Genomic DNA, 72,089 nt, shown 5'->3' with positions numbered 1-72,089 from the left:
TTTTGGTATCAGTTTGATCCCAGTTGATCCATCATTCTTCATATAATACAGGTATTAATCTAGTGCTGATGGTAAGTCATTCCATTTCTCTTAGTTCTTGTCAACTATGGTTCTGCATATTAGATTTTGTACCCCTGTTCTGCAATCCTTACTCTGAGTAACATTGACTTGCACAAACAGTTACACTGGCAAAGGGGGGTTGAACTGAAAAAGAAAGAATCATATATTATAAGTAGAATGGGCCAGATTCTCAACAAATATAAATGGGATTAGCTCAACTAAAGTCAATGGATCTGTGCCCATTTACAACAACTGAGGATCTGGCCAAATATGTGTGCTATCCCTCATAACCTAGATTGCCTCAGCTCTGCTATTATGGCACCAGACCCTCAGCTGGTGTAAATCAGCATATTTCCACTGAAAGTTCCTTATGAGTAAGGATCAGTATGAGTAAGGGGTGCACCTGAGTGACAAAATTCATTTATTGGCTGAAGCACCAAGGATGGAATCGCCTTCCTTAGAGGTTTTTAAGGTCAGGCTTGACAAAGCCCTGGCTGGGATGATTTAGTTGGGGATTGGTCCTGCTTTGAGCAGGGGGTTGGACTAGATGACCTCCTGAGGTCCCTTCCAATCCTGATATTCTATGATTCTGACTTGGTATCTACCTTTGTTTAATGTCAGTAAATAAGAACATTTCCTAAAAACACCAATATAATAGGAATTGGCAGGATATATCATAGACATCCTCTTGCATTTATTCAAATTTGAGACAATCCCTAGATGATATGAAGGGGATCCCTGCCAAATTTGACAGTGAATGTTGTTTTGTAAGACTGATGTGCAAAAATATTTAATCCTATTAGATTTTCATTGGTATTTTCTCCATTAATTAAGCATCTAATACTGATTAGCACAACACAAGTTTGAAGAGTCTGGTTTAATATTTGCTTGCTTCTCCCCCCTCTAACCTCACATTATCAGTACTTCACTTTAGCTCTGTATTTCCCAGGTTATACAGGTTACCTGCTTGTTTGTTTGCTTTTGTTTTGGTAAAATCTGATTATTTTATAATTTCTTATCATAGCCTCTTTTGTAGATAAATCTAATTTAAACTGTCTATAATTTTTATGATTTTGTTAATAATTTAAGTGTAAGAAGATGTAAAATGTGTATATATATAGATTACAATTATATGAAAATGTTACATAAGTAACTCAATTGTGTCAAGCAATTATTTTATAGGTTAATTTTCGTTGTGCCCATTTTTATTTTGGTGAAATTTAGGTATAATATTGATATTCTAAATTATGTTCAATTTTTAAATCTGCATCAGACTATAACCTCAGGGTCGTATTTTTGCTGATGTAACTCACCTGAAATTAGTTGAAGTACACCAGCAGAGATTTTGGTCCCATATACTCAAAAATATATTATAGGTTCCAGCTCCATTTCAAAACTGAAAAGGGTGTCTAGTTCCTAGTTTTTCTTCAGATGTGGTCAAAATTGCGGGGGGAGGAGGGAAGGGGAAAGCTACCATTGTGATGCTTCAGATGAAGATGGCAGAAATAACTCAGAAACAGCTATTAAAAGTCATCTACTATCAAGAGGGCAGTAAACTTGCATTTGGGGAGCAAAAAAAATATCTTGAGAACAGTTTGTGGTTTATTTGCTGCTGTCAAGCCTCAAACTGCATCCTCATCCAGATCCGCATCTGAATATTGTAAGGATGGGTTCAACTGTCAATTAAGAGATGGAAACAAATATGGTCTTCATGCAATACTGAATATTTCACCATGCTAAGTTGATGCAGCAATTGGAACAAAAGATTTGAGGACACATCTCAGATCCAAGGAGTCCCAAACTACTAGCAGATAATCAGGGATTTTTTAAAAAGCCACTTTAGAAGAGGATCAGAGGCAAAGAAACAACCATGGTGATGAAAGTTTTAATTAGTGCCAATTCTTACAACGTTATTGTAAGTCTTGCACAATTTGGTGATTTTCTTAAAGCCCCGGCTCCTGGAGGCAAGTGATGAGAATCTCAGCCTTCATTTTTAAAGAAGTATATTGTTTCTAGCTCTTATGGTTGTGGACAAAAGCTTGGAGACATGACCTATATGTAATCTAAAGGCTCAAACATCAAAAGGCAAATAAAAAATAAGCCAACATGTATTTTTTTTTTAATCTCATTATTTTGGGGCCTGTGCACCTGTTTGCCATTTGTAACATTGGATAATAATACTTCCCTATCCCTATGAAATTAATTCATATTTGTGAGGTGCTCAGATAGATACTATGATGATTGGGACCACAGACATACATTGACGATCGTGATGAAAGTTTTTGCAATGTTTTGTTTTTTGACATCTCTTTTATACAAATTATGTTTTGTGTTTCAGCAAGGAGTAGAAGAAAAAGCCAATCATGTGTCAGCTGACTTCTATGTTTTTGCTGTATATTTAGAGGAAATGCCTGCTACAGGGAACGTTTTGTAGCTAATCGTGGTGTCAGATTTGACTAACATGCTCACATGATTAGGTTTACTAAGTGATGACACAGTGATGAGAGAGTTGCAAGCAATCAGGCTTTTGCAACATCAGTTAATCCAAGAAGCGAGTTTATCCTTACCTCCTTACTGATCGGTAACCATGGTTTTAATGTTGCTTCTGTCTAATAATTCACTGTGTGGCCCTAGTAGGGCCTGATCCAAAGTCCATCGAAATCTATGAGAGTGGCTTTGAATTGGGCCTAAATTACTTAATCTTCTTAATTCACATTGGCATAAATCAATATAGTCACATCAATAGAGTTACACAGAAACCAAAACAGTGAGGCTAAAATTAGGCAAATTGCGTGTCAGTTTCAGCAGTAATAAAAGGGGGATAATGACATAATCAAAAGCCCATAGAAGTCAATGGAAAGAAGACTCCCATGGAATTTAGCTCCAAAATAGTTTCCTACTTACATGTTGTGAGGTTTAGGTAATATTTCTACTGCACTTTAGAAACATAAAACAGTAGGTAAATGCTATGTACTATGTTTATAAAATATTTGTGATGCATCAAAAATTTAAAGTGTACCAAATTCACTACTACACATATGTAGTTATATAAGTAGTGAATTTAGTGAACTTAATAAATTTTAATTTATTTGGTTATTATTTATAGAGTGCTAAAATAGTCTTCAACAGCATATTAATAACAGAATGTGAAAATGAATTTGAAGTTTTTTCAGTAATAATCAAATTTAAAACTTCTGCAAATAGGAGACTGTACCAAAAAGTTGGCTGTTTGCTTTCTTCAACCTCAGACCAAAAGAGAGCACCTCTGTTTTTGTGCAAACTGAATTCTCACAACTAATAGAGTCCTTGATCATTTTTATCCTCTCCATCTTACAGCCAAATATTCATCTTGGCAAAATGTCAAATTACCTGCTTAACTGATCAAATGTACAATAACATCATCATCTCTAGCTCATCTACCCACAGTTCTTCATTGATTTCTCGCCCGACAAATTTTATCCAGATTTTGAATATTCAGAGGAGATCTATCTTCCTGCAAATTAAATTAAGAAACAAATAAGATTCTTTGCTTTCCAAAATAATTTCTAAGTACTCACGTGACATATATAAGAAAAAAATTCCCAGCATGTTTAACTACAAGGCTATTTCTTTCCTGAATGCTAAATCAGTCAAATTTATTTGGGGCCTACCAAATATACCATTCTTTGTATGCCTAAAACCTATATTGACATCAGCGGGAGTTTAACATAAACAATGAATGCAGAATCTGGCCCTTGGTGAGCTATAAAGCCAGGTCTTCAGCTACTGTATACACCTCCAGTTACTTCAATGGAGCTACACCAATTTATAGCAGATGAGGTTCTGTCTAACAAACTTTCTCTTTAACCTGCACTCATCCATGTTGACATCAATTCTGAAAGCTTTGCATACCATAATTGCTATTTTTTTACAAATGAAGGCTTTTTCATGGAAAAAGTGGCTATGAAGTATTAATTTCAAAATGATGCAATACACATATTTCTCAGTGAAGCCATACATTATTTTTACACCACTGCAAAAGTCTTTTATTCCTCCTGCTCTGAACGTTTCTGTTCACATTACACGTTTCCTTATTCATGTGGCTGCTCTATCTTTCCCTCACATTCAGCATCAGCATCATGCACACATTGCCCAAGTTCTGTATATCATTAACATACATTATCTATAGCTTTCCCACTACAAATATTGTACTTTACAATTTGAGTTAGTTTCATGATGAGAAAACATGGGGTGACAGGGTAGGGTGTGACAGCTCTGTGGCTGGTTGCCATTGAATGTAACTCCACTAGAAACTGCTAAATCTAATACACCAATGGATGCCTTTTGGATCCTGAATAAAACCATTTCATGGTAAAAATTGCTAATAGTGCTTACCCTTGTGGTGAACATACAGAGGCCAGATCCTTGCTTTGATTATATCTTGTTCTCACCTCTACTCCCAAACTCTCATTTGCATTTGCTTCTTTCATATCCCGTTGAGTTTCCATTGTCCTTTTAGGATCCGATCCTTTATGAATGTGAGTAATCCTTAATCAGAACTGCTGTCCAGATGTAGATAAAATTATCCTTACTACTATTGTTATCTTGGGATAAATATAGGAAACTGTATAGTCCTGGCTATCCATTTCATCAATGTTTGTTTCTATTTTGGAGCTACGAGTTGTTGCGTTTTAACTACTGTACTGCAATGAGAATTATGGAACAGTTGTCTACACATGAAAAGGAATACATGAAAAACTAAATTAATTAAATACATAGGACTGCTTGCATATGTAAGGATTTTCAGGATTAGGTCCTTAGCTTATAAAATCATCATCAGAGTGAGGACTGTGTTCCATCTTTACCTGGAAAGTACCCCACGCACTTTGGTTGCTATTGTTGCATGTCTGAAGTCAGTGATGATCTGAGATTGTCAAATAACAGGCTCAATTGGAATTATTTAATCAAAGATTATCAATCAGAAAATACAGAATACAGAAAGACTAGATACATTACCACTCTTGATTGTAAGGTTAAGAGCTGGCTCTGTGTCTCTTCTTCACTGCAACTGACGCGATGCGCAGTGTCATTCTCCAACTAAATTCAAAAAAATCTGTCATTATATCGGTTTTTAGACAAAGAGACGCCTGTTCGTAAATAATAATCTCCCAAACCATATGTTCTGATGTAATTTCTTTTAATATACATACTTTCTCAGTTTACCTGATAGATGTGTGAAGGCATAATTTTTTTACAGCTGAGAGACCAACATTCTTCAAGTTAGTATCTCTCAGTGGGTCCTTCTTCTCCATAAACATTCTTCCCTATTGATCCCCCAATAGGAAAAGTCTGATGTAACAGTCATCTTTCATCAATCTCCCAGGTTTATATATGCTTAAGTAAGCATTTAATATATATATTAATGGAATGGTTTCTAAGAATATTTGGAGTTCTATAGACATGGAGATGCCAAGGATTATTAGATACAGCCTAATGCATAAAATTCCTGAATAGGGTTAGTTATAAGTCAAGCACTAGTACGCTGGGCCTTAGAAGTCATAGATTCTAAAGAATAGTTAATATATAAATGTAAAAATACTAAATGGGTTAATATTTACTAACAGATACTAACATTATACAAATTAATAAGAATAGCATGGTGAAGAATTGCAGTTTTCTTAGTTTACATTAGAGCGTATGAGTCTCTGGCATTTCCATACAGGTTATTTTTATGCATTCGTTGCTCTTTCACCAGGAAAATCAAGTGGAATGTGGCATTTGCTCACTGCTATGTAAGGGCCTAATTCACTGTACAATGATCAGACTCTCATAGATGTTAATGGACCAAACCAAACAACCCTACCCTTTTTGTGTGAATTATTATTATTATTTTCATGTATTTATTTTGTTTTATTTACATGTATGTATATGTATGTGTGTGAATATGCACACACATACACATATATAAATCATCTTATTCATTTGTAACTGGAAGTATTTGTGTATTTAGTTCTTAGTGTTATAAATCATGGGCAGAATTAATCATGCAAAAAGATAAGGTCCATATAAAATTGTAAAATTCACAGACCGGATTTAAAAAAAAAAGCAAGTAAAGGATATTTAAAACCTTTCTATTTAAATCCACAGGTGTTAAAAATGTTATTTGCTTGTTCTATGGCATCCAGGCTGCTAATTATTTATAACCATTTTAAAGGAATATTTGGAACCTGAGATATTACTATATATTAATATCTTCCATCAGTGTTGATGTGTCATGAGTAACATGGATGCTGAAACCAGGAAGCGAAACGGAGCCATCCTGGCGCATGGAATGACCCGACAGTAGGTAGGAGTTTAATGTCAATCATTCCCAATCCCTCCCTGCCACCACATCACCAGATTAGTTTTCTCATCATTTCAATTACTGCTGTTGATTAACAATTACTTGCTATCTTTTGGATAAGATATGAAGGCTTGCCCACCTGCTGTTGTTAAAAATCCAGTCTAATTTCTTCTGAGAGTAGTGGTGGAACCTTTGTGTCCTAGTCCAATTTCAGTTTGGATACTTACATAAAGCAAGAGATATAAGGGAACTTAGGTATTCAGTGCTGATGTTCTCACATGGGATTCCTCCAGTCTCTCCTGTTGAAGTTGTCCCTCTCTGGATAAATACCAATAGATTGGTTGGAGCAGGGTCTCCTATCTCCCAGGTGGGTGTTCAAACTACTGGGCTACAGAGTCATATTCTCTCTGCCCAACAAGTGTTTCACTTTAGATAAATAATTAGTTCAGCCACCGACCTGGGAAACCCCAGGTCCAGTCATCTTGTTCCAACCACTCTGTAATAATTTAATCCACAGTAGAACAGCTTCAACAGGAGAGATTGAATATTCCATAGTTCAGTGGTTAGAGCACTCTCCTGAGAGGTGGGTGACCCCTGTTCAAATCCTTTCTACCTTTCTGGCAGAGAAGGGGAAACTGAACCTGAGTGTCCTATATCCCAGGTAAGTGTCTTAATGATAAGACTAAATGTTATCATTCTCTGTCCATATGTTGAATGGAACCCGATCCCATAGATGCCCTCTGAGCACACCTACCAAATTGGATTTCACATGCAACTTAGGCAACCAAACATCTGTCTTCCCTAGTTCATGGATTGCTCTGTGGCTTGGGCAGGAGACAGGTGTCAGAGGGATGCACCAGCACACATGCTCAGAATCAGAAACTTAGTCCCTTTGGGAACTATTACCATGAGAAACTTGGGTGCTGAGTAAGTTTAGATAACTACAGAGTTCAGCCAGAGTTTTGTGGATCACCGTGGAGCCAAAACTGGGACTTAGGTGCCGAAGTACTTTCATGAATTCCGCTCACTCTGCCTTCCTAAATCTTCCTTGCAGTTTCAATTGGATATAATACTCTTCTTTGTCTCCTGTGTGAAACTGTATAGTGTTGCTGTGCGTGCTGTTAAAGACATATCAGAAGCCATTCCAGAACTGGCTGCACTTCAGTGGTGATCAAAGTGATTCCTATATTACTGTGTACAATATGTGCAAAGGTCAACATTAAAAAGTAAACAATTGCCTTCAAATACTAAATCAGAGGTATCTGAGGTGCAGATCCTCTACACCCTGATTTCTCCAGCGCTGATATGTGGCAAGTGAGGGTAAATACTGAGGGTTTTATTATGGTGTCCACCTCTATAATACCAAATTCAGTCTTCAGATGTTGACAAGCAGCTCCCACTAAAGTCATTGGGAACCTCATGTTTATATCAATGGGCAGAAATTGACCATCATTTATCAAATTTGCTAATGGCAAGTCCAATTCTGTTTTCATGGACGGCAAATGTTTGGTCTTAACCTTCTCATTGAAATAAATGAAAAATATTTATAGAGAGACCTTTCTGATCCATGTGGGTGAAAGGTTCACTAAAATCTAAAACTATTATCATTGCTTAAAGATTCTCCATCATTGGAGACTTAAGGAATAAAAAAAAATCTACAACTGGAGGATTGTCTGATTAGTCCATATATATATATATATATACGAAGTCTTCTTCCTAACTGAAACCTGAACTGAGACCACAGGGAATCTTTTCTCAGCTACCTGGGGTAAATCTGGAGCAACTAACAAACACTGAAGTACAGTTACTCTGGATTTGCTTTAGAAACAGAATGTGGCTCTGCATTTATCAGGATACAGGGGTGAACGAAAGACAGATACAATGATGGATTTAAGTGGCAGGACACAACCTTATTAATCTAACAAAGAGGATGGCACTATTCACCCAATTCCTCTCACATACCAGGCATTTGACTTGAGACAATGTGGAGTTAGGACTCCCACCATGGAACCAATAACTCAGGGTAAACACTCCTCAGCCTGTCCCTAGGACTCAGCTAATTTCTGAATTACCTTGCTGTCCCCACCACTGAGGGTGGGATAGAGGGTTCCAAAGGAAGACCTCCATCTGCAAACTTTCAGGTCTCTCCTCCTTACAAGCACAAGGCACAGCAGCAAAATCCTGAGTGTCATTTACCTCTGGGAGCTAGCCCATTTAGCTTCATCCACACTGGACATTCGCTGCATGGTGTGATGAACTAAACACTCCTATCTTCTCCTAGTGTTAGATCTCCAATTCATGTTCCTTTTGACTTAACTGTGCCTCCATAGTGCAGTGAGGAAGGTGAAAAACACACCAGAGCTCAGCTATTTTTGCCCAAAAGGGAAAAAACATATCCTTTCTGATTTCAACAAGTGATCAGACAGACTCACCGCATTCTAGAAACAGAGCTCATTGTATTTTTATTACAAAGAGAAAGCACGGGACAGCTATAAAGAGAAACTAAGTAGCCCCTGAAAGTTATGACATGCAAGAGCCAGTTATTTCCCCTTATTCTGCCAATGGAAGGGGAGAAACCCCCTTACCCCAGGCACACGCTTTACCTGTTTCAGGTATGCAGAAGGGGCATGGCTCTGTCATCCATGGCCCACTTTATCCTCCCTTATTCACTCCACCCACTTTCTGGATGTTGGGGTCCATTTTTGCTGGTGTGATCAAGACACTCCCCCCATTGAGCTGGGAAGGGACATTTTTGTAGTGGGACAGTGAAAGCTGGCCAGTAGATCTGCAACTACACAGATCTACTGTGCTAATCTCCCTGGTGGAGACCCTCCATGGAAATTATGTGGGTGCGATTTTCAAAAACTCTTCAGTGAGACCAAAGTTAGGCCAGCACTACTGGCGTTGGACAATCTGAGCCTTAGTAGGCATATAAATTAGGAACCAGAACACATCATTGCATTCACAGAATATTTGGATATTTAATAGTATATTAAATAAGTTATAGTGGTTAGATATCATTTAATATTGCCTTGTGACAATATTTAGCCATTAATTGATATTTAATTTACTGCTATACATTGGTATGCCAATTCAGAGCTTACATATACCTGTACATTTAATGTTTGCGGTTGAAACTGGATGTACTGGGTCAGAGTAATCCATGATGTAATTCCATCAAAGTCAATGGAGTTTACATCAGGGATGAATTTGACCCGTTGTATATTGCTTAATAGAACTGCAAACTAGTTGATGGGTTACAGAGTTGGTTTTCTTCTGGTGATGGAAATATTTGGGATGTGTGTATAGTGCAAGTCTAAGACATGAATGCACTCTGAATCTTCTGTAGATTACTGAAAATATTACAAATGCCTTAAATTGATATGACTTCACAGATTTCCCTTTGACAATAGATTTACATTTAAAGCAAAGCTGTCATGTATTATAACAATTGAAAATGAGCTCACAGCACTAATTTTTGTTACCCCCATTGATTATGTAACGTTAGCCAGTCTGTTTCCATTAATCATTTGAGGGAGCATTTTGACAAATATATATTTAATTAAACTGTAATTCTGTCCTATTTTGCCTTTCTCCATTTAGGCTTTATTCACAGCAGACAACATGTTTTATCCACAAACATTGATGAAATTATATAGTTATTTTATATTGCAATTTTCCTTGAATCAGGACCACAGGACTTGATTTTATGGCTCTTTTGCCTCTTCTGTTTTAATTAAATCCACTTGTACTCTGCCTCTGCTTGTCTACGTTTAATAAAACAGAATATAAAATGTTACAGATGTTGTTCATACAGCTTTTAAATTATACTATTGCAAGTATACTGCAAAAATACTATCTATTTTTTAATTCATCACAGTTCAAAATGTAAATGAATATATCTGTGCTGTTTTATTCATAGAGGATCCTCCCTGTTCCTGTGTGGAAACAGAGGGATAGGGGAAACATGACTACAGCGTTGTCTTCACCTCTCCACAGGCCCACAATATTACTTCCACAGGTCTAGGGATATTGGTATGGAAAGGGGCAGGCCAAGGATGGAATCAGAGGGACAGGTTCCCTGTACAAACTCCTCTCTTTCCCACAGCAAGTTGCTGTGAATTTCTGAAAAGTTAATGAGTTAATTCAGAATCAAAAACCCCAATCTACAACACAGAAACCCTTTCAAGGAACATGTCTAGGTAGGAACAGCAGTGGGCAGAGTAGGATATAGTGGCAGAACCCCCGATGAAGTCATGCTCCCAGGAAACCAAAGGGCACAGCAGAGACTCTGTATCCCAAGTTACTTTACCTTTTAAAAATCATTTTAAAAGTGCAGTTTGGGGTCTTAATCCAACATTCCTTCTTTGTCTATATTTTCTTAGGGTGGGCCTGTGAGTTCCAATTAAAGTTGGAAGTATTGTTTGATGCTAGTACACACTCCCACTTCTTTCCTTTGTTCTTCTCCACTCTCTCTGTCACAGTCCCTGTGAGTCAGGCAAAACCAGGAAAAAAAAATCACATTGCACCCACACATAAAAATTAATGACGAGCTCACGACACAGTTATCTTGATTGTTCCGTATTTGATTTGGCATTTGAAAAATTCTGTCTCTCATACCTCCAAATGTTTCTGTTTGCCAGCAGCTTGATGACATGATTAGATTTGTGCTCAGTAATTTTACTGAGGTTTTCACACATATAGACCAAGTAATAATACAAAAAAACCCAAAACAAAACAAAAAAACAGTAAAACAATGTAATTAGGAGAAATGAAGAGGGAGAAATGGAACAAGAAGAAATGATATGACATAATGTACCTTGTACAGTATGAATTGTATCATAACATGAAATAATCAAATGATATTAACTAGACAGAACCCTGTTATCAAAATTAAGGTTAAAAACTTGTTCAAGAATAAGTCATCTGTTTTCCAAATAAAAGCGAGCAATACCAGTTATTTTTCAGCACACAACTTTTAAAATGTGGGCATTATAGTGTGGCCTGACCATTGTAGACCTGGCCTGACTCCTGCTCCAACCACAAGGTCAAACTGCCCATGTCACGGTTGTGACAGGCACTGATTTTTTCCCAGGTAAATCCAGGAGCATGAAAATATACCTGATCCTCTTCACTTCAGCCTGGTTTATATTATATTGGGCTCAACCATTTTTACTTGTTTATGTCATGTCCTTCCCACCTCCGCACCCTCTACTCAATAGGAAATTAGGTGTGTATGTGTCTTCTCTTTTCAAATCTTTTCTTTAGTATTTCCCTTTGACCAAATAGAAGTCGATGTGGTCACAAATCCCAACTTAAATTCTCCCCTTCAACCATCAAGTTTATTTTGAGAGCCAGAAATTCTATTCTATTGTACATCAGAACATCAGTTTCAAGCAAACCACAATTCCTAGCAAATCAAGGGACATTTTCAGAGGTGGAGTGTATACCACATCATGCTTCTCAATTACAGAAAAGTGATTTTTAACCAAAATGGACTAGTTTATATCTTTTTTTTTCTTGAGGGTTGGAGGTACTTAACAACCAGTGGTTAAACATTAGCAATGACAGGAATATGGTTAGTCAGTAGAGATTTAGGGGCTAGGATATATAATGGAAATGGTGGTATTTCCATTTTACATCCAAGCCCCTAAATCTCCACTGACTAACCATATTTCTGGCATTGCTTATGTTTGATTTCTCATTGATTCTTATCTCTTATGATTGAATCTCATTGGTCAAATAACGCAGTTTGGCTGCGGACACAGAGCAGGGTTTCTAACTATTTTCTTTTGCCCTTGATATTATAACAACAACAATAATTAATATGACGAAACCCCACAGGCTTTATGGAGTCCAAATAACCATACTAACTAAATATACACAACATGCAAGGCCTAGTTACATATCCACACTGCTGTGCTGTCTGGTTTCTAAAACTGAGCACCCAGTGAGCACCACAAGAGGGCTCACAAAATATTGAGAGAAAATATCCTTTTCTGATCATTTTGATTTGTCATGAGGGTAGACTAGCTTGATAAGTTGTGTGCCATGTCTAACCTATTTTACCCAGGTTCTAAATCAGGGACTGTTTGCTTTTCCTCCTACAGCTGACAATCAAGCTAAATTTATTTTGATTTATTTTTTAACTCCCACCAAAGTCAGTCATTCGCCTCTTCTCTTGCAATCATTTCACTTGGGACCAAATTTTGGTCATAGTGGATCCAAGGAAAAAAGACTCTAATTGATTTTCAGAGACTAAAGATTTCGCCCTTGATCCTTAAATGAAAGTCAGGTCAAACAGATTTGCATCATTCACTCCTGGCTCACTCACTTCTCAATAGAACAAACAAAACAAATATTAATGGATAACATTACATTTGGTTTTATCTCAACCTGTTTTAATTATCAATGTCTATTATAACTACCCACTAATTATCAAAGTTCCTAGATTCATGTTAGAATAAAATACGACACTGTTAATCCATTTCTACTAGTCCAACTTTTTAAAAACAATAAAATTAAATAAAACCATGAAAAGAAAAATGATCACTCGATCAATAATTAATTGAACACAGTGTTGTCATCTTTATATCTCTCATTTCTGTTTCAGAACAAGCTGTATAACTCTAAGGCAATGTACCCTTGGAGAAAAGCATACATTGTTCCTCTGAATTATAAATAAGTGAAGGTCTTGTACAAAATTACAGGATGCCTTTTTAAATGTGTATGATTAGAATATTTCAAGACTTGGTTCAGGAGCTAACAAATTTCTGCCAAAATTAATGGAATTTTTCTGACACACTTATCCTGGTTTCTTGCTGACTACTTTTAAAAATAGTTTTTCTAGTACAATCATGGAGGTCCTGTTCCATCACACTGTCTCATGTTAAGTAGTTCTTTACTTTGCTCTTGAATTAATGGGTCTTCTTGCAGAGTAAGGTTCTGCTCAAAGTGAGTGAGGTGAGATTGAACCCTTTAGCTTCTTTACCACAATCAGACTCACCAAGGCCCAAATTCAGCAAAGTATTTAAGCACATGTTTAACTCTGAGAATATAAGCAGGACTATTGATCCAACTAAGATGGAATTTCTTCTTTTACTGTTTTCTTTAAAAAAAGAAAAGAAATTACATACCAAACATTATATTAGAAGTACATTAAGGTTGTAAAATCAAATACTGAAAAGTGAGGACACTGCTCATGCAACTTTAATTCGACCCTCACACCTTAATACATATGCATGTGATTTTCAAAGGTATAAAAGTCAGTTGGGCACAAAACTCACATTTGTGCCATTGAGAAACTTCATCACAGTCTTTAATTACATGATCACATACTATTGTTTCTACAGAACCCCTCCCTCATTCAATGCACAAGCTAGGCAGCAAACAAAGCAGAGGGTTGTAAGAAAATAAATGATTTCTCTTTCTTTGACAGGGTAACAAGACTTGTGGATGGGGAGAAGCAGTAGACGTGATATATTTTGACTTTCGTAAAGCTTTTGATACTGTCTCGCATGACCTTCTCATAAACAAACTAGGGAAATGCAACCTAGATGGATCTACTATAAGTTGGTGCTTAACTGGTTGGAAAATCATTCACAGGGAGTAGTTATCAGTCATACTGGAAGGGCATAACGAGTGGGTTTTCACAGGGATCAGTTCTAGGTCCGGTTCTGTTCAATACCTTCATCAGTGATTTAGATAATGGCATGGAGAGTACACTTATGAAGTTTGCAGACGATACCAAGCTGGAAGTGATTGCAAGTGCTTTGGAGGATAGGATTAAAATTCAAAATGATCTGGACAAACTGGAGAAATGGTCTGAAGTAAATAAGATGAAATTCAATAAGGACAAATGCAAAGTACTCCACTTAAGAAGGAACAATCAGTTGCACACATAAAAAATGGGAAATGACTGCATCGGAAGGAGTACTGCGGAAAGGGATCTGGGGGTCATTGTGGACCACAAGCTAAATATGAGTCAACAGTGTAACACTGTAGCAAAAAAAAAGCTGATATAATTCTGGAATCTATTAGCAGGAGTGTTGTAAGGAAGACACAAGAAGTAATTCTTCCACTTTACTCTGCGCTGATTAGGCCTCAACTAGAGTATTGTGTCCACTTCTGGGTGCCACATTTCAGGGAAGATGTGGACAAATTGGAGAAAGTCCAGAGAAGAGCAACAAAAATGATTAAAGGTGATCTATGAGGGAAGATTGAAAAAATTAGGTTTCTTTAGTCTGGAAAAGAGAAGACAGAGAGGGGACATGATAACAGTTTTCAAGTACATAAAGGTTGTTACAAGGAGGAGGCAGAAAAATTGTTTTTTTTTTAATCTCTGAGGATAGGATAGGACATGAAGCAATGTGCTTAAATTGCAGCAAGGGAGGTTTAGGTTGGACATCAGGAAAAAATTCCAAACTGTCAGGGTGGTTAAGCACTAGATAAAGTTGCCTAGGGAGGCTGTGGAATCTCCATCATTGGAGATTTTTAAAAGCAGGTTAGAAAAACACCTGCCAGGAATGATCTATATCAATGGTTCTCAAAGCCAGTCCGCCGCTTGTTCAGGGAAAGCCCCTGGAGGGCTGGACCAGTTTGTTTACCTGCTGCGTCCGCAGGTTGGGCCGATTGTGGCTCCCACTGGCCGCAATTCGCCGCTACAGGCCAATGGGGGCTGCAGGAAGTGGCGTGGGCCAAGGGACATGCTGGCCGCCCTTCCCGCAGCCCCCATTGGCCTGGAGTGGCGAACTGCAGCCAGTGGGAGCCGCGATCGGCCAAACCTGAGGATGCGGCAGGTAAACAAACCTGTCTGGCCCGCCAGGGGCTCTCCCTGAACACGCGACGGACTGGCTTTGAGAATCACTGGTCTAGATAATACTTAGTCCTGCCATGAGTACAGAGGACTGGGCTAGATGACCTCTTGAGGTCCCTTCCACTCCTATGATTCTATGATATTCTTTTGTGGTTAAGTGACTGGACAGGGACTCAGGAAAGGTGGGTTCTATATCTAACTTTGCCATTGACTCCTGTGTGATATCAGACAAGGCACTATCCTAATGTCGAGGACTCGAACCCCAGACGGCACGGTTCGTTGTCTGACCGGAGAGAGACAGGCAACACCAGCAAGGTCCGAACACAAAGCTCTTTATTGAAGAGTGCACACAACAATAGAGAGCAGCCCGTCTCCAAAGAGAACCAGCAGCCTCTAAGTAAAACTAATAGGTTTTTATAGACAGTTCCGTCGCGTCACAGATTTATTCATAAGGCAGCCCACCCCCTCATATTAGTTAAAATCCTCTTTCTCTATATGCATGCACTTCTACCCCCCTTATTGTAGATAACTTTTAACAAATCGTAGTACTTCACTAACTTTCTTATCGGTATGGGTGTCAACCAGCAGACGAGGAGTTAAAAGAGACATAACACAAGAGCAGGGAGTGGAAAACAGTGCCTCTGTATCTCAAGGACTGTTCCCAACACATCTGGTACAAAAATACAGGAATGCAGGCCTCCCCTTTTTTCTCACTCTCTGTAACTTAAACAAATATTCCTTCATTCTACTTTCAGAGACTTTCCCAGCAGCCTCTCTTAGCCTGACTTTGGTTTGGTTGGCATAATTGCTTTCTATTTAATTTTTCTCACCTAACACTAATACATACTTTCAAGAGGGCTGAGTTATTATTACATAGGCATCCCTAATTATGCACTTTATAACTGTTTGTTGCAACATTTTAGCTTCATTTTTTATTTTGGTTACAGACAGGTTGGCGAAAAGGAGAAAAATGCTAAATAATAATAATTAATAGATGTTGGTTCAAAAGAGACCAAATTTCTTGACCTTGCAGGCACACTGCAAAAGACATCAGTTTGATAATGCTTTTACTGATGACTGATATAAGCAGAGTACTCAGCTAAATCACTTCCTTTAGGAACAAAACTTCCTTTGGTCATGTAGGAATATCCTGAGAATTCTCAGGACAAAGCCAAATACATTTCCTTCTTCAGCTAGCCAGAGATGGGTTCCATCTATGGAAAGTGCGTCCCATGTTACACAAAAAGTACATTTTGTTGGTAGCTGAGAGATATAAAGATTTTGTAACTGAGCTGACTTTACCAATCATGTTTCATTGCTTCTAAACAGTTAGTATCCTTGTAGAATAAATAATAAAATAGTGATAAGATTCTCTGAGTTACAGTGTCCTTTATTGCACAGAATCTACATGTGCTCAGATAGTGAGTTCACATAATAAACAACTACTACGTTCAAAACAACTTTATTTCTTCAATCCTCAGATCTTAAATAGGACTTAAATAAGGCATAGGCCTCATGCTGCTTCTCTACACAGTAATGAATTTCACCCAAATGTGAAAATAAATTAATGTTTCTTCTACCATTAATACAATGACAATCACTTCAATCCATGATCAACATTTTGTATGACAGTTTAAAATGAATAGTGTTCTTAACATAGTACAGATTTTAACGATTAAACTAATGTTCAGCATAGCTTCTATTAAAAGATAAAATGCCAGAAGATGTAAGTTGTACTGTACTGTGAAAAATGTTGTCCTATAACAATTTCTGTTAAATCTTCCGGCATTGCAGATAGATTGTGCATTTGTGTGTGTTAACGCTTTTAAGCTGTTATGAAACAAAAAGACGGCATTGACTTTAAAAAGAGGCAAAGAATAGAAGTGCTGATAAAAAAATTATCTTTGATTTACAAAGCTTTTATGTACAACCTCTTGTACACAGACCTTTATGAAACTCTACCTCACCCTCTCCAGCACTCATATAAATTGTAGTAAAAATATTGTGTTAGCAGGAAAAGGATCTGATTGGCTATTCTTTTACAGGGAGAAGGTGAAGAGTTTCTGAATTTCCACAAAATTGTGGTTAAAAAAACCCAAGAAATGCCCCCGTACAGATCAGATGTAAAAATATCACTCAGCTTCATCTGGCATTATTATTATTATTAAAAATTGTGATTCTAATCTATGATAGCATGTGCCAAATTTATGTTAAAATACATGTGGTTTTTTTAGCCTGTATGTTTACATTTTCATTAGAACTAGAGAGCTACACACAATCATGTATTAAGGGCCTTTCAAAGAATGTTTTGTCTGTGATGCCAAGTGGTATGCTCATCCAAAAGATTTGTGGAGTGTGGGAGGGAGGGAATGAAATCCACTGAAAAAGATGTCTTGTTTTTGTCTGTTGCACAAAGCATACATTTATTTAAATAGTACTCTGATTAGCATATATCAGGGACATAAATAAAGCTGAGTAGTAGACAGCTGCAGGAGAAAATGAATTGTGAAATTCAAAGTTTCAAGATTCACTCTCTGGCTGCTTTGCACTGCTTTGGTGATACAAAGCAACCATAAGCAATGCTTACGTGTCTAATTAAGATGGGATAATGGATGCTCTGCTTTGCAGAGGAGCATACCAGTGAATCTGATTTACTATAGGATCTGTAGGAATTCCTCCCGTAATCTGATATTTGAGAATAAGTAATTATTTTATCATCCTCACCAACTATTTACTCTGTGTATTACTAAAAATGCAGACAGAATTTACATTGTTTAACTACAAAAACAAAGCTGGGATCTTCAAACCAGTCAAGGGGAAATCATAACCACATTTAAATTTTTTAGCATTTCCCCCCCCGATTTCTGAACAAAATATATGCTTAAAATAATATTAAAGGAAGAGTTTAATCCAAGTTTTCTATTAGGGAGGGGGTTTCAAAACTAAAAATTTAGTCTTATAAAGTTTGTTTTCTTCTCCATTTGTTTGGCCGGGGGGAGAGGGAGGAGCAACTGATTAGATCAAAACTGCTCAGTGCCGAATGTTTCAGTGGGTGGTTGCCAAAGTCTTTGGGAAATATAGTCAATGAAAACATAGGATCAATTTTGCAACCTTTCCTCCCTAATTTATTTGATTCAAATTCTAAATAATCTTCAGCCATCTTTCTCCCAGCAATTACAAACTCATCTCCTGTCACAAATTGAAGCTTTTCAGACACACTTATTGCTTTAGACCAGTATAATATTTTCTAAATCTGTTACCAGAAATACTTGTCATCATTACACCATCACCACATCCACACAGGCAAGGCCGAGTAGTTGAGATTATTTATTATTTTTCCCTCCAATACTGTTTCGTCTGTCGCTGGCTGATTGTCAATATTCTTTGAGCTTCTTAGCATTGATATGGAATCTGCTTGTCTTTTCTTCTCTCTGTCAGATCATGGATTTCCACCTCTGCTCCGTGGAAATTATCTGCCATATAAAAATAAAAAAAGAAATGTGGCTAATCTTAAAAGCTGTGTCACACCATTGTAGTAGTCAAATGATTTTTCTCTTACCATGCATCAATATGTTTTACATTTGTCAAAAAAAGCTTAGTTTTTTTTCCCTTTGTTCCATTAAAATTGTCCTGTGTGTACATTTTTGACACTCTTAGGCTCCCTGTGCAAAGAATCATTGACTTCTTGCCAAGCTGTCAAATCTATCAGGACTTAATTTTTACATTACAAGGTATTTCTATCCAGAACAGACTTCAAATTAGGCAGAGGTGCAGATGGGGGTAAAGGATTATAGAATACACCCCAAAGAAATAATGTAAGAATCCTGCTAAACAGTGAAGGGTGGAGTAAAAGGCTAGGATCACATGACAGTGCCTTTCCACCTGCCCTAGATGGCGAAGTGATATGGATCATTGCTCACTCGCCCTCCATCACTATCTGTGTACTGATTCTTCGAAGGAACCAGATGCTCTCATTAGAAATATAAAATATTTTATTAATAACAGAATACGTGCTACTGATTGTTAGGATATAGACAGTCAGGCCTGTCTGTAAAGGCTTATACTCTAAGAATTTAAGTGTATTCTTATCACTTGGCTAGTTAGAGGTATAAAAGAAAGAATCAACATCACTGTCTGCCAGTGTAAGGTCCTTCTCTTACTGTGACAGTCTGAGGCCCTGTTCTTAGGCTAAGGCCTTTGGCTAAGCAACAGAGGCAGCCATAAGCTGGGAAGCGACCGGTCACCTCCTCACATTCCAAACTAGTCACATTGAAATAAGGTGCTATTGGGCTGTTAGGAATACAATCCTGTCCTGATAATGCCTATCAGCTCCAGAGAAAGGGAAGTGCCTAGAAAATGTAAAAGGAAACTTAGGATGCTATCTGGCAAGAACTCACTTATCAATAGCTGGGATGTGAAATCCTCACTTCTGTATTGTTTTGTCATTGTAGTTCCCACTTTGCTATTGTTTGTCTGTAACAACTTAGTCACCAAGTACAATTATTGCCACACAGCTGCCTTAATCTATGCTGTTTTTACCTTGAGACTGTTCAAAGAGGCAGTAAAACATTTGTCTTCATGGATGCCTATGGATCTCTTACTCCAAAAATTCCAGTGGAATACAGCAGACCTCCATCATACTTTGTCCAAAATAACCAAAAACATCTCACATAAGTATCCAAAGTACCCTCCATTAAAACTTCAGAAAAACAAACATGTGGAAAGGCAGAGGGAAAGAAGTGGAAAGAAACCAATTAAGCCTGTCAGGTCAATTTAAACTATAGGCTACCAGCAGCAAATTAAGTAAACCGAGGAAAATAAGAAGGAAAAGAAAAAAAGGATATAGTTAGCTCTGACCCAAGAGTAGGCTCCCTGGGTTGAAACAGTTGGGAACCCTTATCCCAGGTTCTCATTCTGGCTCTGGGAGAAGAGTGGGGGTTGTTACCTGCTCCTGCAAACCCTGCCATTTTGCACTTTTGAAACTTTTTTTTTCCTTCCCCTTCTTTCTCTCCACTCCCCCAGGACAAAGTCCCAGCTCCAGTCTCTAAAGGTAATCTGTTAACTCTGCTTTTGACTTTAAACCCTGTTGTGCCAAATCATATTTAACCACCCCTAATTAATTTACAACCCTTCAGCAGCCCTTGCTGAAGCAGCACCAAACTTGAAAGATTACTGGCAGCTTCCCATAATGCTGCCCTTACTTTAAACCTCTCACAAGCAGACTGAAGTGCCTCCTTTCCCTGGAAGGAATTCAGTCCCCATGGGCAGGGACCTTCTTCCACTACCCATATACCAAGGAGGGTGGGCTCCTCAGCCACCCCCCATCCCTCTGGGTCCCCTGACACTTCCTCCATTTCTTTTTTAATCTCATCCCAGGTTGACCCCAGCACCTGGTATGGGCCCTGCTTCTTCCTTATCCATTTATCCAAAAAATCCTTTACCCTGGCTTGCCAGAACTCGCAACTACCATCACAAGAGTTCGCGATACCCCCTCCAACCAGGTGCGCAGACTGTTGGGGAGGGGGACTTACAAGCTGCCACTCACCTATCCGATGCTATGCATCCGCGTCAGTCACCGGCTCCAAGATGTTATTCCTTCAGCTATTTTGTTTTCCTTCAAGCTTCTTGTTAATACACCAAATTCTCCCATGTTATAGTTTTTTTCATCATCTTAAATAAATGTGATCTATTAGATCCACAGATCTCACATGTACAAATAGTCAGGTTACCAAATAGACAGACCAGCCATGGAGTTAAATATCTATCTAGGAAAAGATCTAAATAAACAACAAAAAATTAGAAGTCATTTAGGTCTTTGAGTTCACATGATAAGCCCATGTATGGTAAGGTGTTAATCCTCACTATGGATCTGAAGCTACAAGGTTCTCATAGTCTCCTGGGAGGTGTTGGGTGCCCTAGTTCATCTGACATTAAACAAGGGGTTCCACATCACAGATCTTGAGGCATACACTTGAGGTACATGAGGTTTGGTGTTGCCACACCTGTCCTGGGGTGCCCTGTACCTGCACTCCCTACCAGCTCCATTTGAGCTTCCCAACCATTACTTCCCCAGAAGCCCCAAAGAGGATTCCACAGCATGGCTACCCTCTGTATAAAAGCCAGTATCAGATTGCTAATTCTGACTCATCTCTAGGACTGGTTGAAAAGTTTCCATGGAAACCACCATTTGATAGAAAATCAGATTTTCAATTAAATAAATTTTTTCATGTAAAGTGTATGCTTTCCAGGGAAAATGTTGAGTTTTTTTCAAAAACTTTTCAGATAAACACCAGAAAATTCCTGTGGTTTTTTGTTTGTTTGTTTTTGACAAAAAGTTTAAATTTCCCATTGACACTGCTTTCCCCAGGCCATTTTCTGACCAGCTATAATAATCTCCACTGGACTAGCCATGGTTGACATGCATCCTTGTGATCTTTCCCTGCCTCCAGCCCACCCATTGCCCAGACCCTCCCCTCGTATGGATACAGGACCTAAAGGAAATTTCTCTTTGGGCCCCAAGAAAAGGAGGTGGATGGTTCTTACTCTCCTTCTGCGCAGGGAGGATAAGATCCATACGCAGATGGCCACCTACCTTAGCACATGATTTAGGCCTTAAAATTTACTCTACCAATGAGAGAGTTTTAACATTTTCACTCACTACTGAACTAGATCAAAACTATTTTCTGTATTTGTATATTTTTATTCTTCATTATAAAAGCCTAAACAATTAGACTTTTCTTGAGAAGTAAATACAACCTTATATCACTGTCTCTTTTCCCACAGTTGCAACACAGGAAATCAGTAGAAATCTAAGTCAAAGATGTTTTTATATCAACTTCCAACTAAATTAGATGAGATTATTAAGCAGGAAAGATTACAAAATGAGGCTCATGTTGATGTAATAGCCTGTATATACACAGGTAACTTTCCAGACAAACAAGTTTCAGTATAAAAAATCAGACTAAGTAGAAATGATTTCATTCAGATTCTGGAGAAATCAAATCAAGTAATTGATTCTCATCTGAACCATTCAACTTTTAGTCAACAGACTTATTTTTTTCCTTAATTTGACTATTCAGCTATTGCATTGCTTCATCATAATCAAAAGAGAGAAAGACTTTTTAACACCTTTAACAAGAGAAAGTTTGGGAGGAAAAAGGACTGAAACAACAAATCTAAGTAATACATAAAATGCTTGATCCATGAGCATTTTTTCCTTCTATGGTTTGCAAGTCTACATACAGCTGGAAATATATGGATTTGTTTGCTAGTATAATATTTCCTTGTAATCTTCAATCCACTGGCGTTAGAGAGGACACTGTCAAATTGAAATCTACCCAATTTCGAAAGAATGAGTTAAAACTTCCTGTATTGCTTCTGGCTCAGAGTCCACCTGCCAGTCCACTTCCTGTTTCTGTGTGAAAGACCTACAAGTGATGGGACACACTGACCGAGACTCTGCTACTGCAATATAGGGTACAGTAGCTGAGTCTCATGTGGGACCTCATTGATTTTAACAGGATCTCATGCAGGCATAGTTGTCCAGCTGAACACATTACAATGAAGAACCAGGGCCTATGAACCTTAGAGAAGTCACTGACAGTGAATAAAGTGCTGCCAAAGAAAACAACACTCGGATAAAAATTGGAGAAAATATTGTTTTCCTCTAATCTCTTTCATTGACAATAAATTTGGGTTACAGATGGGAAAAAGAAGTTCAGATGGCATCTCCTACTTTCATGCTCCAAAGACAATGTAAAGGTTACAATCAGTTTTCAAATCATAAATGTGTAGTGATATGGGGATACTGATACATGAATATTACTGGCAACTCCTATTGACTTCACCTATGGTTTATAAAATATAAATCACATCCCTATGACTGGCTTTTAAACAAGTGGGATTGAGGGTAGAATGACTGTCTAATATTTAGTAACTGGGGTGTCAATTTCCCTTTTTAGCTCTTCAGCTCCAAAAGAAATAACTTACTTCTCTGACCAAAAGCCTCAAGACATACAAACAGCTAATTAAAGTGAATTAGGGTGCACTTACAATCTAAAGTGTAAAAACAAAACAAAAAATCCGTTCAGACTTAGAAAATTGTTGAGACTCACAGATAAACTAATTTATCTGAGCATAGCTCACAAAAGCTCATGCTCAAATAAATTGGTTAGTCTCTAAGGTGCCACAAGTACTCCTTTTCTTTTTGCGAATACAGACTAACACAGCTGTTACTCTGAAACAGATAAACTGTGTGTTGTGAAGTATATGCTCTTTAAGAATATTGTTTTAATCAACAGCTATTGCTGAAACTGATATGCATCGGCTAGCTTCTGCCATCAGATAAATGTGATCTGCTACCTGTGAAATAGACAGAAATTGGACATATTGAATTTGACTCTCAATATTTTTTAGTCAAAGTTAACAAGTTCCTTACTTTTCATATGCAATAACTTACATTTTCAATGCATACAATTTCTTACTTCTCAGCCATGTTAAGCTACATTTTCAATTCATGCAAGTGTAACAACAGCAGACCCCAGTCGTTGGCGGGGAGATCGAACCTGGGACCTCTGAAGCTAAACGCATGAGCCTCTACTGCTTGAGCTAAAAGTTAAGGCTGTAGCAGACTCATTAATCTCGCTCTCTAACTGGTCTTGGTGCCACTCGAGGGGACAGAGCACCACACCCATGAAGTGTGTGGGTTACACAAGCACAAAAACCTCGTGTGGGAAAATCTTCTACAGAGATAGTGGACAATGTTATGTCTTAATTTACTCCTACTGAAGATCAGTGGGTTTTCATGGACCAAAATGAAGACAGAAGAATTTGTCCCATTATGTAAAATTTTGTATTAATTAATCCAATTATCATTGTTGTTGTTACTTATTAGAGATAGAATACAGGACCACAATAAGACAAGATTATATTTCAGGCACTAAAATTGCCATTTGAACTATCACAATTATTCATTATCTACACAAAAAAATATCTATATGCACTAAACTACAGGCATCCCTTGTAACTTCAGGTGTTCTGTTTTCATCTGGCCCTTCTTGCCAATATAACTGGAGGCTACAGTTTACAGATTGCTGAGTAGAGTGGGGTTGTGAAACAGAAACCATTTTATATGCTGCTTCCTTGCTGTTATACAACTGGTTCTTGCCCAGCCTACATCTATCACTAAACAGCCAACACATCCTCAACGTAGAAAGGAAGCTTTTGCTGCCCGGGGCTTTTAGAATACTGACTTCCACTCTCTGTTAACCTCTCTCCAGTTTTGCTCACAAGATTTTTCTGGTTATACATTTATCATTCACCCGTACTATTGGTCAAAAAGACTAAAGCAAGCTTAAATCCACAATCCAGAAGAGGCTTATCTCCCACACCATCTTAAGGCTATATCCTGAGCCCATATAATATTGTGAGTCTGTATTTGCATTGCAGTAGTGCCCCAAAGCGCCAATAGGCCCCTTTCTGCTCAGCTCGATATAAACACAAAAAATTCAGTCCCTACCTCAAAAGCGAATAGCTGGGCCAAGCTCCGCCCAGCTTAGATCTACAGAGATCTGTGGAATGAATACTCCCCTACAGCTTCAGAGTGCCTGTAGATCTGTTCCACTGCTGCCATGAAGCCCTTACATAAGTTTCCCTGTAGGGATGAGGTGAAAGGGAGGATTTACACAGTTATTATTTATTTTTGTATTCCCGCAGAGCCCACAATGTGACATTTCTACTTTTCTAGCCTCATACCATTCACCTTCAGTGAGGTCATGCAAGTTTAACTGATGATAGATACTGGACCAAATTCTCCTTTCTTTTACTTTGGTCTAAATCCAAAGAAATTCCCCTCTAGTCAGTGGAGATTATCCACTTTTACGCCAGCATAGCAGAGTGGAATTTGACCTACTATGTATGTGAATTCTGTTTCCTGGGGTCACTGAACCTGAACAATATGTTGTGCATTAATTCCCCTCAGGAGTTAGAATGTGTTATAGCAACTGTTTCACCCTGTTATCTATTACTTACCTCTTAGAGTCCTTTCAAAAAGAGTGGAATATGAGAAGCACTTTATCCAATCTTCACTGTATTTGAGCTGTTGCTGTCAGTTAGGGTTTTTTTAAAGATTCAGCCTGTTTTGTGAAATGTTAAATGTTTTCATTAATTATAAGATTACTGATAAGAATCTTTATTTTGTGGGTCCTGAACAATAATTAGCTATGCCACCCTAAAACCTGTCATGTATGAAAAGACAGAATTGAAAAAGGTAGAGAGTGGGAGGGTTGGAAGAAGAGAGCTTGTGCTATTAATCTTATATAAAAATTCACTTTATTTCACCCATTGCTCTTCTTTGTATAGCTAGATTTTAAATAGAATTTTACTGAAGCCCATGCTGTAAAAATTATGACATGGGATTAAAGATACAGACATATCTGTGAAACTTCTGTGTAAAAATCCTACAGTTTATGTCCACCATATATTCAGTCTGCATTTTTTAGTTTAATTTGTTTTCCCTTTTTTTAAAATAGACCTCTTCACTAGAAAATATAGTAATGGGATATGGAGAAGTCTATTTGTGCCCCCAAATCATTCTTAATAAAGATTTAAATCAATGACACCTGCCAAATTATTATTAGTAATAGTATTACAGAAGTGCTTAGAAGCCCCAGCTAGAGTCACGTATTAAGTGGCACATAAACATATAAGAAGAATCAGTCCCTACCCTGAAGAGTTTACAATCCAAATAGACAAGATAGAGAAAAACTATATTATCACCCCATTACACAGATAGGGAACAAAGGACACAGAGATTAAATTACTTACCCCCTGGTCATGCAGGAAATATGGGACTGAGCTGGAAATTGAACCCAGGTCTCCTAAGTACCAGTACAAGGCATTGGCTATAAGACCATCATACCTCCAAAGCTCAGAAAACAAAAACCCAACAACAACAAACATACAGCTATTTGTACCCCATCCATCTACTGACAACTGTCTGATCATTAAAAAATATCCACCAAACTCTTTAATGTTATCACTTGACAAAATGTGAACAGTTTATCTATTGAACAATACTTCTGAATATTGTACATCACTGTATAATCCCAGTGTTATGTACTTGCCTTGGGGAAGAGGGAGGCATGGACACAGTTCTGCTCTGATTGAAACCATTGGGAGTTTTGCCATTTACTTCAATGGAAGCAACATCAGACTTCATATACCTAAAGGCTGATATGTATCAAAGTGGACACAGACATACTGGGAAGTAATTATATATTATGAAGAACAAAATATAGGCCATGATTCTTATAGTGCTATTTTACATTCTGTTTCATATCTCAGTATCTCTTATCTCTCAGTTACTGCATAATGAATTGATGAAGTTTCAGTTGCTTCCATCACTTTGTAATCTGCCATTCTTTTTAAGATGTATTATGCATACAAAATGATTATACTTGGGGAAACTTTTGTTCTGAAAAAACCTCATCAAAAGAAAGTACTTTTTAAATCAAAGAATTAGTGATGACATTTGATGTTGGAGAAAACACAACTGTGCGCTGGTGTAAACCATTGCCATCCTTTTAATGCCATAGGCCTTTTATGACACAGGTGTGAAAATGTGGCTTTTAAGGCATGTTAAGTTTTGAACTTCACTTTTTAGTCTCCTCTATGAGTTTACAGAGTTTTTTCAAGAATGATGAGTTCTCCCCTCCCCCCTTCTTTCTTGACACCAGCTTACAGGAATGTTGGTGTAGTGACTTGGACAGAAAGAAATGACATCAAGGGAAAAGATGGAAGTGTTCTGTGGGAGTTTCATGAAGGGGGCACTTACTGAGGCAGGGTCACAGCAGCACCATAATACTGGTGTCAAAATAGTAACAATAATAATGTGCTGGGCTAATGCATAATGTAGATTATGGCTAAGATACTTAGGTTCAGTGGAACTCCACTGAGCACAGGACCTGATGGAAGAAAAAGGTGGTTGCACCCCTCAGAGTTGCTCTAACTTGTACCTGACTACAAGAATCCCCAACTGACTATGTCACAGTCAGAGATTGTTGGAATTGAATTGTACTCTGCCCAAGCCCTGTGGTTCTGTCCATGCCCCTAACATGCCCCCTATGCCTATGGCTTCTGGCATAAAGTTGAATATGTCAGACCTACCCTAGCTAGGGATTCTCCTCTCTATGCCAGGGGAATCATTGGGTAGCAAGCTAAATGTATTTGTGGGTGCTTTTTCACTGGACTGGGGTGTAACAAGTGCAGAGGGGTTGGAGCAGGGCTGGGGATCTGCACCTTTCTAATTTTGCTTTATGCAGTGGGGATGATTTGCAGTCATATACATTCCAGCAAGGACCTGAAGAGTTTTAAAATAGTTGGAAAAGTCATCTGTTCCCTTCTATAAAAGCACCCACAAGTATTTTAGAATTCAGAAGTTGTATTTACAACAATGATATATATGAATGCTTGCAGGATTTTAGAACATAGAATGATTTTTTCTCATATAGCTTTTAAAATGTACAGATCACCATTATATGATTAAAATAACTGAACTATGGTGATCTAACAGTAAAGAATAAATTCATTCACTCTTCTGTGCCAGCTACCAACGGGTCCATCAGTTGTGTGAAATAAGGTGAAGGCTGTACTATCTGGGATAATTTTTTATGAAGTTCTCTTCTATTGAAACAGAATTGCTTCTTCACATAATGCTACTTTAAACTGCAAAATCAGCAAAGCCATTTAATCAAATTTGGAACCTGGAATGTCAGGATTCTTGTGGACCAACACAATACTGATTGTCCAGAGCATCATATCACAATTGTGGCCTGACAACTTAGGTGATATGACATCGATATCGCTGTCCTGAACAAGACCTGACAAGCAGGAGAGTAGTAGCTAAAGGATTGTTGTGCATATACCTTCCTTTGGAAAGGAAAATCTGAAGCAGAATATTGAACTCACAGAGTTTGATTTTGGCCTCAAAACTGAACTTGACAACCAACGTAACGAGCTCCCTATTGGAATCAAAGAACGCTTTATGACTCTTCAAACTCGCAATAAACCAATACGTTACCTTTACTAGTGTGTATGCCCTGACACTTGATGCCAATGAGGATGCCAAAGAAAAATTCTACAGCAGCCTTGATCAAGTCCTCTCTGGCGTACCAGTGACAGATCAGCTCATCTTTCTTAGTGACTTTAATGTTAGAGTCAGACAGGACTCAAAACTATGGAACAGAATCATTGGTAAGAAAGGTGTAAGAAAGATCAATTCAGATGGCATCCTCCTTCTGACCAAATGTGCAGTACATGAACTTGTTGTCACTAACACCTTATTCTGCCAGTGAAACAAACGCAAGACATCATGGCAACATCCATGATCTAAGCACTAGTATTTGATTGATTATGTCATTGTCCAGGCCCAGGATGGCAAAGATGTCTGCATTACTCAAGCATCACTGGAAGTAAGGATTGCCGGATTGTTCATCGCTTCATCTGCTCAATCATGATCATCAGACTGGCCCCTAAACAACAGCTGCAACAGGAACAATGCAGACAGAAAATCAACATAGAGGCATTCAAGGATCCAACAAAGTGTGAACTCTTCCGTCAATACTTCAGTGAAAAACTGACAAATCTCAAAGAAAGACAACCAGAATATGTCAGCAGCACCTGGGGTGCCCTCAGATCCAGCATCCTCAGTGCCTGCGAAGCCATGCCAGGTTCTCTACTGGGAAACATCAGGACTGGTTTTATGAAAATGATTGGGAGATACAAACATAAGGCCTTTTGTATCTGGCAGAATGACATCAACTCTGTGCAAAAGAAGTCAGCACACCAACAAGCAAAGGCAGAGGTCCAAAAAAGAATTTGCAACATGGAGAACTGGTGGTGGCTGGGTAAATCAAATGAGCTTCGACTTCTCAGTGAAACCCATGGTATGCGTGGCTTCTTTAATGCTGTTAAAATCATTTATGGCCAACCTCCCTGAGATCTAAGGAAGGCTGGGAGTTGATCAAAGAAATGGAAGTCATCAATGCATACTGGAAGGAACACTTCTAAGATCTATTCATTTGGGACTCTGAGGTTGATGACCTTGTTTTCACCCTCATCCCACAGCTCCCAATCAGAGACAAACTCAGAATACCTTCAAACATGCAGGAAACATGCAGCGCTATTAAGCAAATGAAAAGCAACAAGGCATCTGGAGTCAATGGAATCCCTGAAGAAATTTACAACCAGGAGTGAGAGGAACTCACCTCACAGCTACACACAATGTGAAAATCTCAGATGAACTTAGAGATGCTATGATTGTGATGATTTTCAAGAAAGGAGATAAATCTGGAAATTATAGAAGAATCTTTCTGTTTGCAACTGTTGGAAAGGTCCTTGCAGGACTTATCTGAACTGTTTTCTTTCTCTTGCCAAAGACATTCTTCTTGAATCTCAGTGTGAGTTTAGACCATCTGGAGGCACTATTGACATGATCTTCGCTGCTCTCCAGCTGCAGAAAAAATGTAGAGAACAACACAGACCACTGTTCCTGGCATTCATTGACATGACAAAAGCCTTTGACTCCATTAACAGGGAAGCATTGTGAAGTATGCTTTTGAAGTATGGATGTCCACTAAATTTGTCACCATTCTTCATCGCCTTCACGATGACATGCAAACAGGGATCCACTATAACGGATCTACTACGGCTCTTTTTAAGGTTAAGATAGGCATCAAGCAGTGCTGTGTCATTGTCCCAAAGCTCTTTTCCATCTTCCTTGCTGTGATCAAACAAAGATTTGATCACTGATAAGATCCTGGTAGGAGTGCAGCTAATCTGCAAAATGGATGGTAAACTGTTCAGCCTTGGCTGCTTCAAATCCAGAATCAAAACATCACCAACTTCAGTCGTTGAGCTTCAGTATGCTGCCAATACTATAGTGTGTGCTCACTCAGAAATAGATCTTCAGGAGATCATCAATGCCTTTGTTGAAACATATTAGAAAATGGGACTGATGCTTAACATCCAGAAGAAAAAAGTCCTTCATCAGCAAGCTCCTGGTCCACAATTCCCCAAACTAGCAACACAGATCCACAATATCCCTCTAGAGACCTAAAAGTGGCAATTCTTCAACAAAAAAACTTCAAAAACAGACTCCAACGAGAGACTGCTGAATTGGAATTAATTTGCAAACTGGATACAATTAATTTAGGCTTGAATAAAGACTGGGAATGAATGGGTCATTAAACAAAGTAAAACTATTTCCCCATGTTTATTTCCCCCCCCCCCCCGCTACCGTTTCCTCACACGTTCTTGTCATCTGTTCAAAGTGGCCCACCTTGATTATCACTACAGAAGGTCCCACCGCCCCCCACACTCCACTCTCCTGCTGGTAATAGCTCACCTTACCTGATCACTCTTGTTACAGTGTGTATGGTAACACCCATTGTTTCATGTTCTCTACGTATATAAATCTCCCTACTGTATTTTCCACTGCATGCATCCGATGAAGTGAGCTGTAGCTCATGAAAGCTCATGCTCAAATAAATTTGTTAGTCTCTAAGGTGCCACAAGTACTCCTTTTCTTTTTGCGGATACAGACTAACATGGCTGCTACTCTGAAACCCCTAGAGAACGTTGCACACTTCCCATATCTTGGAAGCCACCTCTCACAGACAGCTGCTATTGATGAAGAAATCCAGTACCAGCTCAAATGTGCAAGCCAAGCTTTTGGTCATCTCAGAAAGAGCGTTTGAAGATTGCAACATCAGTTCATGGTTTATTAAAATGTTGTGATCTCCACCCCACTGTATGGGGCTGAAACATGGACAACATACAGGCAACATCTTAAGGTGCTGGAGACATATCATCAATGCTGTATTGATAAGATTCTCTGAATCAAATGGGATGATAGGCACACTAACATCAGAATTCTCTCACAAGCCAATATTACAAGCATTCAAATGATGATTTTTCATCATCAATTTTGCTGGGCTGGCCATGTTGTCCAGATGCCTGATTTTAGACTGCCAAAACAAGTCTTCTACTCTCAATTCAACCGAGGCAAAACATGCTAGAGGAGGGCAGAAAAATCGCTACAGGGACATCCTCAAGGCTAATATGAGGTAATGCAATGTTGACATTAACTTGTGGGAATGTATAATCCAGGACCAACAACAATGGAGGAACTTCTTGAGACAGTGAACTCAGCGCTTCACTAATCAGATGCGACTACATGTAATGGAAAAACAGAAGCAACAGAAAGAGCATGCTATGGCCTGAACCAGGTTCACCCTCCCTGCTCGGAAACACATGGCTGCAACATGGGAGAGTCTGTGGCTTCAGAAGAGACCTTATCAACCATCAGCGGACTCACAGATAATTTGAAATGGAAAATCCATAGGAGACAATCATCCTCAACTTTGAGGGCTTCCCGATGATGACTTTCAACTGTCATTGTTGAGATGGGTTTTTTTCAGTTTCATTTTCAAAGAGGCTCTCAAACATCCACTCCCAAGTGCCTCTGGATCAAAGAACTTACACGCTCCACTGCTTTGTAGTGATTGTGTTGTTGAAATAAGTGGCAAAAAATGTTGTAAGTGCATTTCAAACTCCGGCTGGATAGAGTGTAAATGTTTTGCTATTATAGCAGAGTGTGAAATCGTTACTAAAATGCATAGGGCAAGTATGAGTGTGTAATGGCTTTTTAAAACCAAGTTAAGGAGCTGTTTTGAAGTCATTTTCATATTACTAAGGGGCCAGTCCTATTCTTTATATAGGACTTCATTTTGCCTGGCCCTTACACAGTGACTGCACAGTATGTGCGTGTCACAGTGGGAGTAATGAGCCGTCACAAACTTTGTACATTTGGTATAGAGCTGGGTGGAATTGCAGATTCTGTATTCATGCAATCAGGGGACTGCTACTGAGATGACACCTCAGGGGCACAAATAAATAATACTCTTTGAATAGGACAAACAAAAACTCATTTGTCACAATCAAATGTTGGTTAACACTTTCAGTACATTTCCCTCTTTCTGTTTAACCCTTAGTATCCAGCTGCCTGGAGTTTGTCTCTGAATACCCTCAATTCCCATTGAATCAAAAGGAATTAAGGCTCTTCAGCTCCTCACAGGATTAGGCTTAAAGACTGTTGGTGACAGTGCTGTTAAACCATACAGCAGAATGTAAAAATGGTTTGGGGGATGAAAGGGTGCCTACTATATACCTCAGTGACGGTTATAGAGTAAGATAGAACGATGGATTCCTTAAGAGTTTAGTTCAGCATCTCATCCATCACTAACAATTTAGTGTAATAATATTCCAATTTCATTGTACCTCTGGGAGGACCAGGTACCCACCTGTTAAGGATCACATGAACATTTCTTTCTATAGTTGATTTTATCCATCATTTGCAACAACCTCTATACACCAGCATGTTTTGCTTTCACTTCTATTCATATTTTATTTGACTTTTGCATGACTTTCAGTGCAGCTGAATTTTAACATCTCTTTTAAACTATCTTTGGTGTTTTGCTTGCCTGCCGAGCACCATTTAGAATAGGTTTGAGTCATTGCTCTCCACGTTTCCATGGGTAACTTTTGCCATCCTCCCATGGTACTTAATTTTGATTTTCTTGAGAGTATAATAGGGGCTTGTTGTTGAACTTTGAATGCTGCTTCTGGGTCAGATTAGTCACAGTCAAAATAATGGATTACAATTCTGTGCTGATGACTAAGTTGTCAGCCAAGTCAGCTAAAACAAATCTTAAAACTCCTATTCCTTCAAACCTTGTGGTGGATATAGAAGCATGGATTAGAGCCTTCCCCCAACCCTCCTCTCCTCTTGTTGTTAAAATAAATTGGCTGTGCTCATGATTGGCTTTCCGCATCAGCTCTAGGCTATCTCAAAATTTGTTTTGACTTTGATGGAGCTATATTTAATCCAAGATCATTCATTACTAAACTTCAGGTGTCTATAGCTCAGCCCTGGAAAGCTTGTTCAGGTTTTTATCTCCTCTAGATTAGACTACTCCAATATCCTTCTTCCTAGTTTGCCAAATAGACTAATTGCCAATGTTCAGGTTGTGTACAACTCTGCCTGCATTACATTCAAACTAACAAAAAAGAATATTTCTCCAGACCCAGCATTGTGCATTTATTAGTTATTGAGTAAATAAGTGGTGAATGCTATGGTTGATTTGGGCTCTCTCTCTATGTGGTTCTTGGAGCAAATGCTCCTGAGCTTATCACACATTTAATTCAAACACAGGCACCTCTTAAGACTTGGAACTTGTAATTTTCTCAACCATGACAATTTTCAATCACTAAACAAAACTTTACCACAGTAGATACACTGGTATCTTCCAGGAGATGTTTCAGGAGCCAAGGCTCAGGATTGAAATACCTTAGCTCTCTGGCATTTCTCTTAGTATTTGTTCCATTATTTTGAGCCAAAGTCCATCTTCCCCTGTGGCTTTTTTGTGCCAGTTCAAAGGGCCTGTCTTCAAGAGTCTGCTTTAAGCTCACTCCTCTGTCGTAGCTTCAAAGTATGTCAGAGCTGCATAAGAACAGGAGAGGGCAAGCCAGGGCGGATCAAGAATAGGAGAGGGCATGGCTGAGGCACTCATATACTCTGGCTATACCCCAGCTGTGGAAACACAACTTTCAATCCTCACCTTATCCTCTTTCCTCCATCTAACCAGGCTAACCACTTCTTTTGCCTCCTTTACCCACTCTCATCCCTGTGTGCATTCCCTCAAATTCCCTATGGCTGGAACCACTTTCCTGATCCTGTCAGCCACACAACCAGCCTTTCCTTGAGAGCACTATAAACCCTAATCTTCCCCTCAATTTTTTTGTGAATGAGTGGCGTGTATGTGTGTGTGTCAGTGTCACAGAGGGAGAAAGAAAGAAAAAGAAAAGCTATAGCCCTCATAATAAAGGCAGGAGGTGAAAACTGATTTGTAGTTTGAACACCAGGTGATTTTATTGCACAATTATCTAGCTTTCAATGTTATTAGACGAGTTAACAGGACACTATGAAATATGAATTACCACTAGCCTCTTGAGTAGGACAGTGGTCCCACATACATCCCTGGATATTTTCTTTTTGAATTGCACATTATCCTCTTTTTAGTTTGTCAAAGTATCATCAAAAAGAATTAACTCAGATACAGTTCTAGTACTTAATTGAGTGACTTTTTATTTAGGAAATGGCACTCCCCGCTCCTTTGATTTTGCAATAAACACATCTTGTTTCCCCAGACATTATTCCCTTTAGTTTATATCCAGCATAGCTTTCTAGGTCTCTTTCCATAACTTCAAGTTGTAGGAACCTGATAGTGGCAAGGAACATTGTTACCTCAAGAACAAACCACTTTGCATTTTCCTGTTCACACTTCTTTTTGAATGCTTTATCTGTTTCAGTCCCACCTTTACTGGGTCTGATCCAAAACCCTTTTAAATTAATAGAAGTCTTTCCATTGACTTCCAATGGTCTTTGGTTAAGGTCCATTGTTAATACCTCAGTTTATTCATTCAGTGTTAGAGAGCTTATTCCTTCACTCTCCCACTTCCCTGGTCCTTCTCACATGAACAGAGAGCAACAATACCCGAAGTCCGAAGGTGCAAACAATTCGATGTTTATTGGGGTGAACTTCCAGCAAGCTTAAATACAAGTTCCTTTTCCTTATTTCCAAATCCCAACTTACTTCCTGTTTGCCCCTAATTTATATAGTAATATTCTTAGCTATACCTTAACCAATCATTCTACTAAAATTTAACTAACCAATCCTAACATATTGTAACATGATTATGTAACCAATTATATCCCACCACCTTAATTAGTTTACACCCAGCAAAATTAATTATACAGCAGACAGGAACAATCACAGAACCAGACAGAGATTATACAGACAAACAATAGCAAAGTGGGAACTATAATGGCAAGACAATACAGAAGTGAGGATTTCACATCCCAGTATTGATAAGTGAGTTCTTGCCAGACAGGATGCTATCAAACTAAGTTTTCTTTTACATTTTCTAGGCACTTCCCTTTCTCTGGAGCTGATAGGCATACAATCCTGTCCTGATAGTGCCTAACAGCCCAATAGCACCTTATTTCAATGTGACTAGTTTGGAATGTGAGGATGTGACCGTTCGCTTCCCAGCTTATGGCTGCCTCTGCTGCTTAGCCAAAGGCCTTAGCCTAAGAACAGGGCCCCAGACTGTCACAGTAAGAGAAGGACCTTACATTGGCAGACTGTGATTTTGATTCTTTCTTTTATACCTCTAACTAGCCAAGTGATAAGAATACACCCAAATTCTTAAAGTACAGGCCTTTACAGGCAGGCCTGAATATCTATATCCTAACATTCAGTATCTAAACACCATGCAGTTTCAGCTTGCCTTTTGGATTTCACTTCACTGTTTCTATTCTTGGTTTCAGAGGAGCAGCCGTGTTAGTCCGTATTTGCAAAAAGCAAAGGAGTACTTGTGGCACCTTAGAGACTAACAAATTTATCTGAGCATAAGCTTTCATGAGCTACAGCTCACTTCATCGGATGCATTCAGTTTAACTTGTAACTCTTAACTCAGAGCTTGAGTGATTATCTCATGTGAAGCTGTCACAAATATAATACTAGTAAATATGATCCAAGGCAAAAATTTGCCTTTGAAGCCAGATTCACGGGGCCATATCCTGAATTGTTTAAATTGTAATAGCTCAATAAAAGTCAATGGAGTTATGAAAATTTACACCCTCTGAGAATCTCGTGAACAGATTTTAATCATAAAAAGTATTAAACTTCAGCCCTAGAGGCAAATCTCAGAATTTGCTGTGGAAAAAAAATGGTCATTTTTTGTCTGCAAAACATTTGCAGCTGCGGAAATTGTTTTTGCTGTCAGATAAAATGTATACCTCCAAAATGCTGGATTTTTTAAAACTAGGAATAAGAATTATTCACATGGCTTGAGTAGCAAGTGCTGTTAAAGAAGGTAGCTATACAAAAAGCAAACACTCTTTTTTCTGCTAATGGCAAGCAGACATATGTTTGAGGGTTGGACATAAAATAATATGGGAGAGAGGGAGGTTACGGGCTAGATTTTCAAAATGTGTAGTACGTTGGGTAATGAGCTCTTTTGAAAATGTAGCCCCAATATTGAAAACCTAACACTATAGAATATGATTCATAATCATGTCACTACACTGTTGCACCAGCATACCTCCATGGAAGCCACTGGGGGTCACATCAGCCTAAAACTGGAGCAATGCTGTGATGAATCCATCCCTTTGTATTTCACAAAGCTAGAAAAATTCTGCCTATGATACAGGAGGACACAAACTTGTCAATAGTACAAGTGCTTAGGCCGGAGGTTTCAACCAGTTAGAACTACAATTTCATGCATGAGTGACTGATAGAATAAAAGACAACTATCCTTGATTATGTAGGGAAGAATAAAGTAGACAGTGTAGATGTTATCCAATCCTGACATCCATACTTGGGGCCAAATTCATAGTTGGCAGAAGCAGCAGTAACTCCACTCAAGTAATTTCAAAGACTTAATTTAAAGAGGGAGATAAGTCATTGGGAGTTCCACAAAGCATGTGATTAAAGGGTGGAACCCATGCTTTGTATATTGATTTGTAAAGTGATTTGGGACACTTTAAAATGGTAATAGATAATTTAAGCTGTCGACTATTCCTAAGAAGAATTGGACTTCAAATTAGAGGCCTCCAGATTCCTCTCGTGACCCATGTGCTGCTCTAACAGCAAGCATCACCACAACCAGCTTGTCCACACCATATTCAAAATGCCAGAAGCACCAAGCCAAACCTTCCTTTTGCTATTGTTGTCCCTGGCTTAAAACAACACGAGGAAAAGTCTCAAAGCCAGTATATGGTGTCTGTTACTGATAGTGTAACACCGTGTCTGATTGAATCTGGTTTACTGCAAGCAGCCCATTCCTTTTGTCTTATATACATGAAGAGAAGAGACCCAATAATTTCAAATGAGAAAGTGTTAGCATTATTTTTTCTTCTGCCCTCCCTACCGGTTACTTTTCCCTCCATATGGCCCTTTAAGGGAGTTGGTCTTAGCGCTCTCCCCTCCCCACCGCCACCACACACACACTTGTGCTTTCCAGATGATCTTGGGAGGCTAGGGAGCAGGTGATAACTTGAAGTTCACTTGGTTTTCAAAAGAGCAAGCATGTAACTTAGTTGCTAGTGAGAGCTGCAGGGAGCAGGAAGGGTCCTGGAGGAGTCTCAGAGTGAGGGGAATAGCTCAGTTCGCATGTGACTCCCAGATAAATGCCCTGTGAAGTGTAATTCTACAAGAAGCAGATTAGTGAGAAGAAGGAAGCAGAGAGGCTCACCTTAGCTCCTAGAGAGATGGTCTGGGAATGCAACCCAGCCCTGAGAGCAGGCTAAAAGGATTGTAGGAGCTGCAGGGAGTAGAGAGGATCCTGCAGAAGACCATGGTCAGGAGATGGAGATATGGAACTCATGTTAAACAGTGCTATTTTGAATGAATGAATGAATGAATGAATGAAAATTAAAGCCCTGAAGAAAAGGGACTGAAATCCTCCGGATGGAGAGAGTTCTTTGGTTCATGGGCCAGTGAGTTAGCCCACTGGCAAATACACTTCCACTTCATGTCAGTGACATGTAGAATAACTAGGTGTCAGCATTTAGCATCAGCTGGTACCCTAACTCCAAAGATAAGGGGCTTCTTTTAGGGAAAAAAATCAGTTTTCCTTTTCTGAAAATAATTTTAAAAGGCAGCACACTTGTAGCTAATGGCTTAAAAAGTGTTCAGTTGGCAGATATACCATACAGGCTCATACACAATAGAAGCAGTGAACTTCAATTGAATTAAATCTTAAACTGCTCTTTCTGGAGTGGGGAGGGAAAAGTGAATAATGTTGCAAGTTGTTTAAAGTGTTCTTTCCCTTTTCAACTCTTACAAAGAGTCTTCAGATTTTTTTTTTTTTTTTGCCTTTAAGAACTTCTCAGAACAATCTGTTGTCCAAAAGATTAATGGTCAAAAAAACAGTGGTTCAACAGAGAGATCAATTAAGAATGTGTTCTGGTTAGATGATGAAGTTTTAAAAGCTGTTCATGCTAAAGTAATACCTTTGAAATAATGTATATGATAGCACATAGTATGTGAACTCTTTTAATTCTGCAGAAGTTATATGAACTTTTCAAAAGGTTCATCAGAAGAAAAAAAACATTACAATCTTTTCAGATGAAATAAATTTTACAAACTCCACAAAGAAACTAAAATGTAAGAAGAATAGATTCTTCTACTACTCTCCCATCAGTCATTCAGATCTGTACCTTATGCTGATGCTTAGCCAGAATATGGGTCTGTGTGGTGCCCCAGCTGTCATTTCCTCTCACCTGACACTCAAGAGGCACTGCCATCAACAACAGGGATCGGTTCTTGGGCTTACACTACTCATATTTTTTTTATCAATGATACAGAAGAAAACATAAAATCATCCCTGATAAAGTTTGTAGATGACACAAAAATTGGGGGAGTGGTAAATAATGAAGAGGACAGGTCACTGATTCTGGAGTACTCAGTAATCTGGAAAAAAGAAAAGGAGTACTTGTGGCACCTTAGAGACTAACCAATTTATTTGAGCATAAGCTTTCGTGTCATCGGATGCAGCTCACGAAAGCTTATGCTCAAATAAATTGGTTAGTCTCTAAGGTGCCACAAGTACTCCTTTTCTTTTTGCGAATACAGACTAACATGGCTGTTACTCTGAAACCAGAAAAAAGATTTGGGTGTTGTGGTGGATCAGCTGAACATGAGTCCCCAGTGTGACGCTGTGGCCAAAACAGCTAATACGATCCTAGGACGCATAAACAGGGGACTCTTGAATAGCAGCAGAGAGGTTATTTTACCTCTATATTTGGCACTACTGTGAGGTTACAAGGTCAATCTCAGGGAGGTTAAGAGATCAACAGACAGGAGAAGCTTTTCACAAGATGGTCACAAAGAGCTATTAAGACCTGCGGCATCATAGTCAAGCAGGAAGTAATAAACTCAAACTCAAAACATTTCCCTGCAAAATATAAAAAATATATAATCAGTCCTTGTCGTTGAATGCCCAAAGCTTTTATTTAGGTGAATGATACCAACCTGAAAAAGCAATCTTTCTTTCCATTATGTAAGATTATGAAAAATTCAAAAGGAGACAACACACTCAAGTCTTAATTCTCTGCTACTGTAAACGGCCATGGCTCCAATGACTTACATGGAGTGATATCCATTTACATCAAAAGCTAATTTAGCCTTTAGTTAATATCTCAAAGATTGAGGCTGCAGACTGAGCAAAGAATGTGGTCATTTCTCAGAGAGGGACTTTGAACTTCAACATCAGTCACAGAGGAGGATAGAGGCTGCCTGGTAGAGAATTTTAAATTTAGAATTTCAATTTGTAGTTCCCTCAATGCTATTGTGACCTAAATCACAAATCTTAAGGATTTGTTTAGTTTTAGGTAAGAAAAGATTATAGCATTGGCTGAAGCATTTATGTCAGATGCATCAATGGATTCTTTTCGGCCCTTCTCTAGTGGGAAATACTGCCAATTCACTGGCTAGAAGACAACTGCGGTGGAGGGCATGGAGAGAAAACAATTTGGCAAGCAAACATCTTGTAATCCATTCAAAATTTCTAATAGAGATATGTTCTGGAGAATATAAGTATTGGGAAAAAGTAGTAGCAGCACTCCAGAACAAGATAAGGGGAAGAATCTCTCTTCACACCCAAAGCACAAACGAAGGAATTTAAATTTATAGTTCTTCTAGTAGGTTCCATTCAGGGCAAAGAGTTTGGTAGAAGAGACTTCTCTTCCAGTATTACATCAAGAAATTGATCAAACAGAGGTAGGTTCAGCATAAAATCCATCCAAAAAAACCCAGAACTGAAAGCAACTCTGTAGCATGACTGTGCCACTAGTTTTGTTACAATGAGTGGGGGGGATTGTCTCTTCAAGGACATATTGATTAACTTAATATCAGGCAGATGGGTACAGGAAGTGTAAGAATGAATGATCCAATAACAGATGATCTGTCTGTCTGTCAGTATAAGATTGTTTCCTACAGTACATTTTCTACTCATTTCTAGTCTTTTCTCCAGTCTAGTTTTAAAAAGTCCTAAAATCTTTGTGATAGATATGTCTCATTAGATGACCTATTGAACTGGTAGTTTCTAAGAATCACATTAACATCATTCGCAGAATCAAGAGACCATTTTTTCAAATAGGGCCCTGATTCAAGAAAGAATAAGCCCTTGCTTTAGCTTGATTGATTTAGGGATTTAAACATATGTGTAAGTGACCTTCCTGAATCGAGGCCTACAGTGCCTAAAAGTAGACACCTCCATCAATATTGCAATACCTCTTATAGGAATTTAACTGCTGCCTTAGCTAATTAAATATGAATTATAGATACTAATCTTTAAGCATCCAAGATTGCAAATTTGTCAATGACCAATTCAGAGATGCAGGAAGTAATATTAATAACTATCAATCATCTTCTGGAGGTGAAAGCTCTAGAAGCTTTCCCAGAACTGGACAGATTTTCAAGTATTGATTCCATATATTTTGAAGTACCCCAGAAGAACGAGTGATAAAAGGCAATTATGAACCTTAAGGCAGTCAACAGGCGCATCAGAAAAAAACAGGATTAGGATTGAAATACTAGTCTCAAGAACATCAGCTATCTCTCCGGTGGCATATGCTATACCCTGTATATTCCAAAACCATAAAAGTCACAGAAATTCCTCAGAAGCATTTCCAGTACTGACATTTGGCCTTTCTACATTGCCCAGGATATCTCCAAAGATTCGTGCTATACAGATCATATCCCCAAGGTTCTATGGCCATGTGTACATATTTAGTCATTCTTGGGGGATTTATGAATCAGGTTGAGCACAACAGAACAAGCAGCACAAGAAACAGCAGCCTTACCTAAAGCAGCAAGGTGTCATGAGGAAAACCAAGAGTTCCCAATTCTCTCTCTTTGTAGTGTTCATGTTGTAAATATTCAAACAGAAATGGTCACTACATCAAAGGAAAGTATACACAATATTCAGGTTCTGTGGTCCAAAATATTGTTGACAGCTTCATTAAGGTTAGGGATTTGGCAGAAACTGTTAGGAATAATGATATCGCATATCTGTTCTAGGGCATGTGCATCACACGCACTACCCCTTTTGGCCTGTTGGTGCCCTGCAGACTCATTGCACTCAGTCCCTTATGGGACTTTTCAGACAAGTACCCAGACCAGATTAATTCATCCCCTCTTTGCAGGGTTTGGCTTATTCAATCATTTTACAAAATGTAAGTCACTTATTTAGCTGCTCAAGTTTATGCCCAGTCTGGGTCCATACAAGAGTGCTAGTCAGTTTCCTCTCCTGTCCAGGAGGTCCCAGCACTCCTACCAGAACTCGGTTGTACTTCAGATGATCCTTCTGTTTCTCTCCTTAAGACCAGAGCCTCCTAGCTTTCCCCATTAGAGCTGGAGTTTTGCTTTAAACCAGCTGTATAGCCTCAGACAACTTCTCCTCCAGCTGGCCCTTTTCCCAATCAGTCCTTCCACCTGGAGGTTGGGGGAGTTCAGCAGATCTTCCCCTGCTAGCATCTTCTCCCAGCTAACCTCAGGAGCCTTCTTACTCCTTACAATGTTTACAGGCATCTGCCCTGCTATGAAAAAGGCAGTATTTGTACAGGCCCCTGCTTCCAGCTTATTAGCTGGGTGAGGGGAAAGGTCCAAGGCCCTTAAAGATACTGTAACAGCATTCCTTCTAAATGCTACATCTTCCCCAACCCCCTTTTTTCCTCCTCCCTCTTTCCTTTCTTCTCTGTTTTCCATGAACATGAGTGCACATTGTGAGTATGATTCTGCTCTCATAGTGGTGAAAATCCAAAGTAACTCTACTGAAGTCAATGGAAATACATCAGTTTTACATGGGTGTAAGTGAGAGGAGACTCTAACCCCCTATTTTTAATTATAATATTGCAATTGGTGGTTGGTTATTACAAATCATCTCTACTTCCACCATAAGCATATTTACATTCAAAGCCTTGTTTATTCTTAGAGCATTCTACACGGTGGAAGTAAAATTCAGACTAGAATTCTAATTACATTAATAATTCCCAAAATATTGAATTATATGCACCACAATTTTTGTAATCCTTGAGCTTCTCTGTCAAAACAGATGTATTTCTCCTGTAGAAGTTCATCATGCTGTGCAAATTATAAAGATTTTCATATTTTAATATTAAACCATTAATTTCAGGAAAAAGAACACCTGCTATTTTGTGTGTGAAAAACTTCAGAAACAATTACCTTTCATGAGTGGACATTGCTTTTGACTGAGACTGTCAGAAGTGCCTATATAGCCTTCTTGATATAATAAATGGGATATTCATACCCTCATTTCCATAAAAATAGATTTTACAGAATAACTGTTCTGGGATTTATTAGATTTTCCTGCAAAGCATTATAATTATCTCATACATCAACCATAACTAGTGCTTATTATAAGTGCCAGTTGCAATCATTTGCTGATTTTGTTGGTGTTCAAAGAGTATTGAAGATACGTTTTCAGTCTACCCAGAAAACAGTAGTTTATGTGATTACATAATGTATGCATAATTTTTTTCTCTAAATATTGAACATAACCTAAGTAATAATGTTTTGTCATTGCACTATAGAAAAAGTTGGATATAGATATAGATATATAACCTGAAACTGGGATTTGAATTCATTTTTCTACTGTCATTCTCCACGTTCCAGCAATGACTTTATGATATGCGAAATGGATTGCATTATGGAAGAGGTACATTGTAAAGTGCCTCTTAGAAAAAAGTCATAAAGAACATGAGAGACATTTGCATTTTCCTATTACCTTGTCATAATTTGAGACAAAACTATGTACACTAGTATAAATAATATTACTTCATTTTTCTACAGTAAAGGGAGACTGTGGGTCTGATAATCTCACTTTCATTCGTTAGTCTCTAAGGTGCCACAAGTACTCCTTTTCTTTTCACTTTCATTGGTGACACCTGTGTCACTCATATAATTCTCCTGACTTCAGTAAAGCAACTTCTCCTTCTGAGTACATGTATGAAAACAGTCAGGCCCTGGGTTCTCAATCAACCTACACAATCTTCTGAATCAGAAGATAGATAGTATAGTATAGGCTGGTGGTTTGGAAAATAGCCTCAGGATTATTATGTGGTCAGTAGGGAGGAAAAAATTGCTGCTCTTTGTCTCAGATTTTAACTAGAGCTGGTTGAAACTCAGAATTGCTGATCCATGGGGAATTCTGACATTTTGAAATGTGTTTTCATGCCAAATACAAAGAAGCAGACAGTTTCCCCAGTGTAATCAATGGAGTGTTGTATCTGCCTAAATTGCAGTCACTCCACTGCTCCCACCTGGGGCTCTGCTGCCACAATGTATCCCTTAAGTTCATTTTCTCATGTTTCCTTATTCTAAATCCACTCAAAAGAACATATATGAAGGGATATAACCAGTGCTTCACATATATTAGGAAAGAGGAAACTTTTTCCACCTATAATGGACTTGCCCATGTGTTCAGGACTTTTGGACTAAGATATGTATCCAGATTTAAAATATTGTTTGATATGATTGTCTGTTATACCCATGACTCCAGCTATTTGGCCTGAAGCCCTGTAAAGAGCATGATACTTTAAACTCATATCTCTTGGTGGCAAGTAGGTAGTTGCAATGCCTGCAACAAACATAAAAGGTGTATACACTTTTATAGACTGCTGAAGTGGATCCCCTCTTCAGTTTTACAATAATGGTATAGTCCTTCTTATTCTGATTCAGACAAGTGGACTTTTTTGTTCTTGATGATACTCTTAGAATTTGGGATGAACAAATATAATTAGAATCTTTTTTGCTTCTGTACCTTTAAATGTACCTGCTACCAATTTAATCTTATGCACTGTGGCTCTTGTTGATATTCTCTTCCTCCTTCAATTGCTGTATGATTCCTGTTATTAATATGAATATTAATAAATATTTTAAAAAGAGAAATGCAAAGGGTTTATTTTACAGGAGCAATTCTGTAACTGAGGCATAAATCCTTAGGCTTTTTAGTTGCAAAACAATTCTCTAGAGACACACAAGTCCAAATTAAATGGCAACTTTTGTTTTCTAAAAGGCCGTTACCTTTTTTATTTCTTCAGACTTAATGTCACTTTCATACAATTTGAGCCAGAACTGGTCAAATGCTACAAATAATGACTCATTTTCACCGATCAAAGTGGGAAGTTAGTTTAGATGTTGTTTGTAAGGTAGTATTATTTCTTATTTGTGAGAATTCAACTGTTGCCAGATATTCCTTAGGTGTGGGATTCTTAAAAGTGATCAGAATTGATCTCAGTTCCCTTTAAAGTCAATGGTAAAAATGCCTTCAATGGGAGCAGAGTTAGGACAACACTGAGTGCTTTTGAAAAACCCCATGTGAAATGGTCACAAATCCCAAAATTCTCACAAATTTCAGCATAAATTATTATTATTTGTACCTAAAAGATGTTAGTAGCTATTCCTCAGCATAATCCTACTGTTTAAAAAGCTTCAGTCAACTATTCAGGTGTTTAGGTGATCAAGCACAGAGTGTAGTATTTAAGTGAACAGTTGGTGAATAAACTCTAGGCTGAAATATAGCCATATAAGGCCTGATCGAAAACCTAATAAACTCAGAAGTATCTCTTCACTGGTGTCAGTAAGCCCAGGATTAGGACCATAAAGGTTTCAGTGACTGCTGATGAGAAAACAAAACCATTTGTAGAGAAGAGTCTCAGTCCATGAGCAATTCATGAATAAAAAGAAAAGGGCTAAATACAAAGTGAATATTGTTGCTTACAAATAATTACACCTGCCCTTTTTTGCAGGAACGTATAACAGTTTCTTACTCCCATATCATGAAAGGGATTTTTCCCCCACAACATTCCTCTTCCCTGCTTTTGGCCTTACTCTTAGAAAAAGGCAGATACAGTCACTTATTGGAGTGTGGGAAATTTATTTAAGGAAAAAGTATACAATTAGGCTGCTATCCAGTGCTTAATTAGACAATAATTTAGGTGAAGCTGTTAGCAAATAGTGTGTTAAGTTGGAATCTAGCAGTCTCCATGAATAACATAAAGAGGGATCTTTTTAAAAAATATGTGCATATTTATAATTGTGTTTTAAACAGAGATGGGCCTAGACTAAAATTGATGTAAAGCCCCACAATTTCATTGTCATATGTGCAAAACATATCTATTAAAGACGGTATCATAAAGCATATGCATGAGGGGGCTGAATTCTGACATTTCCTAACATCTGAGTGCTTGACTTTGCAACCTTAATAATATTCTTTTAACAGTTTGTTTGTTTGCTTGCTTGCTTGTTCTTTTCCTCTGTGTGTGTGTGAGAGAGAGAGAGAGATTTCCTACGTTTTTCAAAAGCAAACTGAAGAAACAGATATTTCATATTGTGACATCATATTGACACTTGCAAGGTCCACCAGCAGACTTGTAACCACGCAGACCTCTGCTACTTGAGTCTAACGGCGGTAGGATAGCAGTAATAGATTGTTTTCCTATAAGGGGCCCAGCACTAGAGGGGGCTCAGGCACGTTTTGCCATTAGGTGTCACAGATATTTGCTGACAGCAGAGGAATAGAACAACTCAGGAATTTTGGGTTCCATTCTGGCCCCTGGAGGGTAGTGTTCTCTAGTGGGCACAGACTTCTGCCCATTCCCCACAATTGTTTCAGTCCAGTCTCTTTCCCACTCTGGCTCCTTGTCCCAGCCCATTCTCCCTTCCTATCCAATCCCAGTCTTCCCTTCCAGGTTCACTGTCCACATTCCTATCTCCTACTGTGAGAGGATGGAGGCTGCTCAGTCATCCTGTGGAGATGGTACATGAGGAGTCCTGTTGTATGGAGGAGCTGTGAAGGGATGATGCATGATCAGTCAGGTTAGCATTAAAAGCTGTGAGACGGTTAGGCAAACTCAGAGAGGATAGAATCTTGGAGATTTTAGTTTCCAAATTTAGGAAGTCTCAAATGAGTATGCGTGACCTGCAATTTCTCAAAAGCTTTTAACTAGGCCAAATTTGGGCAGATTTTCATATGGATGGCAAAAGGCACATCCCTGAACAAAAAAAAAAAAACCCATGAACCTGTCAAATTTCAGTTCCCTGCTCCAAAGCATGAGGGTACCAGATTAGTTTGAAGATAAGATAGACATAATTTTTTAACATGGAAAAACAGTACATTTGCCCTTCGTCTCATTCTCAGAAATGGCTGAAATATTTTGGCTGACATTTTTAATAAATGAGGAAGACACCCGGCATATAAAATTTCAGCCCAAACAGTTTAAGTTAGTCAAAGTTATAAACAAATGTAAACAGGATCCTATAAGGGGAAGTGTCAGGCAAACTTAATAATATGTGGTGGTATCAGCTGTACCTCTAATGACAATATATGTCTGCTAGGAATACAGTAGTGCCAAAAGCACCTTTCAATATACTTTGGATGGAGTCTTAGAGATGTCTTCGTGAGTATTATCTGTTACATTATTGTAAAAGAACACTGCTGTTTTAGCTTTTCAGGCTTCCATCAGTCCTCAGATTTCCAGTGTTCCTGTTCCTGTGTGCATTGTTATGTCTAATACATTTTTGTGAACCCTATAAACATATCGGACCCGATTCTCCTCTCACACGGATGTAAATCAGAAGTAACTCCATTGAGATCAATCATGAAAATACCTACTTTCTATATAGCACATTTTATCAGTAGATCTCAAAGCACTTTATAAGAGAGTTCAGTATGAGTATCAGACTGCTGTGCAAGGAGAATCCAACCACTTTGGAGTATGGGTCCAAAGGAACGAACATTTTCATTCCACAAAAAAAAAATGAAATTTCAAAAAAATTTTTTTTAAATTGGAACAAAACCAAGAAATTTCGAATTTTACCATTAAATGGGATTATTGAAAAAAAAAATAGTTTGGGTCAAGTGAAATGTTCAGTTTCAATGAAATGGAAGCTTTTGGTTTTTATTTTGAGTATTAAAAACATAATGAAAACAAACAAAATAAAAAATTCAAAATGAAAAGCCCTTTAAAAACAAAAAATTGAAATGCTCATTCTGATAATGTCAAGATGGAACATTTGGACATCATCAAAATAGTATATTCCAATTAAAAAACAACAACAACAACAACAAAAACCCCAATCAAAATCTGCCAAAAAATTCAATTCTGATTAAACAGAATTTTTATAGAAAAACATTTCTCTGGAACATTTTCAACCCATTCTACTTAAGTTTATTTTCCTCAAAATTGTTTTCCATATATGTTGATTACACTTTCCTTGGGATTTTTTACCAAGACATTTTTTTTTCTGAAGTTTACCAACAATTCAGATTATTCAAATTAATATTTTAGAATGTATTTCAAGGAATTTGTTTTGAATCCTAAGATTTCCATGATATTTAAAGTACTATTTTTTTTTATTTTTGCCAGAGAGATGGGAGAATGCTGGGAGAGAATGATAATTACTCTTGTGTAAGAAGGAACCCCATAAAAATGACTGTAGAGAGAGTGCACTATAACTGAGTTTTGACAGATTACTGAATAGAATAGAGGTGACCACAACTTAGTCTGTGCTTCAACAAAGCAATTTATTTAAAAAAACAAAAACAAAAACAACCCTGCATTTCTATCAGAAAAGACTGGAGAGTTTTAGAAATTCTCAGAGGTAATTAGTCAGACAGTTTTTGGTATTTGATTGGTTGCTTTTTGAAATGAATTAAAGCCCCCAGAGCTGCAGCAAAGTTAAAATCTTAGGTCTAGACATGAGGTCATCATTCTTCATTATCAACTTATGTGGAAAAAAAAGTGATGTGCTTGTGATTGAAACCAAAGCACTTATTGGGATAGCCCCCCACTGTAAACTTCCCTCTTAAATTGTATTTCATTTATCTAATTTATCTGTAGTCTGCTGCTTCAGTTGTTTTATAATGGATGCCATACCCCAGCTTCTCACCTGGCAAAACTGAGCAAGTACACATGGCAGGTTCAACACACACTTTGTTTTCAGAAAGAGCCATGTTTATATTTGTTAAATTACATTTGTCTTTAGTATCCAAATTGTGATGGGTTAAGGGACCATAAAGCACTAGGGTATGACATGATTTACAATCCTGTGTTATGATCTCATCATATGGCAGGTTTGATTCAGATCAGCCATTGCAGTGGAAAGCCAAATGTTGGAGAAAGTGCTTTCAATGAATCATTGGCTGGTATTTTTCTTCATCTGAATCAGTACTGCTCCAATGCCACAAGTTGATGTTAGATGCTACTGGACTATAAGAAGTGCTGGCTTTCAGATATGTCATAAATCCAGAATCCTGACTGTGTATTATGTATTTAATTAAATCCACTAAAATAATAGTTCAATCTAAAAATAGTTTAATTTTAAAATATTTACAGAAAGGGAAAGTGATACAAATATTTGTGCAACTATGTGCAGAGATGCATTTTATTCCCACTAGAAGCATTTGTGCAGCTATCTTGAAAACTTAGCAGCGTGGGAGTCATTGAGAATGAGGATGCCTATGCAACTCCATCAAAGATAATAGAGCTACATTGAAATAGAACTGGTGTAACAGAGTGGAGCACTGGGCCCAGTGAGTAAGGTAGGAGAAAAAATACCATGTGAGTTAGGCGACCACATTGCACACCTCATATAGTGTATTACAAATAGGAAATACACAAAGCAAGAGTCAGAACAACAGAGAGTTGATGAATAGAGAGTTGATGAACAGGTGTGGAGGAGCATGTGGTTCGGACGGAGACATCCCTTAGGGGAGGCTCTATTAATGGAGATTCTCTATGTCCTAGTAAGGAGGAGAGGATGGAAGATGATACAATATTTGTAGGATCTGGTGAGAACAGTCAAATGAAAAAGAGTCCCATTCAATTACATCATCAATTACAGCTAAAAAGTGGCAAGTTTTTTAAATGCTTATATACAAATGCTAGAAGTCTAAATAATAAGATGGGTGAACTAGAGTGCCTCATATTAAATGAGAGTATTGATATAATGGGCATCACAGAAACTTGGTGAAATGAGGATAATTAACGGGACACAGTAATACCAGGGTATAAAATATACTGGAAGGACAGAACAGGTCGTGCTGGTTGGGGAGTGGCACTATATGTAAAAGAAAGGGTAGAATCAAATGCAGTAAAAATCTCAAATGAACCAAACTGTTCCATAGAATCTCTATGGATAGTAATTCCATGCTTGAATAATAAGAATATAGCAGAAGGGATATATTACTGACCATCTGACCAGGATAGTGATAGTGACTGTGAAATGCTCAAGGAGATTAGAGAGGCTATAAAAATCTCAATAACAAGGGGATTTCAACTATCCCCATATTGCCTAGGTACATGTCACCTCAGGATGATATGCAGAAATAAAGTTTCTTGACACCTTAAATGACTGCTTCTAGGAGCAGCTGGTCCTGGAACCCCCAAAAGGGGAGGCAATCTAAGTTCAAGGAGGATAGGTTTATCAATGGATATTAGCCAGGATGGGCAGGGATGGTGTCCCTAGCCTCTGTTTGTCAGAAGCTGGGAATTGGTGACAGGGGGTGGATTGCTTGATGATTACCTGTTCTGTTTCTTCCTTTTGGGGCAACTGGCATTGGCCACTGTTGGAACACAGGATACTGGGCTAGATGGACCTTTGGTCTGATCCAGTATGACCGTCCTTGTGTTCTTAATCCTTTCAAAGCTGCCATGGAGATCTGTCCATAAACTGGGCATACAAGTCTCTGATGTAGATTTGGTCTATGTGACAATTTGCAGATACATTTTTGCCTCTGACCACCTTTTTCACTCTGTTATTTAGCCATGGTGATTTTTTTTGTCCTTTAACTATTTTTTTTTTAGATTTGGATATATATTTAATTTGAGCCTCCATTATGGTGACTGTTCCTTTTAATTTTCATTTAACTAGCTCCCTAATTTTTGTGTAATTCCTCTTTTTAAAGTTAAATGCTATTTTGGTGGTCTTCTTTGTTTCCCCAACCCCAAAAAGGATGCTAAATTTAATTACATTATGGTTGCAATTACTGAGCAGTTCAGCTATATTCACCTATTGGACCAGATCCTGTGCATCATTTAGGATTAAATCAAGAACTGGCTCTCCTCTTTTTGGTTTCCAGGACTAGCAGCTCCAAGAATCAGTCATTAATGGTGTCTAGAAATTTTCTCTCTTCATGGTATCCTGAGGTGACATGTACCCATTGTTGAAATCTCCCATTACTATTGAGTTTTCTATTATTATAGTCTTTCTGATCCTCCTGAGCATTTCACAATCATCATCACCATACTGGTCAGGTGGTTGGTGGTATATTTCTACTGTTAGACTTTTACTCAAGCATGGAATTTTTATCCATAGAGATTTTATGATACAGTTTGAATTATTTGAAATTTTTACTCTATGTGACTCTATGTTTCTTTCACATATTCGTCCACTCCCCCAGCAGCACAACCTACTCTGTCATTACTATATATTTCATATCCTGGTATTACCATTCCCCACTGATTATCATCATTTCACCAAGTTTCTGTGATTCCTGTTCTATTAATATCATAATTTAATCCCGGGCATTCAAGTTCACCCATCTTATTACTTAGACTTCTAGCATTTGTATACAAGTACTTATAAAATTTGTCAGTACTTAGTTGTCTGCCTTCACATGCTGTAATTGAAGGGGACTCTTTCTCATTTGCAGGGATCTCAAACATGTGGCCCAAGGAGTTATTTCCTGTGCCCCACCATAGGCACCTACTCCACTGGCAGCCAAGCTCCCCTCTCACCCCACACCCTCTTCTCCCCCATCCCAAGTGCACTGCATTTGCACTCCTCCGCCTACCTCCCAGTGCTTCCCACCACCAAACACCTCCGCCTACCTCCCAGTGCTTCCCACCACCAAAAAGCTTAGGACTTTCCAGGAGGGAGTGGGAAGGAGCGGGGACACCACGCGCTCAGGGGAGGAGGCGGAGAAGAGGCGGGGCTGAGGCAGGGATTTGGGGAACGGGTTGAAATAGGGTCAGGGAGGGGGTGGAGTTGGGGCAGGGATTTTGGGGAAGGGGTTGGAATGGGGGCGGGGAAGGGATGGGAAGAGGCGGGACAGGGATGGGGCCTCACGGACTAAATGAGCAGTCTGAGGTATGAAGTTCAGCATGTATGATTCTTTGCTGTGAGTAGTTGGGAAGAATGTTTGTTAAAAGTGGCAACGTATTTTGTATGAATAGTTACTTTAAAAAGTTCCTGCCATTACAGCTATGTTGATAGACTGTTAGTGTAGATCGTCATCAGTGTTACTGAACACATAAGGAATAGTTACAGGTGTTTATATGTTATTAAAACCCCTTTTCACATTATAGTTTTAAAAAAGTTAATACATTGACTTTTAATAGCATACTATATTACTCTTCATTTTTTACTACACGTTTGTATCGTTGTATGAAAAGGTTTCAGTGATGCGGCCCTTGGGCCAATGTACTAGACCTCATGTGGCCCTTGTGGTGATTTGTGTTTGAGATCCCTGCTCATTTGACTGTTTCTTTTCAGTTCCGAGCTGTACTTTATCTGCTTCTATCTTCTCCTCTTTACTAGGATTCAGAGAATCCCCATTAATAGATCCTTCCCAAGGGATGTTTCTGCCCAAACGGTGTGCTCCTCTGCACCTGTTACCTTTCCCCCCAGCCCTTAGTTAAAAAAATCCTCTACAACCTTTTTAATTTTACATGCCAGCAATCTGTTTCCATTTTGGTTTAGGTGGAGCCCATCCTTCCTGTAAAGGATCCTCCTTTTCCAAAAGGTTCCCCAGTTCCTAATAAATCTAAAACTCTCCTCCTTACACCATTGTTTCATCTATGCACATAAGGCTGTCTAGATGTCTTGAGAGATCTGCAATCTTTGCACCCGCAGGCAATTCACCATGCAGTTTTCCCAGGCATCACAAACCCAACTATCTGTATTTCTAATGACCAAATCCCTCATTACTATTACACGTTTCTTCCTAATAACTGGTGCTCCCTTCCACAGAGGGGATCCTCAGTGCAAGAGTATACCATGCATCATCTGGAAGGAGGATCCCAACTGTGCGATCATTCTCCTTTGCTGCAGTTTGATGTTCTTCTTCCCAAGACTTTCATCCTCCTCAACAGATCAGAGGCTGTCAAGCTGGGGCTGGGACAGCTCTACTATGTTCCAGAAAGTCTCATCTATGTACCTCTCTGTCTCCCTTAGCTCCTCCAATTCAGCCACTCTGGCATCAAGAGTCTGTACTTGGTCTCTGAGGGCCATGAACTGCTTGCACCAAATGCACATACATGCCACCTGCCCATAAGGCACATAATCATGCATGCTGCATTCAGCGCAATAAGCTGGATAGCTCTAATTTTGCTGCTGGACTTCTGCCAGCATAATTTTTACTCTGCAGCCTCTATATTGTTGTTGACATTTTAGGTAATTAGAAAATTATTTGAAACTGCCATTTTCCTGAAGATTTCAAAGGATCAATATCTTTCCAGCTGCATCATAAGTTATGGTACAATATTGTTGAAATAATATTTGAAAAACTTTAATCCATTTTGGGGTCCTCGTTATGAAGGGGATTGACTTCTAGGAATGCCATCTTCTTTTTCCTCTACTTCTGTATGATGACCTGAAAGGAGGTTCTAAAGAGGATGGATCTAGACTGTTCTCAGTGGTAGCACATGACAGAACAAGGAGTAATGGTCTCAAGTTGCAGTGGGGGAGGTCTAGGGTTGAATATTAGGAAAAACTTTTTCACTAGGAGAGTGGTGAAGCACTGGAATGCGTTCCCTAGGGAGGTGGTAGAATCTCCTTCCTTAGAGATTTTTAAGGTCAGGCTTGACGAAGCCTTGGCTGGGGTGATTTAGTTGGGGATTGGTCCTGCTTTGAGCAGCAGGTTGGACTAGATGACCTCCTGAGGTCCCTTCCAACCCTGATATTCTATGATTCTATGACAGAAGAGGTGAGGAAAGAATATATTAGTATTTTTTTTTCTATTTGCAGTTTGTGAAATTCTCAGTTATTCCAAACTATTGCAAATTTCTCAGCTTTGTTCTTTATACTATATAAATGAAATAGCTGACAAATATTTCAGAGTAAATATTTTGAATTCCAACTTCCAAATTCACATGCTGTTGGTTTGTGAACAATTCAACATTGTTTTTTTATTGCATAATATATCTAACCAACACAGCATGAATTTCAAACTTCAGACTTTGAGTAATGCTATGCAACACCCAATTTGGAAGTCTGTTTCTGCAAATCAGATCTATCAACTGTGCAAATTAGTTAAAGAGAGATTGATGTGGACATAGAAACATTGAGACGTGCATCCAGAGTATGGTTAAATGTGGGGGCTACTATGTTAGTAAACTATTAAACAATGACTACTATCAGGCACCAATGGCCCTGGGTTCTAAAAGTGTGAGGGTGGGCATGAGGGCAATGCCCCCTCTATATCTCCAGGACTGTTCAGGGACCCTAGCAGAAAGCCTGGGTCCCATGCCTTTTTGAGAAAGTTTGCAGAAGGAGGGGAGCCCTTTGCTGGGCAAGACATGGAGGTATACCTTCTCATGATGCAACGTTGGGCCCATGCCTAAGCAACTGATTGGGCAAAGCTAAAAATGACTGCAAGCAGCAGTGAGCAGAAACAATCCCTCCTTCCTCACCCTGACCCTTCCAAGTGAAAGCAGTCACAGCTTACCCCTGCACTGCAGACAAGACAAGGTCAGAGAAAACCAGGGAGAGCTTGAGCTGTTCCCACTCACTGCAAACCAGAGAAGGGAAGAGTTTGCACATGTATCACCAGTGTTCATGGACCCACCAATTACACACCCCATTTCCTGAGGTGAACATTCTGGTACACTTACTCTGCAAATATCCCTATTGTCTAGATTGGGACTTTTCAAGAACTAAGGTGTTATTCAGCATGAGCAAAGGTATCAGAATCCTGCCTTTAACTTTATTTGTGTGCAAAGTGAAACTTGCTAGCACAAATCAAAATGTTTATATGTGCTGATATTTGACCATAACAAAACTGCATAACTCTCCTCCGGCCCAAACCAAAACCAAAACTAAAAAATTTGAGCACACAAAATTGCATCCACTATTTTAGATCCGAGTTTGAAGTTCCATTGAACATTTGGCTCTAAATCTACAATTGTTCTTCTAAGAAACGGAAGTGTTACTGTAGTGACATACTGAAATTCTCCTACTTATTGCTTAAGAGACAGTTTTGCAAAACTGGAAGATCTCAATAAGTTACACTTTATCACCTCACGTGGTGTTGTAGGACTTTCTTTCGGATATGAAAAGGGAGCAAAACAAAACAAACAAAAAAAAACATGGTACTGTAAAATATTTGAAAAAGGGGGTCCACTTTTTTGATCATTTTGACTCAAAGTTTTAAACTCTCAATGATACATAAGTGAATTTAGCAGTTTTGTTGCATACTTGCATATGTTTCACGTGTGTGTGTGTGTGTGTGTGTACATATATATAACAGAGATAAGTTAATGATATAGTTTGATATAGCTGTCACCAACCATAAAATTCAGGTTTTACATTATTAGAGCACTCTAAGTCCTACTTCAAATCCAGCATCTGAAAAAAAATCTTCTATAATTTTACCACAATACCAGAGCCTTGCAATTTAATACAGGGGTACACTGTTTACATATATATATGTATTTTAAATACCCATTTTTAATAAGGTTCCTAAAGACTTTGAATAAACATGTATCATTGGAAATATGCTATATATTAGGCATATTGTATAATATGCTAACTCTGCTCATTTTGAATGTGGAAGGATGAACAAACACAGCTGCTCCCTACTGCACATAAGTGTGTGCCCTAGTAACCCAGACATACTACAACTGAAAGGTGCGTATGCAGAATGGCTGGATCTGCATAGCTAACCAAGAAAAAATGGTCAGCACTTATTGGTCACAGAAAAGATAGCAGAAATGGGGATAATGTCAACCATGCTGGAGGAAAGACGAAATTCAATAATTGTACTTTCTACAAGATAACAGTTTGTGATTGAATGACTATAACAAGATTTTTAAATGTACCCACTGTACACATCAAAAGGAATCCAGAATAGAAGTTACTTGAATAGCTCCCTCTCGGGACTAGTAGTATTTACTTTCACAATAAACTGGAGTCATACTAATATAAATCATGTCACAGTTTAAGCAGAAGAGCTATTTCCAGAGCATACTAAGAAGATATGTTTCTTTCAAACTTTTGAAAACAGTATTTCATTGATCATATAAAAGTGATCTACATTGGAGAACCTGATTGAAAGTCTGCCTGTTCTTTTGGTTGACTGAACACCAACACTGCATAGGGCCATTTACTTTGGTGAAAACAAGACATTCTATGCTTTAGACAGGAAGCTGGTAAGTCTATGGTTCTTTATGTCTCCCTTTGTCACCTTTCTTGTGAAAAAAGTAACAGCAGTGCTCAAACTCTCTGAGATTTGTTTCTTGATAATGTGCACTATCAACAATTTCATCTGTTACCTAGATTTTTTTTTTTACTATCACCATCGTAATATACTGGATTTGTGGTTTTCTTTAATGTCACCTTCTGTACTTTTTTGTCTACCTTCCTTTCAGATACTTAGAGATCACTTAATCCCATCATACAGTAGCATGTTCCTGATATTGTGCCATCCTACGTATCGTATCCTACAGTGATAGTAGTTATATAAGATTTGTGTGCAATATTTGGTGCATCGTTTAATTATGGAGATGCTCTAGATATCCCTAGCCTCTAACTGCAAGAAGATGGGAGTGGACAACAGCAGATGGATCACTAAATGATTGCCTGTTCTGTTCATTCCCTCTGAAACATCTGGCATGGCCATTGTCAGAAGACAGAATAATTGTCTAAATGGACCATTGGTCTGACCATATGGCTGGTCTTATGGTAACACTAATTAAGGTAATCTAACACTCCATTAAAACCTCACTTCAACAAAAACTTTAACTGAATGAACATTGGCATAATGAGTGCTTTGCCAAGGAAGAATTTCTCAAAAAACTTCAACATAAATTGGACAATTGGACAGATCCCTGTTTTGTTCTTAAGGTCCATACTGAATCCGTACATGCATTTTGAGTAGATGCATGTTTCCTAATACATACCTCAGACTCAGACCTGCAAAATTCCCAGCCAAAGTAGCATCAGCTATTCAAATCACTGCATGGGAAAGCAGAAAAGGCTGAGAAAGGGGTTTATTGTACGGTCTTACTATTCTTTTGCAACATATGTTTTCTAGTGATCCTGTGTAGCTCCTGGGAACCTTACTGAGTTCAAAGAGAGTTCTGTCTAGATTACTAGTATCCACCCATGCTTCTGATTCACCACAACTGAAGTCTTCTGATCATCTCACCAGCTGGTGGCATTTAACTGGTGAACAAGACCAGAGAGAATATTGATCCTTGTGTGACTTCACAAAAGAATGACCTAGGTGCAATTTAACATCACTACTCTTGGGGGCATCTCTCCATTTTAGTGGATTCCCTCAAACCTCTGCCACCTCCCTGAGGCAGAACAGCAGTATCTCACAGTCAACAGTGTCAAAGGGTGCAAAGAGGTCTACCAAGATGAGAATGGAAGTGTTCCTAACTGTCCATTGACAACAGGAGATAGTTCATCAATGACAGTAAAGATGTTTCTGACCCAATCAAAATCATCCTTTGAAATGTTTCATACTATCCATAGGAATTTGGATACAGGCAACACTGGCCTATTCTTTCAAGGTCACAAGCAATGAAAGCCTATGATGGGGCTCTTCATTATCTGTTGGATACATTAGATACAAAAAAGTCCAACTTCAGGAGTGTGGTACCTCATTATATTATAACACAATACCTCCTTCTACAATTATGACATGTTACAATGTGATGTGACAAATCAAAAAACTAAATAAAAGGGGTCTTCAGAGTGAGACATCATTGTGAATTGCGGTAGTGACTGTCAATTCTTTTAAAACTGTCATGCAATTTGTTGCAAAACATTTTCAAAAGTAGACATTTCCCCTCTGTTCCTTAGAAAGATGCAAATAAGAACTGTAGGAGTCCTTCACATCTCTCATTAGGATGTCATTCAACACCATTTAAATGCTTACATGCTACCAGTCTACCAAATAGAATGAGGGACTGAATCAACTAACTCACAATGATTTCCTTTATGTAATCCTGTTTTTAAGTGTGAGTAATAAGTAACAGATCAAAACTGTAAGTGAATAAGCTTGTTCTCCTAAGCTTGCTTGCTGGGTTGTTGTTTCCAAACTCTCACGCACCAGCTCTAAAAAAAATTAGATGGTAATTAAAGAGTTAAAAAAGGGAGCAAAAAGCAAATAAGTGATAAAACCAGAGCTAATCTGAAAATGGCTTCTCCCTCCCCCCCTCCAAGAAAATTTTGACTTTTCATCAAAAACTGAAAAATGTTGACACCAAACCAAAATATTTTTAGTTTTCTAACAAAATGTAGACACTTTTCTGCAAAAAGCAGACACTTGTCATAAAATAATGCTTAGTTGAAACCCCAACCTTCCATCAAAAAAAAAAAAAGTGTAGATGGAAAATTTCCAAGCAGCCTGAGATAAAAATGCTCTCCTTAGCTCTCACAGTAATATTTCAGGTCTCTCTTCCCAATCCACCCATCAAATAAACAAAATGGTACTATTGTACATTTCTTTTTAGTTAATATTTTGACAGTTAAAGAGGAACGTTGGATGCTCAATGTCTGTTACATATTGGAGAGGATTTCAAGGAAAGCAATATAAAGGGCCAGATACTACAGTGTTTAAACAGGGAAACTTTCAATCACATCAGAATCCTAACTCCGGTATATTTTCCTTTCTCTGGTGCTCTATAATTCCTGTTTCTTTTCTGGTGCTCACTTATGGCTATTTATTATTTGTATTACCATAGCATCACTTGCACAGTTTCAGGCTCCACACATACCCATGCACACTCATAATCAGTATGGGATCATGAAGCAGTGTTCTCATTCTGAATTTCACTTTTCATTCTAGTGTCTTATATGGTTCCAGTGCTTTCCTATGAGACACATTTCTCTCCAGATAAGCTTAATAATCACCTTCAGGCATATGAACAACAAGGTTAATAGCACATCCACAAGCTTTGAGTGGTTTGTTCTTTGTACCTTTAAATAATCTCTGTTTTTTTCATGCAAGATTGGGGCTGCAAACGTTTCCTTTGTCTTAAAATGTGATCTGAAGTCAGTCAGAAACATCTTACACAATTAAAGCAAGTCACACATTATTTAGCAATATTATTACCTAAAGGAGCTATTATTCCTAATTGTTTTATGATTTAACTACTGCATAGTGGTTGTGCTTGTTTCTGCTAACAAGAGTTGTAGGTGGAACTCTTGATTGAGTATTAAATGTCAGCTAATTTTATGAAGCAAATGCCTTCTGAATAAAAATAAAGATTAGTCAAGAAACTTTTTCCCCAACAGATGATTCCCCAAATAATTTAGATGTCTTTATTCTATTTATTGTTATTCATAAAAGAAAACAGAGCATCTAAGAGTAAAATGAGTTGCTATTATTTAGATAGAAAACTAAGGATAAAAATGAAGACAGTGGGCTTGAATCTCCTCTCACTTATATTGATTTGATTGGGGTTACTCCTGATTTATGCCAGTTTGAGATCAGGATCAGGCATCCAGTACCTGCCCCAATAGACAACATATAGAAGAGAAAAGGATGAATAGAAGCAACAAGGGCTTGAACTAATGCCCATTGAAGTCAATGTAAGGAATTAGGGTACATCTACATCACAAATTGAGGTGTAATTGTAGTGTGAGTAGACATAAGTGTACTTGCTTTAATCCAGCCAGCCTGGGTAACAACATGGCAAAAGGCATGGCGGCATACACTTCAGTGTGGGCCAGCTGACCCCCTACAAGCTCACCAGAAACCCTGTTACTTGTACTACCTAAATTCAAGCAAGTATAGGTATGTCTGTCCATGCTATTACAACCTAATTTGTGGTGTAGCTGTACCCTTAGACTGTAAACTCTTCAGTGCAGGGAGAAGTATTTTGTTTTGTGTTTGTACAGCACCTAGTACAATAGGGTACGAGGCCCATGACTGGCCCAACCTGCAAAAAGAAATGTTCCCTAAATCAAACCCAAACCAAACCACAAACAAGCCATGCAGATACCATGCAGCCTAAGTCAAAGATTGTGAAGAAGTTAGACCAGTGTATCCAAATGGTTATGGACAGCGTGAAATGTTTCAAAGAAGAAAGCACTAAAGTTACATAAGTACTTTAATTTATTTTTTCATATTGCTAAAAAATCTGACTCTCAAAATGGAAAGCAATATGAGATATGATTATAGTTGGTATATAATAGGTAATTTTTTATGAATATGGTTTCTCAAAGGTTAAAACTAAGGGGGCTAAAATATACAAGTATTTAGGCACCACTAGCTCCTCTGTCCCCCAAAATACTAAGTGCTAAAGACTATGGTAAAAGCCCAAGCATTATGCAAAACTATACAATTAATAATGCATTTCATTGCAATCTAGAATAGCGCATATCACTATTGGGCTCATCAGCATAATTATTAACTCAAGCTAGAAATACATTTCTGCGCTTGGAGAAAATAGAAAAGTTAACTGTTCTTACCAATACATTTGCTTAAAAACAAAAAACAAAAACCTACCACTCTTTCGAATCAGAGAATTATGACAGCTTGCCTAAAATAGTTTCTAATATTGTAGAGAGGTTTGGAAATTTTCTCCTGCCACTCATTCATATGATTTTTCATAGATTTCTATTTTCCCCTTTTCACACTTGATATATATTTCATAGAATCATAGAATATCAGGAAGGGACCTCAGGAAGTCATCTAGTCCAACCCCCTGCTCAAAGCAGGACCAATCCCCAACTAAATCACCCCAGCCAGGGCTTTGTCAAGCCTGACTTTAAAAACTTCTAAGGAAGGAGATTCTACCACCTCTCTAGGGAACTCATTCCAATGTTTCACCACCCTCCTAGTGAAAAAGTTTTTCCTAATATCCAACCTAAACCTCCCCCACTGCAACTTGAGACCATCACTCCTTGTTCTGTCATGTGCTACCACTGAGAACAGTCTAGATCCATCCTCTTTGGAACCCCCTTTCAGGTAGTGGAAAGCAGCTATCAAATCCCCCCTCATTCTTCTCTTCCGCAGACTAAACAATCCCAGTTCCCTCAGCCTCTCCTCATAAGTCATGTGTTCCAGTCCCCTAATCATTTTTGTTGCCCTCTGCTGGACTCCTTCCAATTTTTCCGCATCCTTCTTGTAGCGTGGGGCCAAAAACTGGACATAGTACTCCAGATGAGGCCTCACCAATGTTGAATACAGGGGAACGATCATGTCCCTCTATCTGCTGGCAATGCCCCTACTTATACATCCCAAAATGCCATTGGCCTTCTTGGCAACAAGGGCACACTGTTGACTCATATCCAGCTTCTTGTCCACTGTAACCCCTAGGTCCTTTTCTGCAGAACTACTGCCGAGCCATTCAGTCCCTAGTCTGTAGTGGTGCCTGGGATTCTTCTGTCCTAAGTGCAGGACTCTGCACTTGTCCTTGTTGAACCTCATCAGATTTCTTTTCGCCCAGTCCTCTAATTTGTCTAGGTCCCTCTGTATCCTATCCCTACCCTCCAGCGTATCTACCTCTCCTCCCAGTTTAGTGTTATCTGCAAACTTGCTGAGGGTGCAGTCCACACCATCCTCCAGATCATTTATGAAGATATTGAACAAAACTGGCCCCAGGACCGACCCTTGGGGCACTCCACTTGATACCAGCTGCCAACTAGACATGGAGCCATTGATCACTACCCATTAAGCCCGACAATCTAGCCAACTTTCTATCCACCTTATAGTCCATTCATCCAGCTCATACTTCTTTAACTTGCTGGCAAGAATACTGTGGAAGACAGTGTCAAAAGTTTTGCTAAAGTCAAGAAACAACATGTCCACTGCTTTCCCCTCATCCACAGAGCCAGTTATCTCATCATAGAAGGCAATTAGATTAGTCAGGCATGACTTGCCCTTGGTGAATCCATGCTGGCTGTTCCTGATCACTTTCCTCTCCTCTAAGTGCTTCAGAATTGATTCCTTGAGGACCTGCTCCATGATTTTTCCAGGGACTGAGGTGAGGCTGACCGGCCTGTAGTTCCCAGGATCCTCCTTCTTCCTTTTTCAAAAGATGGGCACTACATTAGACTTTTTCCAGTCGTCCGGGACTTCCCCCGATCGCCATGAATTTTCAAAGATAATGGCCAATGGCTCTGCAATCACATCCGCCAACTCCTTTAGCACTCTCGGATGCAACGCATCCAGCCCCATGGACTTGTGCTCGTCCAGCTTTTCTAAATAGTCCCGAACCACTTCTTTCTCCACAGAGGGCTGGTCACCTCCTCCCCATGCTGTGCTGCCCAGTGCAGTAGTCTGGGAGCTGACCTTGTTCGTGAAGACAGAGGCAAAAAAAGCATTGAGTACATTAGCTTTTTCCACATCCTCTGTCACTAGGTTGCCTCCCTCATTCAGTAAGGGGCCCACACTTTCCTTGACTTTCTTCTTGTCGCTAACATACCAGAAGAAACCCTTCTTGTTACTCTTAACATCTCTTGCTAGCTGCAACTCCAAGTGTGATTTGGCCTTTAAGATCAGCAAGGATTTCACTGTTAAGCCAAGCCGGTCACCTGCCATATTTACTATTCTTTCTACACATTGGGATGGTTTGTCCCTGTAACCTCAATAAGGATGCTTTAAAATACAGCCAGCTCTCCTGGACTCCTTTCCCCCTCATGTTATTCTCCCAGGGGATCCTGCCCATCAGTTCCCTGAGGGAGTCAAAGTCTGCTTTTCTGAAGTCCAGGGTCCGTATTCTGCTGCTATCCTTTCTTCCCTGTGTCAGGATGATCCCTGAACTCGACCATCCCATGGTCACTGCCTCCCAGGTTTCCATCCACTTTTGCTTCGCCTAATAATTCTTCCCGGTTTTTGAGCAGCAGGTCAAGAAGAGCTCTGCCCCTAGTTGGTTCCGCCAGCACTTGCACCAGGAAATTGTCCCCTATGCTTTCCAAAAACTTCCTGGATTGTCTGTGCACCGCTGTATCGCTCTCCCAGCAGATATCAGGGTGATTGAAGTCTCCCATGAGAACCAGGGTGCCTGCGATCTAGTAACTTCTGTGAGTTGCCAGAAGAAAGACTCGTCCACCTCATCCCCCTGGTATGGTGGTCTATAGCAGACTCCCACCATGACATCACCCTTGTTGCTCACACTTCTAAACTTAATCCAGAGACTCTCAGGTTTTTCTGCAGTTTCATACTTGAGCTCTGAGCAGTCATACTGCTCCCTAACATACAGTGCAACTCCCCCACCTTTTCTGCCCTGCCTGTCCTTCCGGAACAGTTTATATCCATCCACATGTACTCCAGTCATGTGAGTTATCCCACCAAGTCTCTGTTATTCCAGTCACATCATAATTCCTTGACTGTGCCAGGACTTCCAGTTCTCCCTGCTTGTTTCCCAGGTTTCTTGCATTTGTGTATAGGCACTTGAGATAACTCACTGATCGTCCCTCTTTCTCAGTATGAGGCAGGACCCCTGCCCTCTCGCGCACTCCTGCTCGTGCTTCCTCCCAGTATCCCACTTACCTCAGGGCTTTGGTCTCCTTCCCCCGGTGAACCTAGTTTAAAGCCCTCCTCACTAGGTTAGCCAGCCTGCTTGCGAAGATGCTCTTCCCTCTCTTCGTTAGGTGGAGCCCGTCTCTGCCTAGCACTCCTCCTTCTTGGAACACCATCCCATGGTCAAAGAATCCAAAGCCTTCTCTCTGATACCACCTGCGTAGCCATTCATTGACTTCCACGGTTCGACGGTCTCTACCCAGGCCTTTTCCTTCCACAGGGAGGATGGACGAGAACACCACTTGCACCTCAAACTCCTTTATCCTTCTTCCCAGAGCCACATAGTCTGCAGTGATCCACTCAAGGTCATTCTTGGCAGTATCATGGGTGCCCACGTGGAGAAGCAGGAAGGGGTAGCGATTCGAGGGCTTGATGAGTCTCGGCAGTCTCTCCGTCAATCTTGAATTAAGTCAAACAGTTAAGGGACTGGGCAAAAGTGATGAGAAATGAGAGCCAGGGTTAGAAAAATGAGGAAAGGTAACATGAAAAGTACCAAGAAGAGCCTGTCGGGATCAACTCCCAATTTTACGAAAAAAATGGGTCACACTTTATGTTAAGATTCCATTTATAAATGGTTAAAATTATTAATAATTTTGTTATAGACCTGAGTAGAATGTATTACAAATGGTTAAAAAATATGTTTATAAGCCAAGGTTATAATCAATTTGTTGAGCAGCTGTACTCTAAAAATTGGTGAAGTATTTATTAAAACAACTATTAACATTTTAGGAACCTTTTATGTGCTATTTTTAAATGGAACTCTAATATAAAGTGTGACTAAAAGGCCCACTTTTTGAAACAGTTTGGACAGGCTGAGCTATGTTTAGTGGATGGCTGGGGTGTGTGGAAACATAGTTCTAAGTCCCCTTTACATTCCTCTGATTTTGGGGGCTGCCAGATAAATAAGGTGAGCAGGTTTTTGTTCACCATCCACGATGACATACATATTTTTAATTTCCTGATTAACAAAAACTGTCATTTAAATCTTCATCAGATGGAGATGATCTTTTATTGCCTATGTTCTCTTTTTTGCAGTTCCAAAACTAGTAGTTATTGTTATTGATATTTTGTTTCTCGCTGTGTTTCTAATGCTTCTTTGATGCATTTATTCTTCATAGACAAACAAGACAGATGTCCCATAGCCTCCCAAACTCAATCATTAACTTCTTCAACAGCACAGGAATGCAAACATTCTCTATGATGCAATTCTAGGGATTCTGAGAGAGTCCTGAAAGAGTCACCAGCACATTCTTTTTCCAAGTCTGTTTTCTCCATCATAGATCATTCGTAAACTGCAGTTGCTTACAAGGACCCCGCTAGCAAAGGAAGTGTCCAGGTGCCACTGAATGTCAGGTAACTCTTGTTTGGACACCTCTCATTAATCAGTATCATTTATACACCATGGTCTTGCCAAACAAGCACAATAGTCTAACTTTCAGTTGCACTAAGGCTGAGGGAAACAAAATTCTTGCTTTGCTTCCTTTATGAGAGCTATAGCCTGGAATAGCATTGCCTTTCCCCCCACCCCCCCCCAACAGCATTCCCTTTCACTAGTACTTAACTTGTTACCTGCTTTCTCTCCCCGGTTCTGTTCTGCATTGCTACCTTTCTATCCAGCTCTCCCCTGCATTTTATTTCTGCTTGGTATTCTTCTCTGCCATTGAGAACAACACATTGCATTTAGTCTCTTTGAAACACAAGTCACTGGGCATAGTCCAATATTTCAATCTCTTTTGATTTTTTTTGTAGTTTCTCCTTTTTATGCCCCATGTTTGCAGCAACACCTCCATTGAATCATAGAATCATAGAATATGAGGGTTGGAAGGGATCTCAGGAGGTCATCTAGTCCAACCCTCTGCTCAAAGAGGACCAATCCCCAACTAAATCACCCCAGCCAGGGCTTTGTCAAATCTGACCTTAAAAACTTCTAAGGAAGGAGATTCCACCACCTCCCTAGGGAACGCATTCCAGTGTTTCACCACCCTCCTAGTGAAAAAGTTTTTCCTAATATTCAACCTAAACCTCCTCCACTGCAACTTGAGACCATTACTCCTTGTTCTGTCATGTGCTACCACTGAGAATAGTCTAGATCCATCCTCTTTGAAACCCCCTTTCAGGTAGTTGAAAGCAGCTATCAAATCCCCCCTCATTCTTCTCTTCCGCAGACTAAACAATCCCAGTTCCCTCAGCCTCTCCTCATAAGTCATGTGCCCCAGCCCCCTAATCATTTTCGTTGCCTTCCGCTGGACTCTCTCCAATTTGTCCACATCATTTCTGTAGTGGGGGGCCCAAAATTGGCTGCAATACTCCAGATGTGGCCTCACCAATGTCGAATAGAGGGGAACGATCACGTCCCTCGATCTGCTGGCAATGCCCCTACTTATACATCCCAAAATGCCATTGGCCTTCTTGGGAACAAGGTCATACTGTTGACTCATATCCAGCTTCTCATCCACTGTAACCCCTTGGTCCTTTTCTGCAGAACTGCTGCCTAGCCATTCGGTCCCTAGTCTGTAGCAGTGCATGGGATTCTTCCATCCTAAGTGCAGGACACTGCACTTGTCCTTGTTGAACCTCATCAGATTTCTTTTGGTCCAATCCTCCAATTTGTCTTGGTCCCTCTGGACCCTATCCTTACACTACAGCATATCTACCTCTCCCCCCCAGCTCATCCACAAACTTGCTGAGGGTGCAGTCCATCCCATCATCCAGATCATTAATGAAGATGTATTACAAAACCAGCTGAAGGACCGACCTCTGGTGCACTCTGCTTGATACTGGTTGCCAACTAGACACCGAGCCATTGATCACTATCTGTTGAGCATGACAATCTAGCCAGCTTTCTATCCACCTTATAGTTCATTCATCCAATCCATAGTTCTTTAACTTGCTGGCAAGAATACTGTGGGAGACTATATACCTTGCTAAAGTCAAGGTATATCACGTCCACCGCTTTCCCCATATCCACAGAGTTAGTTATCTCATCATAGAAGGCAATCAGATTGGTCAGGCATGACTTGCCGTTGGTAAATCCATGTTGATTATTCCCAGTCACCTTCCTCTCCTCCAAGTGCTTCAAAATAGATTCCTTGAGGACCTGCTCCATGATTTTTCTGGGGACTGAGATGAGGCTGTAGTTCCCCAGATGCTCCTTCTTCCCCTTTTTAAAGATGGGCACAATATTTTCCTTTTTCCAATCATCCGGGATCATATTACACTGATTAGGAATGGGGCTTGGGAACTGAATGTGCTAGGGGCAAACAATAGGCTGCTCTCCTCAAGGTGGAAGCAGGGCTACCCTCATGGTGATTCCCTGCCTTCTACAGTGGGAATCCTCTTTTCTGGGGTTCCTTGGGCAGCATCAGCCAGGAGGAAACAGGGACTGAAGAGGAGCTATGAGGATATTTGAGGATTGGAACTCTCCTGATTGGAATGACCAGCAAAAAACTCCATGACAGGATTTTCATGGAGATTTTGTCTGCCTTAGCCCCTCCTGTGGGCTTTTCTATGGCAAGGGAAGAGTCCCTTTGAAAAAATGATGACTGAAATGAATAAAAGAAAGATTCCCACTCCCCCACAACTCTGTAGTCAAGTTACCCCTTTTATTCTCCTAGCTGACCTCTATATGGCAGCTGAGTTCTAGGGGCTGCTATGAAGGAATCACTTATACTGATCATTATGACAGGTGCTAGATGCAGGAAAAAAATTAACAACTCCAATCCAGTACTCATTTTATTATTAATAGTTCTTGTGTTAATGATGTCAACAGGGCACCCTTGATTGAATTACTGGTTTTATTCATCTCATGGTGGAGTCTCTATGTTATTAACTGTCAGCCTCACTTTGGAATTCAATAGACTCCAAGAAATCACACACAAAGAATAAAAATTTACTGATGATATTGGTAAAATTCACAGATAAGATGGAACTGAACACATAATTAATTAAATGCGTAATGCTGGAGAACAGATTTATTTATTTGTTTATTTAGTATTCTCCCCCTACCGCTATGCATTTCTAATGGAGGGAAAAATAAGAGTTAATCCAGACCATAACTATTTCTCGTTCTACAGTTTCTTTCCACTGATTATCACTCCACAGATATTATTTGCAGTAATTACGAGCTGAACCATCCTTGTAAAATAGGTAGGTAACTGTTATAGCGATTTTGCACCTTTCCTTGAAGCACCTTCCTGTGCTCACTGCTATACGAAACTTGATGGGACACTAGTCTGCTCTAGTAATGGAAGTCCTATGTTTTCCATTTTACAGATAGAAAAAGCTAAGGTCTTGTCTACACATGCAGTAATTTTGGAATAGTTGTGGAATAACTATTCCTGAATAACTTCATGTTTGGGCACTCTTATTCAAAGTTTAAATTCACACCCTACCTTCATCCAAATTAACTTTAAAGTGTAGCCAACCAAGCCTTAAGACACAGAAGTCAAAATTCTGTTTGTTATTCACACTAGTACCAGTGTCATTGACTCCAGTAGGACTACTCTCATTAGTAAGGTGAGCAGGATTTGGCCTGGAGAGGTTAAGGCCAAAATGTTCAAATATGGGTGCCTAAATTTAGTTACTTTAATTCGTGTTTAGGCCTCTGCATATGAATTATTAATCTTTACACTGGAAAGAGTCAGACAAGTTAGAGAGAACCAGGATTCAAAACTTCTACTCATGTGGGGCCTCTGCAGTCTTCAGCAGGAACAAGATGAGGTCCTTAGTTAGGAAACCAGGGGAAGGAATTGCTTATTAGGAATCTGTGGGCCAAACAAGTCCTCAGTGTATCACACGATGTAACATTACTGAATTCTGTGAAGTGACACAGGATGTAAATCAGACAGAAACTGGATTTGTATTTTCAGGAACCTGCCATTTCAAATGTATAACACCAAACAAAGTCCTCTGGTTTACAACAGAGAATTATTACCTCAACCCTGTAATAAAATCTCTGTCCACAAGTAATTCCATATTTCCACTGATGAAATTACCACAAAGGCAGAGAATTCAGCTTGCCAAATTTTAAACCGATAACTTAAAGCATCCCAATAGCTAATTTTTTATTATGTTTATAGTATGCATATGAAATACGTATAAGAAATATACTAGGGCTGTCAAGCGATTAAAAAAATTAATCCTGACTAATCACACAATTTAAAAAAATAACCTTGATTAATTGTGCTGTTAAACAATAATAGAATACCATTTATTTAAATATTTGTGTATGTTTTCTACATTTTCAAATGTATTGATTTCAATTATAACACAGAATACAAAGCATACAGTGCTCGCTTTATATTTATTTTTATTACAAATATTTTCACTGTCAAAAACAAAATAAATAGTATTTTTCAATTCACCTAATACAAGTACTGTAGTGCAATCTCTTTATCATTACAGTTAAACTTACAAATGTGGAATTATGTACAAAAAATAACTGCATTGAAAAATAAAATAATGTAAAACTTTAGAGCCTACAAGTCCACTCAGTCCTACTTCAGTCAATCACTCAGATGATGGTTACAATTTGCAAGAAATAGTGCTGCCCACTTCTTGTTTACAATGTCATCTGAAAGTGAGAACAGGCATTCGCATGACACTGTTGTAGCCAGCATCGCAAGATATTTACGTGCCAGATGAACTAAAGATTCATATGTCTCTTCATGCTTTAACCACCATTCCAGAGGACATGCATGCATGCTGATGATGGGTTCTTCTCGATAATGATCCAAAGAAGAATGGACCAACGCATGTTCATTTTCATCATCTGAGTCAGATGCCACCAGCAGAAGGTTGATTTTCTTCTTTGCTGGTTCGGGTTCTGTAGTTTCTGCAACTGAATGTTACTCTTTTAAGACTTCTGAAAGCATGCTCCACACCTCATCCCACTCAGATTTTGGACGGCACTTCAGATTCTTAAACCTTGGTTCGAGTGCTGTAGCTCTTTTTAGAAAGCTCACATTGGTACCTTCTGAGCGTTTTGTCAGATCTGATGTGGAAGTGTTCTTAAAATGAGCATGCACTAGGTCATCATCCGAGACTGCTATAACATGAAATATATAGCAGAATATTGGTAAAACAGAACAGGAGATATACAATCCCAAGGAGTTCAATCACAAATTTAATCAACACATTATTTTTAATGAGTGTCATCAGCATGGAATCATGTCCTCTGAAATTGTGGCTGAAGCACGAATTGTGGCCGAAGAACAAAAAATCTTTAATAAATTTCAGTTGGTATTCTATTGTTTAACAGTGCGATTAATCACACTGTTAAAGAGAAGCAGAGGCACAGGCCTGCCACTTGAAAGTGGTGTACCTGGGGAACTGGAAAAGGGTATCAAACTATCCAGGGACCATGATGATCCCTTATTAAAAATGGACCTTTTAATTATCATATGAATTAAGTATATGAAATGAGATGTCAACGTATGGGGGTGTTTGGGGGAAGATGGTCTTTGAATAAGACACAGACTGAAAATCAGGACTAATCACTCAATATCTCTGTGCCTCAGTTCCCCATCTGTAAAGTGGGCATAATAATGTTAGTTATTTACTTCACGCACTTGGTAAAGTGCTTAGTTATCTGGACTATAAGGTACAGAGGCTTACTATTCTATAAGGTTTCCAGTAGTTCAACACACCATTGAAAATAATATGTAGGTAGAAAAGATGTTTTCACCTGTGTTCTGGGGAAGGCACTAATGTTTGTAAAAGCTTATATGAAAGGCAGGGATCAGTACACAAGGATGTGAACACACCACATAGGCCACACAGTTATGCATACATATTATTGAGATGCTGAGTTTTGCCTTGAGTTTTTCCTTGGGAGGAATAATGAATTGTTTGCTTTCACTGTACGGTACAGTGCAAGTAAAGAAATTAGTGCAGTTTAAAAAAATCTCTGCTGTATACTATAATGTAACTATAATATGATATAAAGGCAGGTGTTTTTTTTTAAAAATCACTTTTCTTGGCATAGGAATAATTGTGGCATAAATTGTTACCAAGGTATTACCACGCAAAATATCCCCATTGAAGACAATGGGGATACTTGCATAAGCAGGAGGACCAGGATTAAGCCCATAATCTGATGTTTCCATGCCTAATATTTTCTTTCTCTTGATGCATTGTTCTCTTCCAAAGATTCTTCATAGGAGAAAGAAAATAAAGAAATATATCTAGGAACTGATTAATAATGTGCTAGGATTATCTGGCAACATTTTATACTTTATAAAGGACAACTGCCCTTGGCACAGAAATACTTCATTCTTTTTTTATGAGCTCTACCACCTAGAACAACAGCAGCAACAACAAGAGAGTATTTTGACTTAATGGCAGAGACTGGTACTGCAAGTGGTAGTTGGGGGGAGAGAACTGAAGATGGGAAATGGAAGGAAATAAAGAAATGATGTAGGAACTTATACCACCATGTAATGGATTCTATAAGACTCCCTGCTGCAATGGAAGTTCATGCTGTAAGGACTGCTAGGAACTGAATTCTTTTGTAACACAACGGACTTTTATTTTTAAACAAAAGCATCCTAGGAATTCTATGGTTCTGCTTTTGAATATGAGCTCTGAAGCAAGATAAAGCTGGCAAAGCATTCCTGAAGTGTTAATTTACCAACTGGGGAACTGTTGGGCTGAAGTGCTTCTTTTATGATTTAATTCAAAGTAATGCTAAAAACTGATTTTTCACATTTAGGGCCAAATACTTCCCACTTTGCAAACAATGAGACTATTTGTGTAAGTAAATATGTCTTCCGTGAGATTGGTGTTTGTGTAAAGTAAGGAGATTAAATTTTCACAGTATTGGGTGACTGAAAATGTGCTCATGTGATTTAGCAGTGTGGTCTAGGTTTTTACAGGCTAAAGGCCTAGATGATTGAATATAAGAAAGAGGTGAGTGTGAGTAGTTATTATGTATTCTTCTTTGACCCTAGTACAGGGTGGCAGTTGAACCCAAATGTCTTTGATTCTTGTTCCAAAATAGGCATATTTTTTTAATACAGAGAAAGACTAAAGAGACCAACATAATACTTTTCTGCGTGGGCCAGTAATATGCAGCAGAACACAAACACAATACAGTAGTAGCTGCTGGTGGCATACCGCTGAGGGACCACTATAGAATTGTACAAACATTGCACTATTGGGGGTACTTCTCAATGTGCACTCATGAAAACTGTTGCAACTGGCAGTTTTTTAGAAGCTCTTTGCAAAGAGGCACATGCTACAGATGCAGCCTGGGACTTATTTGGGTCTGTTAAGGACCTAAACATTGCTGAAACTGCTGAAGTGTTTCTTTTCAAGGAGTGAAGTACTTTGCAGTCAGCTCAGGAGGCAGCAAACTACTCTTCTTATCCCCTTCCCTCCCCAAGTACATCATGTTGTTTGTTGCTCAATAAATGAAGATGAGATTTAAAATTCCTTAAATTAATGGTACACCGTCCAAAAGTGATGTAATATTTTACAAGTTACTGTATCGACAGATGATGTGATAAAGAATGTAAAATTACAATTCTTATTTTTAAAGCTTTTTAACACTTCACATGACTTATGCAAGTAGTTGCATCAACAGCAATCAGCAACAAAAGTGGGCAATGAGTAATAACAACTATCAACCTTATGCTTAATAAAGAACTATCTGCTGCCTTCTTATTCAGACACAATTACCACTGACTTCAGTCTGACCTTTACATGATTTAGGATGACAGGATTTCACCTATCAAGAGGGAGTGGCTGACAGGGCATTCTCCAGAATGGCTCCAGGCCTCCAGCACTTTTGGATGCTCTCCCACTTAACGATCCAAAGATCCAGATTACAACTACAATACCCACCTGCGGAAGTGAAGAAACAGATTGATAGAGCCAGAAGAATTCCCAGAAGTCACTACTACAGGACAGGCCTAACAAAGAAAATAACAGAACGCCACTACCCGTCACCTTCAGCCCCCAACTAAAACCCCTCCAACGCAT

Source organism: Eretmochelys imbricata, chromosome 9 (assembly GCF_965152235.1).
Source record: "Eretmochelys imbricata isolate rEreImb1 chromosome 9, rEreImb1.hap1, whole genome shotgun sequence".
Classification (NCBI taxonomy): Eukaryota; Metazoa; Chordata; order Testudines; family Cheloniidae; genus Eretmochelys; species Eretmochelys imbricata.
Note: the sequence above shows the minus strand (reverse complement) of the source record.